At 48.4% G+C, this 70,396-nt stretch overlaps 2 protein-coding genes and 1 pseudogene across 4 annotated transcripts; 2 read left to right on the forward strand and 1 right to left on the reverse strand.

Annotated features, from left to right (window-relative positions):
- LOC104681364 overlaps positions 1-1,907 on the forward strand; it is a 13,324-nt pseudogene extending 11,417 nt beyond the window's left edge.
- Positions 1,908-39,551: 37,644 nt separating this feature from the next.
- Positions 39,552-39,921, reverse strand: LOC115898290 (cytochrome c oxidase subunit 7C, mitochondrial). Its single transcript, XM_030932684.1, has one exon. It carries the CDS (start codon positions 39,861-39,863, stop codon positions 39,672-39,674), a length of 192 nt encoding a protein of 63 aa, XP_030788544.1. The 5' UTR covers positions 39,864-39,921; the 3' UTR covers positions 39,552-39,671.
- A 6,895-nt stretch (positions 39,922-46,816) lies between these two features.
- RHBDD2 (rhomboid domain containing 2) lies at positions 46,817-57,454 on the forward strand. 3 transcript variants are annotated; one of them, XM_030932685.1, is made up of 5 exons: positions 46,817-47,084; positions 49,163-49,288; positions 49,657-50,064; positions 51,524-51,674; positions 56,522-57,454. In XM_030932685.1, the coding sequence occupies exons 3-5, from the start codon at positions 49,902-49,904 to the stop codon at positions 56,877-56,879; spliced, it is 672 nt and encodes a 223-aa protein (XP_030788545.1). In that variant the 5' UTR covers positions 46,817-47,084; positions 49,163-49,288; positions 49,657-49,901; the 3' UTR covers positions 56,880-57,454. The 3 variants fall into 3 exon arrangements, with proteins under 3 accessions (XP_030788545.1, XP_010385743.1, XP_010385742.1); XM_010387441.2 differs by having other exon boundaries at positions 49,163-49,284; XM_010387440.2 differs by lacking the exon at positions 49,163-49,288 and having other exon boundaries at positions 46,822-47,084.
- The last annotated feature ends 12,942 nt before the right edge of the window (positions 57,455-70,396 follow it).

Consider the following 70,396-nt stretch of genomic DNA (forward strand, 5'->3'; position numbering starts at 1 on the left):
TCCTCCTAAAGGGTAGAATCTGGGCCCTGGCTCCAGCAGCCGGCAGCTGCTCTCCACCACACAGGGTTTTCCTGCCATGCACTGTCTCTCTCTCTCTCTCTCTCTTTTTTTTTTTTTTGAGACAGAGTCTCACTCTGTTGCTCAGGCTATAGTGCAGTGGCATGATCTCAGCTCACTGAAACCTCCACCTCCCGGGTTCAAGTGATTCCCCTGCCTCAGCCTCCTGAGTAGTGGGACTGTAGATGCCCCACCACACCTGGCTAATTTTTGTATTTTTAGTAGAGACAGGGTTTCATCATGTTGGCCAGGCTGGTCTTGAACTCCTGACCTCAGGTGATCCACCTATCTTGGCCTCCCAAAGTGCTGGGATTACAGGCGAGAGCCACCGTGCCCAGCCCACACACCTGTCTCTTGGGACCCCGAATGCACACGTTTCCTGGCTATTCCAACTGACCCCATGAGTGCTGGGGTCAAATAAGTGGGCAGAACGTGTCCATCTCCAGCCTCAGGCGGTCAGTGTCTTGTGGCAGTGTGGTGAGGGGGCTGGTGTCCGCAAGCAGGGCTCCAGGGTTTTCCGGTCTTAGGGAAGCAATCCAGCTGTGCAAGTCCTTCAGGAAGGAAATCCTTTCACTTCTTCTTTTAGTGAAGTTCTTGACCACCAGATTTTGTGGATTAGCAGAATCTGGTCCTTTCTTGGCCCCTAATCAAGAGGTATCTTTTTTTTGTTTTTTTTTAATTTATTACTGTTTTTTTTTTTAGACAGAGTTTTGCTCTTTGCTGTCCAGGCTGGAGCACAATGGCACGATCTCGGCTCACCGCAACCTCTGCCTTGTGGGTGCAAGCGATTCTCCTGCCTCAGCCTCCCATGTAGCTGGGATTACAGCCACCTGCCACCATGCCCCGTTAATGTTTGTATTTTTAGTAGAGACAGGGTTTCCCCATGTTGGCCAGGCTGGTCTCGAACTCCTGACCTCAGGCGATCCACCGCCCTCGGCCTCCCAAAGTGCTGGGATTACAGGCGTGAGCCACCATGCCCGGCTAAATTTTATATTTTTAGTAGAGAGGGAGTTTCCCCATGTTGGTCAGGCTGGTCTAGAATTCTCGACCTCAGGTGATCCGCCTGCCTGGGTGTCCTAAAGTGCTGGGATTATAGGCGTGAGCCACCGCGCCTGGCCCAGGAGTTATTTCTACAAGGAGAAGGATGACACCTAGTCTCGGGGCATGACAGGAAAACCGGGTGGTTAGGGCTTCCTGCCCCCTTCTGTCCTGGGACTCCCTGCCTTCTGGGCCTCCCCAGCTGTGGACCAGCGGTGGTGCTGGCGTGGAGACGGGTGGGAAACTGCTGGTGTCCAATCTAGATTTTGGAGTGTCAGGCGCCAATATTCGGGAGCTCTTTGCAGAATCTGGAACGCTGAAGAAGACGGCTGTGCACTCTAATCGCTCTGGCCGCCGCTTAGGATCAGCAGACATGCACTTTGAGCGGAAGGCACACGCCCTGAAAGCCATGAAGCAGTACCACGGCGCCCCTCTGGCTGCCCCGTGAACATTCAGCTTGTCACATCACAGATCCAAACACAGCAGACACCTGCACAGAGCGTAAACAGAGGTGGCATGACTAGAAACCGTGAGGCTGGAGGTTTTGGTGGTAGCGGAGGCACCCGGGGAGGCACCCATGGAGGCGCCCAGGGAAGAGGCAGAGGCGCCGGCAGGAATTCAAAGCAGCAGCTTTTTGGCAGAGGAAGCTGGACGCCTATAATGTGAGAATGGACACCAGTCAAGCAGACCAGCAAATCTGCGTGCGCAAGAGCATGCGAAACAGGACCCAGGCGTCTCCTCTCGCTGCATGGTGGGGAGGCGGTGGCTGCGGCTGTGCGGCCAATGATGGATTTGTTTCTTTTATGTTTTAAAATAGGATTTAAAAATTCATGTAAAGGTTTCTTTCTTTCTTCTTCTTTCTTTTCTTTTCTTTCTCTTTTTTCTGAAACAGAAAAAAAATCCCACTTTCCCGTGTTGAAAGATTGAAATACCGTTAAGATGACAATAGTCCCCAAATGACCTACAGATTTAACACAACCCCTAGCAAAATCTCAGCTGGTTTCTTTGCAGAAACTGACAAGCGACTCTAAACTTCATATGGAAATTCAAAGGACCCAGATTTCAAAACTTAATACAAAATTACAATAATCAAGACAGCTTGATCCTGGCATACGGATGGACATATAGATCAGTGGAATAGAATTGACAGTCTAAAATAAACCCTCACATTTACAGTCAGTTGATTTTTGACAAGAGTGCCAAGGCCATTCAATGGGGGAAAGAAGTATTTTCAACAGATGGTGCTAGAACAATTGAATATCCACCCGCAAAAGAAAGAAGTGCACCTGCTACCACATACCATATACAAAAACTAACTTGGCTAGGCGCGCTGGCTCATGCCTGTAATCCTAGCACTTTGGAAGGCCGAGGTGGGAGGATTGCTTGAAGCCAAGAGTTCAAGACCAACCTGGCCAACATGGTGAGACTTCATCTATTAAAAAAAAAATTATCTCGGCCGGGCGCGGTGGCTCTCGCTTGTGATCCCAGCACTTTGGGAGGCCGAGGCGGGGGGATCACGAGGTCAGGAGATTGAGACAATCCTGGCTAACACGGTGAAATCCCGTCTCTACTAAAAATACAAAAAATTAGCCAGGCATGGTGGCAGGCACCTGGAGTCCCAGCTACTGGGGAGGCTGAGGCAGGAGAATGAGGTGAACCCGGGAGGCGGAGCTTGCAGTGAGCCGAGATCATGCCACTGCACTCCAGCTTGGGCCACAGAGCCAGACTCCATCTCAAAAAAAAAGAAAAAAGAAAAAAAAAAAGAAAAAAAAATTAACACAACATGGATCAAATACCTAAATGTAAGAGCTAAAACTATAAAACATAGGGAAGAAATATAGGGGTAAATTTGTTTCTCTGTTACCCAGGCTGGAGTGCCATGGCATGACTATAGTTCACTACAGTCCCCAACACCTGGGCTCAAGTGATCCTTCTACCTCAGCCTCAGAAGTAGCTGAGACTACAGGCATACACCACCATGCCTGGCTAATTTTGTTTATTTTTTATAGGAATGAGGTCTCACTATGTTGCCCAGACTTGTCTCAAACTCCTGACCTCAAGTGATCCTTCTGCCTTGTGACACTTGAAATTTATTTCAAAATAATAAGGAGGCTATAAGAAAAATTTTTAAAAAAAATTGGGACCGGGCAGGGTGGCTACACAAGTAGTCTCAGCTACTCGAAGGCTGAGGTGGGAGAATCACTTGAGCCCAGGAGGTCGAGGCTGCAGTGAGCCGTGATCTCACCACTTCACGCTAACCTGGGCAACAGTGCAAGACCCTATCTCAAAAAAAAAAAAAAAAAGAATCATAAGACTTTTGCTTAAGAATTGCTGGGCGGGCACAGTGGCTCAAGCCTGTAATCCCAGCACTTTGGGAGGCCGAGGTGGGCAGATCACCTGAGGTCAGGAGTTTGAGACTAGCCTGGCCAACGTGGTGAAACCCCGTCTCTACTAAAAAAAAAATATATATATATATAAATTAGCTGGTCATGGTGGTATGTGCCTGTAATCCCAGCTACTGGGGAGGCTGAAGCATGAGAATCTCTTGAACTCGGGAGGCGGAGGTTGCAGTGAGCTGAGATCGTGCCGTTGCACTCCTGCCTGGGTAACAAGAGCAAAACTGTCTCAAAAAAAAAAAACACTTACTTAAGATATTTTTCAGATCCTGAATTCCAGCAAAACAGCTGATGCCAACCAGTTTGAAGACCCCTGCAGAGGAAGAGAATGAGCGTGAGAACACAGCTTCTTCATCTCCCTGTCCCATGACTTCACCCAGCACACTTCCACCCATCAACCACCTCCACACTTCAGCCCACTCCAAAACCCTGAAAAACCCTAACTCCAAATTCCTGGGGAGATCAATTTGAGGTTTCCTCCATCTCCTCGTTTGGTGGCCTTATGAAGAAACCTCCTTCTCTACTGCTACCTGGTGTATCTGTGTATTGACTTGCCATGAACATCAGACAAGGGAGCTATCTGTGGATACATTACATTGTTGGTGGTGATGAAAAATGGTCCGGTGCCGTGGAAAAGCAGTTCCTCCTGTTAAACATAGAATCACTAGGCTGGGTGCGGTGGTTCATGCCTGTAATCCTAGCACTTTGAGAGGCTGAGGTGGGTGGACCACTTGAGGTTAGGAGTTCAAGACCAGCCTGGCCAATATGGTGAAACACTGTGTCTACCAAAAATACAAAAAAAAAAAAAATTAGCTGCGCATGGTGGTGCGTGCCTGTAATCCCAGTTACTGGGGAGGCTGAGGCAGGAGAATCACTTGAACCTGGGAGGTGGAGGTTGCAGTGAGCCGAAATCGTGCCCCTGCACTCCAGCCCGGGCGATAGAGCAAGACTCTGTCTCAGAAAACAAACAAACCCAGAATCACTAGATGATCCAGTATATTGAGCATGTGTCTTTATTTTCTGTATGTTGATTCTTTTTGTTTTGTTTTGTTTTTGAGACAGAGTCTTGCTGTGTCTCCCAGGCTGGAGTGCAGTGGCACGATCTTGCCTCCCCGCAACTTCTGCCTCCTGGGTTCAAGCTATCCTCATGCCTCAGCCTCTCTTGTACCTGGGACTACAGGCACGCACCATTAAGCTCAGCTAATTTTTGTATTTTTAGTAGAGACGAGGTTTCACCATGTTGGCCAGACTCCTTGACTTCCTTGAACTTGAACTCCTGACCTCAGGTGATCTGCCTGCCTCGGCCTCCCAAAGTGCTGGGATTATAGGCATGAGCCACCATGCCTAGTCTGTATTTTGATTCTATTTTTTGACATCTGGAGGTTTGCTGGTGCTAGAGGAGGAAACTGACCCTCCCAGGGTTAACTAATACCAAGAGATAGCAAACAACTTATAGTTAGGGGTGTTTCAGGGTTTTGGAGTAGGCTGAAGTGTGGAGGTGGTTGATGGCTAGGGGTACACCTTTTTGTTTTGTTCTGATTTTTTCTGTTTTAGACACGGAATAGCTGGGCACAGTAACTCACGCCTGTAATCCCAGCACTTTGGGAGGCCGAGGCAGGCGGATCACCAGGTCAGGAGATTGAGACCATCCTGGCTAACACGGTGAAATCCCGTCTCCACTAAAAATAGAAAAAAATTAGCTGGGCGTGGTGGCAGGCGCCTGTAGTCCCAGCTATTCGGGAGGCTGAGGCAGAAGAATGGTGTGAACCCAGGAGGCGGAGCTTGCAGTGAGCCGAGATCCGGCCACTGCACTCCAGCCTGGGCGACAGAGCAAGACTCCATCTCAGAACAAAAAAAAAGCCACAGTCTCACTCTGCTGTCCAGGCTGCAGTGTGATGGTGCGATCAGAGCTCACTACAGCTTTGAACTCCCAGGCTCAAGTGATCCTTCTGCTTCAGTCTCCCAAGTAGCTGGGACTACAGGCACGTAACACCATACCTGGCTATTTCAAACAGTTTTTATAGAGGCAAGGTCTTGCTCCTGAATACCTGGGACTACAGGTGCATGCACCACCTCACTCACCTGACTCACCTGTGATTGATTTTTAATAGAGATGGGGTCTTGCTATGTTGCCCAGACTGGTCTGGAACTCCTGAGCTCAAGCAATCCTCCTGCCTTGGCCTCCCAGAGTGTTGGGATTAGAGGTGTGAGGCACTGCCTCTCGCTTGTCTATTTGTTTTTAACAATTCTTTAAAAATACAAAAACAATCTTAACTCTGTGGGCTCTACACTGGCCTGCGAGTGGATTTGGTCTGGAGGCTAGAGTTTTCCAATCTGTGATCCAGACGCTTCCAACTGAGTCTTGGAAGGGGCTGCAGTCAGAGGCCGCAGGTACCAACCTGCCCACAGGATCTCTTCCAATATGATTCCTCCCCAACTCCCAGCCTCAGTCATTGCAATAGGAGCCAATTTCTGGTGAAACTGTATTAGTCAAGGCTCTCAAAGAAACAGAATGAATAGGATATACATACAGAGAGAGAAAAAGAATCTTTTCATTATTTTAAAGATTTGGCTTAGGCTGGGCGCGGTGGCTCATGCCTGTAATCCCAGCACTTTGGAAGCCGGGGCAGGCAGATCACCTGAGGTCAGGAGTTCAAGACCAGACTGGTCAACATGGAGAAACCCTGTCTCTACTAAAAATACAAAAAATTAGCCGGATGTAGTGGCGCGTGCCTATAATCCCAGCTACTCGGGAGGCTGAGGCAGGAGAATCACTTGAACCTGGGAGACAGAGGTTGCAGTGAGCCGAGATCACACCATTGCAGTCCAGCCTGGGCAACAAGAGTGAAACTCCATTTAAAAAAAAAAAAAAAAAAAAAATGGCTTAGGCCAGGCACGGTAGCTCACACCTGTAATCCCAGCACTTTGGGAGGCCAAGGCAGGCAGATCATCTGAGGTCAGGAGTTCAAGACCAGGCTGCCCAACATGGTGAAACCTTGTCTCTACTAAAAATACAAAAATTAGCCAGGTGTGGTGGTCGGTGGGTGGCTGTAATACCAGCTACTTGGGAGGCTGAGGCAGGAGAATCACTTGAACCTGGGAGGCGGAGGTTTCAGTGAGCTGAGATCACACCATTGCACTCCAGCCTGGGCAACAAAAACAAGACTGTCTCGGGAGAAAAAGAAAAAGAATTGTCTTCTGTAATTGTGGAGGCTGGCAAGTTCAAAATGTGTAGGGCAGGCTGGCAGGCTGGAGATCCAGGGAAGTGGTGGTTTTGCAGCCTCACGTCTAAATTCTTCAGGCAGATCAAGCAGGCTGGAAACCCAACCAGGGTTTCTATATTGCAGTGGAATTTAGGCCCAATTCTTTCTTCTTCAGGAAACCTCGCTCTTTGACCTTAAAGCCTTCAACTGATTGGATGAGACCCACCTGCTTTGTGGAGAGTCCTCGTCTTTTTTCAAAGTCTGCTGATTTAAATGTTCATCACAGCCAGGCACAGTGGCTCACACCTGTAATCCCAGCACTTTGGGAGGCCAAGGCAGGAGGATCGCTTTGAGTCCAGGAGTTTGAGACCAACCTGGGCAACATAGCAAGACCCTGTCTCTATAAAACATAAAATAAAGCCAGGCATGGTAGTGCCAGCCTGTAGTCCCAGCTACTTGGGAGGCTGAGGTGGGAGGATCACTTGAGTCTGGAAGGTTGAGGCTGTAGTAAGCTATGATTGCACCACTGCACTCCAGCCTGGGCGACAGAGCAAGACTCTGTCTCTGAAATAAAAATAAAAAAAGTTAATCATGTCTGAAAATTACCTTTGTAGTAGCACCTAGACTGGTGTTAACATCTAAACTGGTGTCTAGACAGACACCTTAGCATAGCCAAGTTGTCAGAAAATTAGCTACAACATAGCTCTTTTGTCTGTGCCTCAAAATCCAAGTTTAGCAGCCCTGGGGAGAGAAAAAGCTTTTGTTTTCTCTTTGATTTGAGAACCGCTTCCCCAAGCTTCTTCTTTTTTTTTTTTTTTTTTTTTTTTGAGACCGAGAGACCGAGTCTCACTCTGTCGCCTAGGCCGGAGTGCTATAGTGCGATCTTGGCTCACTGCAACCTCCATCTCCCAGGTTCAAGCGATTCTCGTGCCTCAGCCTCTCAGGTAGCTGGGACCACAGGTGTGTGCCACCATGCCCGGCTAATTTTTTTGTAATTTTGGTAAAGAAAGGGTTTTGCCATGTTGGCAAGGCTGGCCTCTGACTTCTGACCTCAAGTGATCCGCAAACCTTGGTCTCTCAAAGTTCTGAGATTATAGGCATTAGCCACCGTGCCCGGCCTTTTCTCTTCTCTCCCTTTCCCTTTCCCTTTCCCTTTCCCTTTCCCTTTCCCTTCCCTTTCCTTTCCTTTTCTTTCTTTCTTGCTTTTTCTTTTCTTTTCTTTTCTTCTCTTTTTTTTTCCTGTTCCAAATACTGGCCTCTTTCCAGGACAACTTTTGCTGAAATTTCCACTCTTTTCAGCGGCAGCACAGCTCCCACCCACACTGATAAGAGACATTTCCTTCTTGCTGTGTCAGGATGATGAGAATTGAAGTCTGGTTTAACCCTGTCCTTAACCCTCCCTGGGGTCCTGGATGGGTATTTCAGTAGCTCCTGGCCTCTCACTGACCACTGGACCAAAATACACAGAAGAATCCTACACAAGGTAAGTATTTGATGGATACCTCTTAGGTGGCCTCAGCTTTAGGAAGCTTTATTGGATCTGAAAATAACTTTATTTCCCCAGGCCAGCCCTCCCCACATACCTTACCTCCAGCCTAGTGTCACAGTGCCTGTATTTCTGTCCAAAAAGTAATATGGGGTGTTTGCAGGCTGGACTCAGAGCTGAAAGTCTCCCTGCCAAGTAATGAGCATTTACCAGTGACAAGTGTCTATTGCATGCCAGACACTGTTTCTAACCCTCAAGAGAGCCTGTAAGCAAGACAGATGCCACCATCCTGCTGTCACTTTGTTGTTGCTTTTATTTATTTGTTTGTTTTGTTTTTGAAACTGCATCTCACTCTGTTGCCCAGGCTGGAGTGCAATGGCGCAATCTCAGCTCACTGCAACCTCCGCCTCCCAGGTTCAAGCGATTCTCCTGCCTCAGCCTCCCAAGTAGCTGGGATTACAGGTGTGAGCCACCACACTTGGCTAATTTTTTAATATTTTTAGTAGAGACAGGGTTTCACCATGTTGGCCAGGCTGGTCTCGAACTCCTGACCTCAAGTGATCTGCCTGCCTTGGCCTCCCAAAGTGCTGCGATTACAGACGTGAGCCACTGTGCCCGGCAGTTTTTTTTTTTTTTTTTTTTTCATTTTTTAATAGGTATAGGACCTCACTCTTTCGTTCAGGCTGGAGTTCAGTGGCATATTCATAACTCACTGCAGCCTTGAACTCCTGGGATCTGGCAATCCTCCTACCTCAGCCTCCCAAGTAGCTGAAACTATAAGAGATTGCCACCACACCTGGCTAATTAAAAAAAATACACACACACACACACACACACACACACACATATATATATGTATATATCTGTGATGAGGTCTTACTATGTTGCTCAGGCTGGTCTTGAACTCCTAGCCTCAAGCAATCCTCCCACCTTGGCCTCCCAAAGTGCTAGGATTACAGATGTGAGCCACTGTGCCAGCCTCTGATTCCACCATTCATGGAGGTGCCCCAGGGGCCAGCAGAGAGATTTCCAGAACGAGAAACACCCCTGCAGAAGTGGAGATCAACAGGAACAACAATGTATATTTCCAAACTGAACAGTGACTCATATTAAACATCTGTTTCACAATAGGACCTTATATGCAAAACGGCCCCCTAAGTACGGAAGGAGCCAAGAAACCAAAGAATGAAGCAGACAAATCCAGTTTGTCATCACGGGGTGTTTCACTGGGGGAGCTATGGACAGAAGCATCGTCTTGGGTGGCCACAAGGCAGGTAGATCTCCATGCTGTTACATCGCGGACCCAGGAACTATATACCATAAGGAAAGAACGCACATGCTCCAGAGGGCATGTGTAGGAATTTGCTTAAGGGCAGGATTTACAGTATGTACGAGTTCATCAAGGTTGATTTGATCTAAGTGTTACCGGAAAGGGGTCCCGATCCAGACCCCAGCAGAGGGTTCTTGGATCTCACACCAGAAAGAATTCAGGGCGAGTTCATAGAGTAAAGTAAAAGCAAGTTTATTAGGAAAGTAACGTGGAGAAAGACACAGCTACTCCACAGACAGATTAGGCTGTTCCCAAAAGGAAGAGGAGGAACACGTCCACCCTAGGGATAATACTCGTTTATATATAGCATAAGAAAAGATTATGAGGAGATGTGTTCTGCTACAAGGGTTTGTGATAAAGGATTAATTTTCTTACTGTATTTTGCAAGAATCAAAATTATCATAGGAATGCTTCTGTTCTCAAGATACCAGGATATCAGGACACTCCTAAATCTGGGTCTGTTTAGTAAACATTATCAATCTGTTCCCTTAACTGTAAACATCTATAGGCTAAGAATACCCCACTTTCTGGGAATGCAGTCCAGCAAGCCCCAGCCTTATTTTTCTTCGCCCTCACTCAAGATGGAGTCACTCTGGTTCAAACGCCTCTGGCATAAGGGCAGGATTAATGGTAAGTATGTGCTTTTATGCAAGGAATGATAGATAAACTGGAAATCTTAGAGGCATTCCTGGAACCAGGGTTAATCAGAAGCCTGGCTTCCAAGAGGGAGTTATTTCAGCCTCCACAACATCTTTCCAGATAGATGGGACTTCACAGATTTCCCCAAGAATCATGGATAGAATTGGTTTGACAAGTGTGTGATTAAATAGACACTTTATGGCTCCCGTAGAGGCTGGCATGATGGTTTATACCTACAATCCCAGGACTTTGGGAGGCTGAGGCAGGAGGCAGGCTGGCATGATGGTTTATACCTACAATCCCAGCACTTTGGGAGGCTGAGGCAGGAGGCTTGAACTCAGGACCAGCTTGGGCAGCTTGTTCGAGACCAGCTTGGGCAACATAGGGAGACCCTGTCTTGTTTGTTTGTTTGTTTGTTTTGTGTTTTTTGAGATAGTCTTACTGTCATTGCCAGGCTGGAGTGCAGTGGCACAATCGGCTCACTGCAGCCTCGACCTCCTGGGCTCAAGCAATCGTCCTACCTCAGCCTCCTGAGTGGTGGAGACTGCAGGTGCTCACCACCACACATGGCTAATTTTAAAAAAGAAAATTTGGAGTTGGGTGTGGTGGCTCACACCCATAATCCCAACACTTTAGGAGGCCAAGGCGGGTGGATCATCTGAGGTTGGGAGTTCAAGACCAGCCTGGCCAACATGGTGAAACCCCATCTCTACTAAAAATATAAAAATTACCTGGGTGTGGGCTGGGCGCGGTGGCTCAAGCCTGTAATCCCAGCATTTTGGGAGGCCGAGACGGGCGGATCACGAGGTCAGGAGATCGAGACCATCCTGGCTAACACGGTGAAACCCTGTCTCTACTAAAAAATACAAAAACTAGCCGGGCGAGGTGGCAGGCGCCTGTAGTCCCAGCTACTCGGGAGGCTGAAGCAGGAGAATGGCGTAAACCCGGGAGGTGGAGCTTGCAGTGAGCTGAGATCCGGCCACTGCACTCCAGCCTGGGTGACAGAGTGAGACTCCGGCTCAAAAAAAAAAAAAAAAAAAAAAAATTACCTGGGTGTGGTGATGTGTGCCTGTAATCCCAACTACTTAGAAAGCTGAGGCGGGAGAATCACTTGAACCCAGAAGGTGGAGGTTGCAGTGAGCCAAGATCGTGCCACTGCGCTCCAGCCTGGGTGACAGAGTAAGACTCTGTATTTAAAAAAAAAAATTGTACACAGGGTTTTATCATGTTGCCCAAGCTGCTCTCAAATTCTTGAGCTCAAGCAATCCACCTGCCTCTGCTTCCCAAAGTGCTGGAATTACAGGTGTGTGCCACTGTGTCTGACCTGAAAAAAAAAAAAAAAAAAAAAAAAAAAAAAAAAAAAATGCTTTTTAAGTAACAAAAAGAAAAATATGGTTCCCATAAAAAATAATCATCCAGAAGGCAAACCCAAGGCTACCTGTTCTGAGATCGTAGAAACTACTTGCAACTTTAAAAGACTAGTTTTCCCAGATTCTACTTATTGTGTCAACAAGGAATGAGACTCTGCAGAATATTCGAAGTGGTTTATTCTGAGCCAAATGTGAGGACCATGACCAGTGACACAGCTTCAGGAGGTCCTGAGAATCTGTGCCCAAGGTGGTGGGGCTGCAGCTTGGTTTTATATGTTTTAGGGAGATATAAGACATCAATCAATACATGTAAGGTATGCACTGGTTCAGTCTGGAAAGTCAGGATAACTCAAAGGCAGGGTGTGGGGAGGGCTTTCAGGTCCTGGGTGGATTCAAAGATTTTCTGATTGGCAATTGGTTGAAAGACTTAGGTCATTATCTAAAGACTTGGAATCAAGAGAAGGAAGTGTCTGGGTTAAGATAAGGGGTTGTGGAGACCAAGGTTCTTGTTACGTAGATGAAGCCTCCAGGTAGCAGGCTGCAGAGAGAATAGATGGTAAATGTTTCTTATCAGACTTAAAATAATGCCAGACTCTTAGTTAATTCCCTCCTGAATCAGGAAAAAGACTTGGAAAGGGAAGGGGATTCCCTATAGAATGTAGATGTTCCACACAAAAGACAGTATTGCAGGGCCATTTCAAAATATGCCAAAGAAGCTGGGCACAGTGGATCACGCCTGTAATCCCAGCACTTTGGAAGCCGAGGTGGGCGGATCACCTGAGGTCAGGAGTTCAAGACCAGCCTGGCCAACATGGCAAAACCCCATATCTGCTAAAAATACAAAAATTAGCTGGGCATGGTGGCTGGCACCTGTAATCCCAGCTACTTGGGAGGCTAAGGCACAAGAATCACTTGAACCTGGGAGGCGGAGGTTGCAGTGAGCCGAGATCACACCATTGCATTCCTATATATATACACACACGTGTATAAACACACACACACTATATATGTGTGTGTGTGTGTATATATATATATGGATGTATCTCAAAGAAATATAGTTGTGGGTAAAATACTTTGATTTCTTTCAGGGCCTGCTATCTGTCATGCTGGTATCTTATTGCTACAAAGAGTCTGTTTGGTCAGTCTTAAGGTCTGTCTTTTAATGTTCATGCTCTTTTGCTGCACTTGAATTTCAAAGGGAGGTGGGTATAATGAGGCATGTCCACACACCCATTCCCGTGATGGCCTGTACTAGTATTTCAGGTTAACTTTGGAATGCTCTTGGCTGAAAGAGGGGTCCATTCTGTTGATTGGGGCGCTTAGAATTTTGTTTTTGGTTTGCACAGCAACTATTCACACTTGACAACCCTTCAAATATTTTCAAACACGTTAGTCCCTGACTTTGTTTTTTGTTTTTTGTTTTTGAGACAGAGTTTCACTCTTGTTGCCGTGGCTGGAGTGCAGTGGTGTGATCTTGGCTTGCTACAACCTCCACCTCCCAGGCTCAAGTGATTCTCATGCCTCAGCCTCCTGAGTAGCTGGGATTACAGGTACCCGCCACCACACCTGGCTAATTTTTTTGTGTGTATTTTTAGTAGAGATGGGCTTTCACCATGTTGACCAGGTTGGTCTCGAACTCCTGATCTCAGGTGATCCACCCACCTCGGCCTCCCAAAGTGCTGGGATTAGAGGCATGAGCCACTGTGCCCGGCCAGTCCCTGACTCTTACATTCTCCAGGCGTTCAGCCATTCCTCATGTCACCTCTTCTCAATTCCCCATCTCACCCATCTTGTTAGCTCCTCCATGAACTTCATCTACCTATTCAGTGGTTTTCAACCCTGGTAGCACAATGGAATCACCCAGGGAGCTTTGACAAATGTAGACACCTGAGAAAGCTTTAGGAGACTTCATGATTTTATTAAGTACAAAGTGAAACATGGTAACGTAACAGTGGAAAATCTCAGAAGACACCACTTGAACCAAATGGTCTAGGTGAACATCACTAGCAATGAGATATAATGACATCATGAACCCGCTAATGTGATACACTAAAAAGGACACAGCTTGGAGGCTGAGTACAGTAGCTCACACCTGTAATCCCAGCACTTTAGGAGGCTGAGGCAGGAGGATCACTTGAGCTCCGGAGTTCGAGATCAGCCTGGGCAACATAATGAGACCCTGTCTTTACAAGATTACAAAAATTAGCACAATGATGCATGCCTGTCATTCCAGCTACTCGGGAAGCTGAGGTGGGAGGATTGCTTAAGCCCGGGAGGTCAAGGCTGCAGTGAGCTATGATTTCACCACTGTACTCCAGGCTGGGTGACAGAGTGAGACCCTGTCTCAAAAAATAAATAAAAAGGACACAACTGTACTGTTATGGTCTCGTTGAGAAAAATGTATAGCCTCAATCTAACCACAAGATAACATCAGACAAACCCTAACTGATGGACATTCTACAGACTAACTGTCCAGCAGTCTTTGAAAATGTCAAGACTGTGAAAGGGCAGGAATGCCTCAGTGTCTCCAGCTCAGTGACGCTGACAGATGGCTGTAGACCTGGCTGACATCTTGTCTACAACCTTAAGAGAAACCTTAAATCCAAACCATGTACTTAAGTCATTTCTGAATCCCTGACCCAAAAAAGTATGTAAAAATAATCAATGGTTTTTTTTGTTGTTGTTGTTGTTTTTTCTTTGAGAAACAAGATCTCACTCTGTCACCCAGGCTGGAGTGCAGTGGTGCAATCTTGGCTCACTGCAGCCTCAACCTCCCAGGCTCAAGCGATCCTCCTACCTCAGCCTCCCTAGTAGCTGGGACTACATGTACGTACCACCACACTTAGCTAAATTTTTAAAATTTTTTGGTAGAGATGGGTCTCACTATGTTGCCAGGCTGGTCTTTTTTTTTTTTTTTTTTTTTTTTTTTTTTTTTTTTGAGACAAGAGTCTTGCTCTTGTCACCCATGCTGGAGTGCAGTGGGGCAATCTCAGCTCACTGCAACCTCTGGGCTCCCAGGTTCAAACGATTCTCCTGCCTCAGCCTCCCGAGTAGCTGGGATTACAGGCACCCACCAACGCACCTGGCTAATTTTTGTATTTTTAGTAGAGACGGAGTTTCACCATGTTGGCCGGGCTGGTCTTGGACTCCTGACCTCAGTTGATCCACCCGCCTCGGCCTGCCCAAGTGCTGGGATTACAGGCATGAGCCACCACACCCAGTTCACAGTTTCTTTTCTAAAACCTCCGAAACTTTTCGTGCAGTACCATGCCTCTCCTTTCTGGGACTTGGTCATGGCTTTGTGACCAGAGGCCTAGCTATTTCATCTCCTAAGATTTGGACCTTTTCTCTAGCCTGTTAGGATCCTGAATGTCTCCTCTCCCACCTCCAGATTTGGGCACACACTCTTGAAAATCAGGGCCTTTTTTTAGAGATAGGGTCTTGCTCCATCACCCAGGCTGGAGTGCAGTGGTGCAATCATGGCTCACTGCGGCCTCAACCTCCTGGGCTCCAGCGATCCTCCTGCCTCAGCCTCCTGAGTAGCTGGGACCAGAGGCACACGCCACCACCCTCAGCTATTTTTCATGTGTGTAGAGACAGAGCCTTGCTAAGTTGCCCAGACTGGTCTCCAATTCCCAGCCTCAAGCAATTCTCCTGCTGCAGTCTCCCAAAGTGCTGGAATAACAGGCGTGAGCCACGGTGTCTGGCAAAAATGAGAGCTTCTCCATCGTCATTTGAGATCCCGGTGGCAACACTGAACAGGAGGATGGAGCCCTGCTGTCCATCCCTAGGTATCCTGGTTTGCATCTGTCTGGTTGTCTCTCTTAGAGGGCTGGGCTTGCAGTCCCAAGGGGCCACACTGGCCGGGCAGGGAGGTTACTCGAATTGTCTCAGACTAGAGACAGCCAGAGGGGTCTCACTCTGTCACCCAGGCTGGTGTACGCTGGCACTATCTCAGCTCACTGCAATTCTCATGTCTCAGCCTTCTGAGTAGCTGGGATTACAGGTGCATACCACCTGTATTTTTTGGTAGAGATGGGTTTCACCACGTTGGCCAGGCTGGTCTCAAACTCCTGACCTCAGATGATCCGCCTGCCTCAGCCTCCCAAAGTACTGGGATTACAGGCGGGAGCCACCACCCCCGGCCTTCTTTTATTTTTATTTTGTTTTATTTTGAGACAAGTTCTCACTCTGTCACCCAGTCTGGAGTGCGGTGGTGCAATCATATAGCTCACTGCAGCCTCCAACTCCTAGCCTCAAGAGATCCTCCCACCTCTGCCTACTGAGTAGCTGGGACTACAGGTATGCAGCATCATGTCCAGCTAAGTTTTTACAATTTTTTGTAGAGACAGGATTTCGTGATGTTGCCCAGGCTGGTCACAAATTCCTGGGCTCAAGCGATCCTCCCGCCTCAGCCTCCCAAAGTGTCAGGATTACAGGCATGAGCATCTGGTCTGGATGGACTTTTCAATGATCCACTGGCCAGCCTGAAAATAAGCCCAATCTGCCAGGTGAGCAGTTTTGTAGGACAGTGGGATCCAAATGTATCTTGGCAGTGAAAACAGTGGTGTGAAATTGGTAAGATGAATTTTAACAGAGGCCAGGTGCAGTGGCTCATGCCTGTAATCCCAGCACTTTGGGAGACCGAGGCGGGTGGATCACCTGAGGTCAGGCGTTCGAGACCAACCTGGCCAACATGGCAAAACCCCGTCTCAACCAAAAATACAAAAATTGGCCAGGCATGATGGTGCACTCCTGTAATCCCAGCCACTCAGGAGGCTGAGGCAGAAGAATCACTTGAACCCGGGAGGCAGAGGTTGCAGTGAGCCGAGATCGCACCACTGCACTCCAGACTGGGCGACAGAGTGAGACCCTGTCTCAAAAAAAAAGAAGAAAAAGAATTTTAACAGGGAGGTTTATAAACACCTAAACCTAAGCCCATAAACCTAGCAGACTACCTGGTAATTGTAGCTTAACTGTAGCCCATGTGAGACAATTCAGGACTTTGGTTGATTACAAAAGGGAATTGATGATACAGTAAGCAGCTGGGTGCCTCACTTCTATAATCCCAATGCTTTAGGAGGCTGAGGCAGGAGGATTGCTTGAGCCCAGGAGTTTGAGTCCAGACTGGGCAACATAGCAAGACCCCATCTTTAAAAGAAAAACATTGTGTATAACTGGCCCACACACATAGTTCAAACTCATGTTGTTTAAGGACCAATTGTAATTTCATACAGTTTCAAAGAAAAGACTCCACCCACTGTTGGCCAAGTGTATTGGGCTGGGATATTTTCTTCCAGCACCTCCTTGTAGTGGGCAAACTTTTCACACTTTGTACTTCCACTTGTGACTCAGACTCTCAGACTCTGGGACTCTCTGTGGAAAGGTATTTGCAAGTATTTAACAAGGAAGAGATAACTGAGACCAGGTGGAATGGCTCACATCTGTAATCCCAGCACTTTGGGAGGCTGAGGCAGGAGGATCACTTGAGGCCAGGAGTTGGAGACCAGCCTGGGCAACATAGCAAGACACCATCTCTAAAAAAAAAAAAAAAAAAAAAAAATATATATATATATATATATATATATATATATATATATATATATATATTTAAAGAAAGAGATAAATCAAAAGTTGGGTTGTCAGTAGACTTGTGATTTACCAGAGAGCTGATCTTAAGACTATCTAGCAAGAAAGGAACATTTTGTACAAAAATTAGGTAGGCGTGGTGGCATGTGCCTGTAATCCCAGCTACTCAGGAGGCTGAGACAGGAGAATCGCTTGAATCTGGGAGGTTGCAGTGAGCCGAGATTGTGCCACTGCACTCTAGCCTGGGTGACAGAGTGAGACTCCATCTCAAAAAAAAAGAAAAGAAAAGAACATTTTGGTCTGGGGAGTTTTCAACTGATTGAGGTAGGAGTGTGTGTGCATGTATATGTGTGTGTGTATTTAGCAATTCAGCTGCAGCTGGGAAGAGGCAGAGGAAGTAAGGTCAAAATGTATAGAAGAAGCGGTGGTTGGGGGACTATGGCTGAGGGTCTATTTCTCTGGAAGGCATGGGGTCCATCGATCTTGGTTGGCAGCAATATCTCAGAGTGGGACTCTCCTAAGTCAGTGTGTATTCACTGTGATTGAAGGCCTGTAATCGCTGAGAAATAGCCACCTCTCGTCAGCACCAGGCCATGGGGATGGAAGAATATTTGCCCTAAAATTGCTAATGGTCGCCCAATGAAGATGATTTTTAATTTAGTTATCATTTATTGTATTTATTTTGAAATTTTTAAAAATAAGTTAACTGACTTTTTTTTTTTTTTTTTTTTTTTTTTTTTTTTTTTTTTTTCTGAGACAGAGTCTCATTCTGTCGCCCAGGCTTTAGTACAGTGGCGTGATGTCGGCTCACTGCAACCTCCGCCTCCCAGGTTCAAGTGATTCTCCTGCCTCAGCCCCTTGAGTAGCTGGGATTACACGTGCCACCACCACACCCAGCTAGTTTTTGTATTTTTAGTAGAGACAGGGTTGCTCCATGTTGGCCAGCCTGGTCTCAAACCCCTGACCTCTCAGGCAGTCCACCTCCACCTGCCTCAGTGTCCTAAAGTGCTAGGATTACAGGCGTGAGCCACCGTGCCTGGCCTTAAATGACTTTTTATTTCAACTTTCATTTTAGATTCAGAGGTGCACGGGCAGGTTTTTTACATGGGTATACTTCCAGATGCTGAGGTTTGGGGTTTGAATGATCCCATCACCCAGGTAGTGAACATCAGACCCAACAGGTCGTTTATCAGTCCTTGCCTCCCTCCCTCCCCATTCCAGTAGTCCCCAGTGTCTATCGCTCGCATCTTTTTTTTTTTTTTTTGAGACAGAGTCTTGCTTTGTTGCTCAGGCTGAAGTGCAGTGCCGTGATCTCGGTTTACTGCAGGCTCTGCCTTCTGGTCTCAAGCAATTCTCCTGCCTCAGACTCCAGAGTAGCTGGGATTACAGGTGCCCACCACCATATCTGGCCCATTATTATATTTTTAGTAGAGACAGAGTTTCACCATGTTGGCCACGCTGGTTTTGACCTCAAGTGATCCACCCACCTCGGCCTCCCGAAGTGCTGGGATTACAGGCATGAGCCACTGTGCCCTATCATTCCCATCTTTGTGTCCATGTATACCCAGTGCTTAGCTCCCTTTTCTAAGAAAGGACATGCAGTATTTAATTGTTTGTTTCTGCATTAGTTTGCTTAGGATAATGACCTCCAGCTGCATTCTTCTGACTGCAAATGGCATTGTTTCATTCTTTTTTATGGCTGCATAATATTCCATGATATATATGGACCATATTTTTTGTTTGTTTGTTTGTTTATTTATTTATTTATTGAGATGGAGTTTTGCTCTTGTTGCCCAGGCTGGAGTGCAATGGCGCAATCTCGGCTCACCGCCACCTCTGCCTCCTGGGTTCAAGAGATTCTCCTGCCTCAGCCTCCGAGTAGCTGGGATTACAGGCATGCACCACCACGCCCAGCTAATTTTGTATTTTTAGTAGAGACGGGGTTTCTGCATGTTGGTCAGGCTGGTCTCGAACTCCCAACCCCAGGTGATCCACCCGCCTCAGCCTCCCAAAGTGCTGGGATTACAGGCGTGAGCCACCACGCCTGGCTGAACCACATTTTCTTTATCCAGTCCACCATTGATGGGTACCTAGGTTGATTCTGATCATCATTTATCTTAATAACTACTGTGCATAGATAATGTCCCAGGCTCTCTGGAAGTACAAAGATGATTCAGATTTAGGATCTACCCCAGTAACCTTGACATTTGTTCATATTTTTTGGGGGGATGGGGGATTGTTGAGATAGGGTCTCCCTCAGTCGCCAAGGCTGGAATGCAGTGGTGTGATCACAGCTCACTGAAGTCTTGAGCTTCTGGGCTCAAGCAATCCTCCCACCTCAGACTCCTGAGTAGCTGGGACGACAGGCGTGCGACCATCATGCCGGACTAATTTTTGTTGTTGTTTTTTCTGTAGAGACAGGGTTTCAGCATGTTGCCCAGGCTGGTCTTGAACTCCTGGACTCAAGAAATCCTCCCGTCTCGGCCTCTCAAAGTGCTGGGATTACAGGCATGACCCACCACGCCAGGCAGATAATTCTTCATATGAATTCCCACATAAAAGGTTACCATAGCAGTATACCAAGGGGCAGGCTGATGCTCCGTTTACAGGGAAGAACAGCAAATATTTGGAATAATAAGGCAACAGACCACAGTCCACCCTCTTGGTGAGTGCTTTCCTTCCTGCCCTACACATGCAAATACAGTCACTTCCCTCTTCAAAGAAAACACGCTTCCCGCCCTACACATGAAAATATAGTCATTCCCCTCTTCTAGGAAAACATCCCAAATCCCACCCAGTCATAGCATGAGGCTCAAAGTCTAGGGTCCTGTGATAGTCTCCATTTCAGATCAGTTTTGGCTGTCCTCGATCCATGGAGCAATGAACTAAACAGGCAAGTTATCTGATCTCCTCTCCAGTATTCACCAGCATACAATAGTGAAACAGAAAGGGTTAGCCCTGCTGGTCACTCCCACTCATATACGGGAAGGGTGGAACGCAGGAGCCCACTGGCCCATAGCAGTTCTACAAGGCATATGCTAGCCCGGCACAGTGGTTCATACCTGTAATCCCAGCACTTTGGGAGGCCATGGTAGGAGGATCGCTTGAGCCCGGGAGTTTGAGACCAGCCTGGGCAACATAGAAAGATCCCATCTCTTAAAAAAAAAAAAAAAAAAAAAAAGGCATATGCCCTGGGCATCCCTTGCCAAACCTCCCTACCTGAGAATGGGGAAAATTTCTTGACTAGATCTTGATCTGTCCCTGGAAGTGGCTCCCTGATTGCTTGTGGTTTTTTCTGTTTGTTTGTTTTCTTTTTTGTTTTTTGTTTTTTCTGAGATGGAGTCTCACTCTGTCATCCAGGCTGCAGTGCAGTAGCACGATCTCAGCTCACTGAAACCTCTGCCTCCCGGGTTCATGCGATTTTCCTGCCTCCGCCTCCCCTGTAGTTGGGACTACAGGTGCACGCCACCACACCCAGCTAGTTTTTGTATTTTTAGTAGAGATGGGGTTTCGCCACGTTGCCCAGGCTGCTCTCGAACTCTTGACCTGAAGTGATCTGCCCACCCTCAGCCTCCCAAAGTGCTAGGATTACAGGCAAGAGTCACCGTGCCCGGCCAGGTCCCTTGTTCTTGATGGCTGTCTCTGCTCCACCCACTGGGAGGCTCATTAAACTCAATGGCCATATCTGAGGTCACCATTGCCTATATGTTCTCCATGGAGCTGAGTGGCGTTCTCACCTTGCTTCCTGTTGCGGAATGTTGGTAAGTTGGAGAGTCATTTTAAGTATTGAAATGTCACTGTTTCTTGGAGTCCAGATGAATGCCTCTTTGGGTGGTACACATTTCCCAAAAATTTAGATGGTTTTGGGATAAGTATGGTGGTTCACATCTGTAATTCCAACACTTTGGGAGGCCAAGGAGGGAGGATGACTTGAGCCTAGGAGGGCAAGACAAGCCTGGGCAAGATAGCAAGATCCCATATCTCTCCAAAAAAAAAAAAAGTTTTTTTAAAATTAGCTGGGCGTGGTGATGCATACCTGTAGTCCCAGTTACTTGGGAGGCTTAGGTGGGAGTATCACTTGAGCCTGGGAGGCTGAAGTGCCACTATACTCTAGCTTGGGCAACAGAACAAGAAGACTCTGTCTCAAAAAAATTTTAATTGGTTTCATAAATATGTGGTTCTGGCCAGCTCTAAGTGGTAGTGACACTTTCTGAGACATGCCTCTCTAGACTTCATTGCAGATCCTTGAACTTCCAGTCTTCCTCGGAGGGCCGTTCTCTCTTTCTCTCTTTTTTGTTTTGTTTTGAGACGGAGTCTCACTCTGTTGCTCAGGCTGGAGTGCCGTGACACCATCTGGGCTCACTGCAAACTCTGCCTCCCGGGTTCACGAGATTCTCCCGCCTCAGCCTCCTGAGTCACCGGGATTACAGGCCCACACCACCACATCCAGCTAATTTTTTGTATCTTTAGTAGAGACAGGGTTTTGCCATGATGGCTGGGATGGTCTCGATCTCCTGACCTCATGATCCGCCTGCCTCCGTCTCCCAAAGTGCTGGGATTACAGGAGTGAGTGAGTCACCGTACCCAGCCTCTTTTTTTTTTTTTTTTTTTTAGACAGGGTCTCACACTGCCACCCAGGCTAGAGGGCAGTAGTGTAGTCATGGCTCACTATGGCCTTGACCTCCCAAGCTCAAGTGATCCTCCCACCTCAGCCTCCTTGGTGGCTGGGACTACAAACATGCACCACCATGCTCAGCTAATTTTTTGTAATTTGTAAAAAGAGAGTTTTGCCATGTTGTCCAGGCTGATCTCGAACTCCTGGGCTTAAGTGACTCACCCACCTTGGCCTTCCAAAGTGCTGAGACTGCAGATGTGAGCCACAGTGTCTGGGTGCGCTCTTGGCCCCATAATCCTTGGCCATTTTGTCCAGTTGAAAGTATTTATGGCCGGGCGCGGTGGCTCACACCTGTCATCCCAGCACTTTGGGAGACTGAAGCGGGTGGATCATGAGGTCAGGAGTTCAAGACCAGCCTAGCCAAGATGGTGAAACCCTATCTCTACTAAAAATAAAAAATTAGGGCATAGTGGCAGGCACCTGTAATCCCAGCTACGCAGGAGGCTAAGGCAGGAGAATCGTTTGAACCTGGGTGACAGAGGTTGCAATGAACCAAGATCGCGCCACTGCACTCCAGCCTGGATGACAGAGCTGGATGACAGAGTCTCAAAAAAAAAAAAAAAAAATTTAGTTGGTACTCTATTAATGGATTCAGAAGTTTTAACAGAGTTCAACCCGTTTATCCTTGATTTGGTCATAACCACGAGGCTGAGTATTATACATAAAGCTTTTTCTCACAAAGACTTCTCAGTTTTATCATTCACCTTTTGGGAATTAGACTCACCTTTCAACTCTGTAAGCCCTGGAATTTCTGGACTTTCTATATTACCTTTAAATTCTGCTTGCGACTGGGTGTGGTGGCTCGCCCCTGTAATCCCAGCACTTTGGGAGGCCAAGGTGGGCAGATCATTTAAGGTCAGGAGTTCAAGACCAGCCTGGCCAACATGGTGAAACCCCGTCTCTACTAAAAATACAAAAATTAGCTGGGCGTGGTAGTGGGCACATGTAATCCCAGCTACTTGGGAGGCTGAGGCACGAGAATCGCTTGAACCCCGGAGGCAGAGGTTGCAGTGAGCTGAGATTGCACCATTGCATGCCAGCCTGGGTGACAAGAGCAAAACTCCATCTCAAAAAAAAAAAAAAAAAAAAATTCTGCTTGCAAACTGGCTCATTCTTTCTTATTGCAGCTTGTCAGATGTAACCAATAGAAACCAACTCATGTTACCAAAATTCCTTTTCCCATTTCTTTACCCAAAGCCAAAAAATTCATTTGCTAAGTTATCTTCTTTCTATGTTATTTCAAGTGAGGATTTTGACAAAGGTTGTTCCACTGAATGACGTGGGCTGCTATTTTTCCAACCTCCAATGACAGTCACCACCTGGTCCCAAAGCTAATATTGACTGTAGATTTTTGTACTTGGGTATCAATTTTTGTATAGATTGGTGTTCACTATTATGCTACAATAACAACTTCAAACTTCAGCAAGCTTATAAAAGCAAAGGTTTGTTGGGCATGGTGGCTCATGCGTGTAATCCCGACACTTTGGGAGGCTGAGGAGGGAGGATCATTTGAGTCCAGGAGTTCATTCAAGACCAGCCTGGGCAACATGGCGAAACCTCATCTCTACAAACAATCAGTTGGACATGGTGGTGTGTGCCTGTAGTCCCAGCTACTCAGGAGACTGAGGTGGGAGGATTGCTTGAGCCCAGGAGGTGGAGGTTGAAGTGAGCCAAAATTGCACCACTACACTCCAGTCTGGGCAACAGTGCAAGACCCCACCTCAAGAAAAAGAAGAAGAAGGAAAAGGAGAAGGAGAAGGAGAGGGAGAAGAAGTTGTGGGTAAAACAAAGTTTGTCTAGTCAGATTGAGGTTTCTCTCGAAAGCGTAGGACACACTGACCTATGTTAGCCTCTGGTAACATTTCAGAAAATGATTCATTAGGTCATTATGTTCTCACTGTCATTAAACGGTTGTCAAAATTGCTAAGAAATTGGAACCTCTTCCTAGCCCCATGGGCTATGGGAATGGAAAAAGTAGTTGCCCTAAAGGTGCTAATGCTTACCCATAGAAAATATGTCCATTTAATTATTATTTACTTTAATAAGCAACTACTAAACATCAGGCAGTGTACTAGGGTCCCTGAGAGGAATGAAATTGATCCAGATTTAGGGTCTACTCTCAAGAAACTGTAAATATCTTCATATTTAAATTTTACTTGAAAACCTACATACAGGGAAATTTATTCGTTTTGGTGTACAATTCTAACTGAGATTTTGTTTTCTTCTTCTTCTTCTTTTTTTTTTTTTTAATGAGATACGATCTGGCTATGTCGTTCAGGCTGATCTTGAACTCCTGGGCTCAAGCGATTCTTTTACCTCAGCCTCCCAAAATGCTGGGATTACAATAAATGTAAGCCAGACTGCCCAGCCCTTTGACCAATTTTTAATTGAGCTGTCTTGTTATTGTTGAGTTGTAGGCATTGTTTATATATTGTGGATACTAAGCCTTTATCAGATAGGTGATTTACACACATTTCTCCCATTTTGGTGGGTTGTCTTTTCTTTCTTTTTTTTTTTCCGAGACAGAGTCTTGCTCTGTTGCCCAGGCTAGAGCACGGTGGTGTGATCTCAGCTTACTGCAACCTCCGCCTCTCAAGTTCAAGTGATTCTCCTGCCTCAGCCTCTTGAGTAGCTGGGATTACAGGGCATGCACCACCACGCCCAGCTAATTTTTGAGATCATGCCCAGCTAATTTTTGAGATCATGCCACTGCACTCCAGCCTGGGCAACAGAGCAAGACTCCATCTCAAAAAAAAAAAAAAAAAGGAAAAAAAGAGTTTATAGTTTTAGCACTTATATCTAGCTTTCTTCTTTTTGAATGGATTTTGCACATGAGATGGAGTTCAACTTTATTATTTTGCATGTAGGTATCCAGTTGTCCCAACACCGTCTGTTGAAAAGACTCTTCCCCCTGGAATGATCTTGACATTGTTGTCAAAATCAGTTCACCAATAAAACCATCTGGTCCTGGACCTTTATTTGTTGGAGGTTTTTTGATAACTCTGCTGGTTATGTGTCTGTTCTATTCCTTCCTGAGTCAATTTTGGTAGTTTCCTTTCGTTTCTTTTTCTTTTCTTTTCTTTTCTTTTCTTTTCTTTTCTTTTCTTTTCTTTTCTTTTCTTTTCTTTCTTTCTTTTCTTTTCTTTTCTTTTCTTTCTTTCTTTCTTTCTTTCTTTCTTTCTTTCTTTCTTTCTTTCTTTCTTTCTTTCTTTTCTTTCCTTTCTTTCTTCCTTCCTTCCTTTCTTCCTTTCTTCCTTTCATTTTTCTTTCTCTTTCTTTTTCTCTTTCTTTCTTTCTTTTTCTCTTTCTTTCTCTCTCTCTTTCTTTATTTTCTTTTCCAGGGTCTCACTCTGTTGCCCAGGCTGGGGTGCAATGGCATGATCATAGCTCACTGCAGGCTCAACCTCCCAGGCCCAAGCAGTTCTTCCATCTCAGCCTCCCAAGCTGCTGGGACCACAGGTGTGCACCACCATGCCTGGCTAATTTTTTTATTTTTGTAGAGTCAGGGCCTCCTATGTTGCCCAGGCTGGTCTTGAACTTCTGGCCTGAAGTGATCCTCCCACCTCAGCCTCCCAAAGTGCTGGGATTATAGGCATGAGCTACTGTGCCTGGCTCCCTTCCAATACTTTTTATTTCTGTAAGGTAGGTAGTAGTATCTCCTCTTCCATTCCTGATTTTCTTATTTGAATCCTCTCTCTCTCTCTCTCTCTCTCTCTCTCTCTCTCTCTCTCTCTCTCTCTCTTTGGTCTGGCTAAAGGTTTGTCAATTATGTTTATCTTTTCAAAGAATCAATGTTATGGGTTAAATTGTTTCCTCCAGAAAGATGTGTTTGAATTCTAGCCCCCGGAATATGCAAATGTGATCTTATTTGGAAATAGGGTCTTTGTAGATACAACCAAGTGAAGATTAGGTCATAGTGGAGTGGAGTGGGCCTTAATCCAATGACTGATGTCCTTATATGAAGAAAGAGGCCAGGTGCGGTGGCTCACACTGTAATCCCAGCACTTCGGGAGGCTGAGGCGGACGGATCACGAGGTCAGGAGATCAAGACCATGCTGGCTAAAATTAGCTGAGCGTGGTGGCGGGTGCCTGTAGTCCCAGGTACCCGGGAGGCTGAGGCAGGAGAATGGCATGAACCCAGAGGGCGGAGCTTGCAGTGAGCCGAGATAGCACCACTGCACTCCAGCCTGGGCAACAGAGTGAGACTCCATCTCAAAAAAACAAAAAAAGAAAAGAAAAGAAATGTGGACACAGACACACGGTGGAGAATGCTATGTAAAGATGGAAACAGAGACCAGAGTGATGTGTCTACAAGCCATAGAATGCCAAGAATTGTTAGCAACCACCAAATCTGGGAGAGGGGCATGGAACAGTTTCTCCCTGTGAACCTCTGGAAGGAACCAGCCTGGCTGACACCTAGGTTTCAGATTTCTAAATAACTGTGAGAAACTAAATTTATGTTGTTTTAAGCTGCCTGGTTGGCAGGAAATTTTTTTTTACAGCAGCGCCCTAGAAAACTAATATGCCAATATTGGTTTCATTCATCTTGTATCTAGCTTTCCTTTTCTCTATTTCATTTATTTCCACTCTAATCTTTTTTTTTTTTTTTTCAGATGGAGTCTCACTCTGTTGCCCAGGCTGGAGTGCAGCAAAGTGATCTCAGCTCACTGCAACCTCTGCCTCCCAGGTTCAAGCATTCTTGTGCCTCAGCCTCCTGAGTAGCTGGGATTACAGGGGCAGGCCACCACCCCCAGCTAATTTTTGTATTTTTAATAGAGATGGAGTTTCACCATGTTGGACAGGCTGGTCTTGAACTCCTGACCTCAAGTGATCCACCCTCCTCAGCCTCCCAAAGTGCTGGGTTTACAGGTATGAGCCACCGCACCCGGCCTCTGAGCACTGTTTTTAATACATTTTACAAGTTTTATTATGTGATATTTTTATTTTTAAGCATCTGGAAGTATTTTATAATTGCTTTTTTTATGTGTGTGTGGAGATGGGGTCTCACTATATTGCCCAGGCTGGTCTCAAACTCCTGGGCTCAAACGATCCTCCCACCTTGGCCTCTGAAAGTACTGGGATTATGGGTGTGAGCCACCGCACCCAGCTATATTTTCTAATTGTCTTGGTGATTTCTCCTTGGATCAATTGGATATTGAGAAGTGTGTTGTTTTAATTTCATATTTTTTTCTGTTATTGAAGTCTAATTTCATTTCTCTGTAATAGGAGAACATACTTGGCATGAATTTCTTTTTCTTTTTGAGGCAAGGTCTCACTTTGTCACCCAGGCTGGAGTGTGGTGGTGGGGATCTCCGCTCACTGCAACCTCTGCCTCCCAGGCTCAAGAGATCCTCCCACCTCAGCCTCCCTGGTAGCTGGGACTACAGCCATGGCCCACCACAGCTGGCTAACTGTTTGCTTTTTTTTTTCCCTTTTTTTGAGACGCAGTCTCACTCTGTCGCCCAGGCTGGGGTGCAGTGGCGTGATCTCGGCTCACTGCAAACTCTAAATCCCAGGTTTAAGCGATTCTTCTGCCTCAGCCTCCCAAGTAGCAGGGACTACAGGCATGTACCACCACACCCAGGTAATTTTTGTATTTTTAGTAGAGACAGGGTTTCACTATGATGACCAAGCTGGTCTCCAACTCCTGACCTCATGATCCGCCCGCCTCAGCCTCCCAAAGTGCTGGGATTACAGGCGTGAGCCACCGTGCCCGACCAACTATTTGTATTTTTAGTAGAGACAGGGTTTTGCCATGTTGTCCAGGCTGGTCTCAAATTCCTGGGCACAAGCAATCTTTCCATCTTGGCCTCCCAAAGTGCTGGGATTATAAGCATGAGCCACATCATTTCAATCCTCTTACATTTATTGAGATTCACTTTACGGCCTAATGTGTGTTCTATTCATCCTGGAGAATGTTCCACGTATACTGGGGAAGACGATATAGTCTGCTGTTGTCGAATGTTCTGTTTGTGCCTGTCAGGTTTAGTCTGTTGACAGCATTGTTCCAGTCTTCCATAACCATGCTGATTTTCTGTCTAGCTGTCCTATCCATTATCGCAAGTGGAAATACACACGCTAGTGGAATTACACACAGTAGTGGAATTACTAGGTCATATGGTAACTCTATGTTTTAGCTTTTTGAGGAACTGCCAAACTGTCTTCTATAGCAGCTTCACCATTTTACATTTCCATCAGCAGTGCAAAAGGATTCCAGTCTTTCTACATCCTTGCCAGTGCTTGTTATTTTCCGATTTTTTAAAAATACATCATAGCTATTCTAATAAGGTGTGAAGTGGTATCTCATTGCCTTTTCGATTCGAATCTCCTTAATGATTAGTGATGTTGAGCATCTTTTTATGTGCTTATTGGCACTTGTCTGTTTTCTTTGGAGAAATATCTATTCAAGTTCTTTGCCCAATTTTCTTTCTTATTTTCTTTTTCTTTTTTTGGAATGGAGTTTTGCTCTTGTTGCCCAGGCCGGAGTGCAATGGCACAGTCTTAGCTCACTGCAACCTCCGCCTCCAGGGTTCAAGCGATTCTCCTGTCTTAGCTTCCCGAGTAGCTGGGATTACAGGCTTGTGCCACCACACCCAGCGATTTTTATATTTTTAGTAGAGACAGGGTTTCACCATGTTGGTCAGGCTGGTCTCAAACTCCTGACCTCAAGTGATCTGTCTGCCTTGGCCTCCCAAAGTGCTGGGATTACAGGCATGAGCCACCGCACCCGGCACTAGTTTTCAATTGGTTTGTTTGTTGTTGAGTTGTAGGAATTCTTTATGTATTTTGGATATTGATTTGTAAATATTCCCTCCCTTTCTGTGGGTTGTCTTTCTAGTCTCTTGATAAATTTCTTTTGATGCACAAAAGTTTAAAATTTGGTGGCCAGGCACACTGGCTCACACCTCTAATCCCAGCATTTTGGGAGGCCGAGGCAGGAGGACCACTTGAGCCAGGAGTTTGAGACCAGCCTGGGCAAAACAGAGAGAGCCCGTCTCTACTTTAAAAAAACTTTGTTGGCCGGGCACGGTGGCTCAAGCCTGTAATCCCAGCACTTTGGGAGGCCGAGACGGGCAGATCACGAGGTCAGGAGATCGAGACCATCCTGGCTAACACAGTGAAACCCCGTCTCTACTAAAAAATACAAAAAAATAGCTGGGCGAGGTGGCGGCGCCTGTAGTCCCAGCTACTCGGGAGGCTGAGGCAGGAGAATGGCGTGAACCTGGGAGGTGGAGTTTGCAGTGAGCTGAAATCTGGCCACTGCACTCCAGCCTGGGCGACAGAGCGAGACTCTGTCTCAAAAAAAAAGAAAAAAGAAAAAAAAAAAACACTTTGTTTTAAAGTTTTAAATTTTGATAAAGTTCAACTCATCTATTTTTTCTTTTATTGCCTTTTTATGGCTTTTGGTGACACATCCAAGAAATTATTGCCAAAGCCAATGTGTTTTCTTCTAAGAGTCTTGTAAGTTTTACCCCTTGTATTTAGGTTTTTGATCCATTTGGAGTTAATTTCTGTATATGGTGTGAGGGAAGGGTCAAATGGCATTTTTTTGCATATCGATATCCCACTTTTCTCAGCGCCGTTTGTTGAAAACGTTGTCTTTTCCCCATTGAATGGTCTTGGCCCTCATGTCAAAAGGCAATTGGCCATAAATGTGAGGGTTTATTTCTGTGTTCTTTCTTCTATTTCATTGGTCCACATTTCTGTCCTTGTGCCAGTTGTACACCATTTTGACTATTGTCACTTTGAATCACTTTGAGTAAACTCACTGCTCTTTTTTTTTTTTTTTTTTAGACAGAGTTTCTCTCTGTTGCCCAGGCTGGAGTGCAGTGGCACTATCTCGGCTCACTGTAAACTCTGGCTCCCAGGTTCAAGCCATTCTGCTTCCTCAGCCTCCTGAGTAGCTGGCACCACCTCGCCTGGCTAATTTTTGTATTTTTAGTAGAAATGGGGTTTCACCATGTTGGCCAGGCTGGTCTCAAACTCCTGGCCTCAGGTGATCCGCCTGCCTCAGCCTCCCAAAGTGCTGGGATTACAGGTGTGAGCTGCCGCACTTGGCCTAAATAGATTCATTCTCAATTATCCTGCTTCTCTGCCCCCATGCCTTCCGTGCTCTCCCAGCTTCTCCAAATCTGTCCTCTCCAAAATGCAATTGTACCTTTCCTACCCCTACCCCAATCCCAATCTTCTTCTCCCTCTAGCTTCCCCCAGACTCAAGGGCACCACCGTTCATGTAGGAGTGCTCCTTGATTTCTTTTTTTTTTTTTTTTTTTTTTTTTGAGACAATATCTTACTCTGTCACCTAGGCTGGAGTGCAGTGGCACAATCAGGGCTCACTGCAGCCTCGACCTCCCAAGCTCAAGCAATCCTCCCACCTCACTCTCCCAAGTAGCTGGGACTACAGGTGCATGCCACAATGCCCTGCTAATTTTTGTATTTTTTGTAGAAATGAGGTCTTCTATGTTTCCCAGGCTGGTCTCAAATTCCTGAGCTCAAGTGATCCACCCACTTCAGCCTCCCAAAGTGCTGGGATTAAAGGCATGAGCCATCGTACCTGGCCTGATTTCTCTCTTTCTCTTACCCCCATACCCACTCCATCAGCCATCTCATAGACTCCACTTCCAGATATATTAGAAATCCACTTGCTTCTCCCCTCCTCAGCTGCTACTCCCCTCATCTAACCACAGTCATCTCTTTCCAGGATTCCTGCAACACCTACAGAAAATGGTGAGATGAGCCAGGCATGGTAGCTCATGCCTTTAATCCTAGCACTTTAGGAGGCTGAGGTGGGTGGATCACTGGAGGTCAGGAGTTCGAGACCAGCCTGGCCAACGTGGTGAAACCCCATCTCTATTAAAAATACAAAAACTCGCTGGGCATGCTGGTAGGCACCTGTAGTCCCAGCTACTCGGGAGGCTGAGGCTGGAGAATCATTTGAACCTGGGAGGTGGAGGATGCAGTGAGCTGAGATCGCACCATTGCACTCCAGCCTGGGCAACAGAGCAAGACTCTAGTCTCAAAAAAAAAAAAAAAAGGAAAGAAAAAAGAAACTGGTGAAACGAACCATTTTCACTCACCTCCTTCCACACAACAGCCACAGTAATCTTTTTTGTTTCTTTTTAAATTAATTAATTAATTTTTTTTTTTTTGAGTCAAGGTCTCACTGTGTCTCACTCAGGCGAGAGGGCAGTGGCATGATCATAGCTCACTGTAGCCTTAACCTCCTTGGCTCAAGCGATCCTCCTGCCTCAGCCCCCTGAGTAGTTGGGACTGCAGGCACACACCAGCATGCATGGCTAACATAAAAAATATTTTTGTAAAGATGGTATCTCACTATGTTGCCAAGGCTGGTCTTGTACTCCTGGACTCAAGAGATCCTCCTGCCTCAGCCTCTCAAAGCAATGTGATTACAGGCATGAGCCACTGTGCCTGGCCTGTTTGTGTATGTGTGTGTGTATGTGTATTTATCTATCTATCTATAATTTTTTTTTTTTTTTTTTTGAGACAGGATCTGTCTGTGTCACCCAGGCTGGAGTATAGTGTTGTGAACATAGCTCACTGTAGCCTCAAACTCCCAGGCTCAAGTGATTCTCCCACATCAGCCTCCCAAAGTGCTGGGATTACAGACATGAGCCACTGTGCCTGGCCTCTCCTATACCTTTTGAAGCCTTTTATTATTTATGTAACATACTATAATCATTGTTAGGAACCTTGCCTCTCTCAATAAAATATTTTAGGTAGCTGACATAAATGACGAATTGATGGGTGCTGACGAGTTGATGGGTGCAGCACACCAACATGGCACAAGTATACATATGTAACAAACCTGCACGTTATGCACATGTACCCTAGAACTTAAAGTATAATAAAAATATATATATATATTTTAGGTAGCATTCCATATGGATACTAGCTTCCTTAGTTTGGGATTTTTTTGGTTTTGTTTTTATGACTGCAGAGGATTCCTTCAAGAGGACACACCATAATTTATTGGCTGGGCGCGGTGGCTCACACTTGTAATCCCAGCACTTTGGGAGGCCGAGGTGGGTGGATCACCTGAGGTCAGGAGTTGGAGACCAGCCTGGCCAACATGGTGAAACCCCGTCTCTACTAAATACAAAAAATTAGCGGGTCATGGTGGCACACACCTGTAATCCCAGCTATTTGGGAGGCTGAAGCAGGAAAATTGCTTGAACCCGGGAGGTAGAGGTTGCAGTGAGCTAAGATTCCACCACAGCAATATGTCTCAAAAAATAAAATAAAATAAAAAGACACGCCATAATTTATTAATCATTCCCACATTGATCTACATCTGGGTCATCTCTAATCATTTATTATTGCAGTCAATGCTGCAATGAATAACTTCTCAAACCACCTTGCACTTAAGCAAGGATATCTACAAGTTAGAATCCTAGAAGTAAAATTGATCAAAGATATGTACATTTGTCATTTTGATAGATATTGTCAGATTCCTTTCTATAGAAATTGCACCCAACTGGGTGCAGTGGCTCATGACTGTAATCCCAGCCCTTTGGGAGGCCAAGGTGGGTGGATCATCTGAGGTCAGGAGTCAAGAATAACCTCATCTCCACTAAAAATACAATTGGCCAGGTGTGGTGGCATGTGCCTGTGGTCCCAGCTACTTGGGTGGCTGAGACAGGAGAATTGCTTGAACCCAGGAGGCAGAGGTTGTAGTGAGCCGAGATCACATCACTGCACTCCAGTCTGGGTGACAGAGGGAGACTCCATCTCAAAAAACAAACAAACAAAAATTAGCCAGGTGTGGTGGCATGCACCTGTAATCCTAGCTACTCAGGAGGCTGAGACAGGAGATTCAACTGAATGTGGGAGATGCAGGCTGCAGTGAGCCAAGATTGCACCACTGTACTCCAATCTGGGTGACAGAGCAAGACTCGGTCTCAAAAAAAAAAAAAAAAAAAAAAAAAAAATTGCATCCATTTTCGATCTGCAATGTTTTCCAGTGCTTGTTTCCCATTCCTTCTAAAACATAAATGGGTCATTAATCATTATCTTCCCAGCTTAACCTCTCTAAGCAGCTTCCCACTGTCCTTGGAAATAGCGTCTACTTTCCTCACCGCGGCCTCCAAGGGCTTGCCTACATTATTTGACTCCTACCTGTCTCGTTTCCCATGCCCTGCTGAAGGCAAGTGTTGGGGACACCTAAGGGATGCCAGCCAGAAGGGTTGGGGGGAAGTTGGCATTTCTTCCCAAGGGGATGTGTGCTTGGGCAGTGGACCTGCAGCCTGTGCCCATCCTATGAATGTGGGGAAAGACAGCATGGCACATGAATGCTAGGGAAGGCAGGCTGCAGTTTCATAACTTTGGAGGATTGCCATCCAGTACGATGGACCTGGGGAAATTGGGGCATTGGGGTGCCTGTTTAAAGCCATCGTCTGTAAGTGAGTCATGTCACAGGCCAGCCAGCAGAGGACCGTATTCCGCTTTGGGATGAGACCATTTCTCCATCAGACCAGAGGAAGCTGCACCCAGCTGTCCACCAGGAGGCAGTGGGGACCCGGCATGGGGGCTGCAGAGCAGTTAATGAGCTGGAGTCCGGAGCTGGCAACCAACCCCTGTGTTCTACCGATGACAGCCTCCTGTTGAACAAGGAGCCGCGCTGCTCCCTGGGGCATGGGCCTGAGAGGCTGAGACCACGCAGGGTGGGGGGCCGGAGGGACCTGATGTTCTGCTGCCCTGGGATGCCCGGGGGTGGACAAGGTCTAGGTCCCACCCAACCCTCAACCATTCCATCCCTGCAGTCATTCCGTGCCTTCCCAAGGGGTCTGCAGATGTGCAATGGAGTTGGGGGGTCAATCCAGGAACCATTGGCTAAGTGGGGTGCCTGCCACCGGTCCCAGAGCTGTCTTAGCTGTGCAAAGTGAGATATCACCTCCTAAACCCTACAATGCACCTGTAAAGGGAAAATGTGAAATCTCAGGACCCCTGAAACTTATGCCAAAGGAAAGCTAAGCTTAAAGGCTGAATCACGCAACATACTCTCTGCTCTCTGTGTCTCTGTCTCTCTCTTTGTGTTAGACAGGGTCTTGCTCTGTCACCCAGGCTGCAGCGCAGTGACGCGATCATGGCTCACTGTTGCAGCCTGAACCTCCTAGACTCAAGCAGTCCTTCCTCCTCAACCTCCCAAAGTGCTGGGATTACAGGCGTGAGCCACGGTGCCCAGCCGGGAAGAAGTATGGATACAAGCAACAACATGATGAATCTCAGATCATCTGGCTGAGTAAAAGAAACTGGACCAAAACCACAAGTGCATATTATATGATTCCATTCATATAACATTTTAGAAAATCGAAATGAATCTACAGTGACAGAAAGCAGCCATTGGTTGCCTGGGGATAAAGAAGGCAGGGATTATAGAGTAGAAGGGATTAAAGAGGGGCGAGAGATAACTTTTTGGGGTGGTGGATGTGTCATTATCTAAATTGTGGTGATAGTTTCATGAGAGTATATGTATACATGTATGTCAAAATTTATCAAAATCTATACTGTAATTATATGTAGTTTACTGTAAGTAAATTAAACCTTTTTGGTTTTTTCAAGATGGAGTTTTGCTCTGTTGCCCAGGGTGGAGTGCAGTGGCACAATCTTGGCTCACTGCAACCTCCGCCTTCTGGGTTCACGTGATTCTCATGCCTCAGCCTCCTGAGTAGCTGTGACTACAGGTGCTTGCCACCACGCCTGGATAATTTTCGTATTTTTAGTAAAGACAAGGTTTCATCATGTTGACCAAGCTGGTCTTGAATTCCTGACCTTGAGCAATTCTCCTGCCTTGGCCTCCCAAAGTGCTGGGATTACAGGCGCGAGCCACCACACCGGACCTCAGTAAATAAAGTTTTAATAATACTTTTTTTTAAATGCCAATATAATCATGTCTGTAATCCCAGTGCTTTGGGAGGCCAAGGCAGGAGGATTGCTTGAGGCCGGGAGTTCGAGACCAGCCTGGGCAATATAGCTAGACCTTCTATTTGCCAAAAAAAATGCTGATGTGTCAAAAATAAGTATTTTTCATCACTGGCTCAAACTTTAATATCTTCCTTTGCCATGTATACTGAATGAGGTGGGGAATGGGGGAATGGAATAATTTGGGTCAGTAAAGATGATCAAGGCTCAACATCAATCCTACAATATACTGCTTTTATTGCTGAAACCGTGCATGCTTATTATAGCAAAGTCAGGACAAGATTGAGACGGGGTCTCGGCATGATCTTGGCTCACTGCAACCTCTGCCTCCTAGATTCAAGCAATTCTCCTGCCTCAGCCTCCTGAGTAGCAGGGATTACAGGTGCGCGCCACCACATCCATCTAACCTTTTGTATCTTTAGTAGAGACGGGATTTCACCATGTTGGCCAGGCTGGTCTCGAAGTCCTGACCTTGTGATCCACCTGCCTCGGCCTCCCAGAATGCTGGGATTACAAGCATGAGCCATCACGCCCAGCCTATAACATTTTTATAAATGTTTTTGAGTGAATGAAGAAATTAATTACTCTGTTCTGTGATGCTTGATGTTTGTCAGCTTTAAATCCCCCATAGCACTCAGATCTTAGAGACAGAAGTTTGGTCTTCATGGGTGAATTACAACCAATTCCATTTACATTACCTTCATTTCTCTATATGCCAAAGGTTACCTTTTTTTTTTTTCTTTTTTAGACAGGGTTTCAGTCTATTGCCCAAGCTGTAGTGCAGTGGTGCGATATCAGCTAATTGCAGCCTCCAACTTTTGGGTTCAAGCAATCCTCCCACCAGACTCCCGAGTAGCCAGGACTACCAGCATCTGCTACCATGCCAGGCTTATTTATAAAACTTTTTGTAGAGACAGAGTCTCACTCTGTTGCCCAGGTTGGTCTCAAACGCCTGGCCTCAAGTGATCCTGCCTCGGCCTCCTAAAGCACTGGGATTACAGACATGAGCTACTTATTGATAACCTTCTGGATTATAGAGGGTCATATAGGTTTAGATTGATAAATTGAAACCAGCAGATTTCTGGCATTTAGAATGCTTCCTCAACACCTTTCCAAGAAGGCTGGCTATGGCCAGGCATGGTGACTCACACCTATAATCCCAGCACTTTGGGAGGCCGAGGCGGCAGATCACCTGAGGTCAGGAGTTTGAGACCAGCCTAACCAACAAGGTGAAACCCTGTCTCTACTAAAATAGAAACAAAATAGCCAGGCGTGGTGGTGGGCATCAATAATCCCAGCTACTCAGGAGGCTGAGGCAGGAGAATGGCGTGAACCCACGAGGCGGAGCTTGCAGTAAGCCGAGATCGCGCCACTGCACTCCAGCCTGGGTGACAGAGCGAGACTCCACCTCAAATAAGTAAATAAATAAATAATAAAATAATAAATAATAAAAAAAGATATATCACAGCCCCATCCTCCCACCCACATTTTTTCCCTTGTGCAGTGACTCAACTGCAAATGCCAAGTTCCTCTTCTTCCTCCCCAAGTTACAAAGTGAAAACATATAGTGTAGGCGGGTTGTGGGGGGCCTATTAATCCACAAAGTTTAGGAACCCCTGGTGTAGTGAGAACCATGAACCTACCGTCAGGTGAGCTGCTGTGGATTCTGCCACTCTATGGCAGTGCACGCTTACCAAGTCACTTTACCTCTCTGAGCCTTGAGAGTCTCCTAAAAATGGAGCTGTTATATCCAACTCCCAGATTTGTTGTAAAAATCAAACATGGGCTAGGCGTGGTGACTCATGCCTGTAATCCTAGCACTTTGGGAGGCCAAGGTGGGAGGATGGCTTGAGCCCAGGAGTTTGAGACCAGCATGGGCAACATAGTGAGACCCTTCTTTACGAAAACATTTCTTAAAAAATTAGCCGGGTGTGGTGGCACATGACTGCGGTCCCAGCACCTTGGGAGGCTGAGGTGGGTGGATCACCTGAGGTCAGGAGTTTGAGACCAGCCTGGCCAACATGGCGAAACCCCGTCTCTACTAAAAATATAAAAAATTAGCCAGGCGTAGTGGTGCATGCCTGTAATCCCAGCTATTTGGGAGGCTGAGGCACGAGAATCACTTGAACCTGGGAAGTAGAGGTTGCAGTGAGCCGAGATCTTGCCACTGTACTCCAGCCTGGGCAACAAGAGTGAAACTGTCTCACAAAAAAAAAAAAAAAAAAAAAAAAAAAGGTGGTAAGTGGTGCTTTGTAAACTAGAAAGTCCTCAAAAAGACTCTTCTGTTGTCCTCCTTTTGTAAACCCAAAGTGCTCAGCACAAAGTGCTAGGCACACAGGAGGCACTAAATAAATACTTAACAAATGAATAAATCAGTGGCCAGGTATAGTAGCTCATGCCTGTAATCCCAGCACTTTGGGACGCCAAGGCTGGCAGATCCCTTAAGGTCAGGAGCTTGAGACCCGCCTGGCCAATATGGTGAACCCCCCATATCTACTAATAATATAAAAATTAGCCGGGCGTGGTGATGCATGACTGTAATCCCAGCTACTCGGGAAGCTGAGGCAGGAGAATCGCTTGAATTCAGGAGGCGGAGGTTGCAGCGAGCTAAGATCACACCACTGCGCTCCAGCCTGGGCGACAGCGCAAGACTGTCTGAAAAAAATAGAAAGTTATCTCTTAGGTCAAATGTGTCTCCGCATCGTTTCTAGCTTCCCGCCTTAGCTCTCCCCTCTGGAGTGACACAGAATCAACTGTCTTCCTCTCCTCCCAGTGAGCCCTTCAGATAGTTCAGCCAGTGGCCAGGACCCCTGAAGCTTCTCCAGGGAGGCCTCCTGGTCCCTGTAGCTGTTCCTCATCAGACGTCATTGGAAGGTTCCCCTCTGTGCTGGTCCTGGTCACTTTTTATTGCACAAGTTCCAATTTGCCTACCTCTTTTTTCAGAGTGTGTGTCTAGAAGAAGAACCAGACTGGGTGGTTCTTAGGGTGGCCTGACTGGCACAGAGAGGAAGAGACCACCCACCTCTTCCTTTTTCCAAGCCCCAGACCTCAGCAACAACAGCTCAGCATCCAAGTTCTCAAGATGCTATTTTCAGCCCACTCTTGATTCATATTCTGGTTCCTGTTGGGTAAAACCTTAATTATATAATTATATTTTTTGGCCGGGCATGGTGGCTCACACCTATAATCCCAGCAGTTTGAGAAGCTGGGGCGGGCGGATCACTTGAGGTCAGGAGTTCAAGACCAGCCTGGCCAACATGGCGAAACCCCTCTCTACTAAAAATACAAAAAGTTAGCCAGGTGTGGCGGCACATACCTGTAGACCCAGCTACTCAGAAGGCTGAGGCAGGAGAATCACTTGAACCCAGGAGGCGGAGGTTGCAAGTGAGCCGAGATTGCGCCATTGCACTCCAACCTGGGCACAGAGGAAATCTCTGTCTCCAAAAAAAAAAACTTAAATTTTTTCATGCCCACTGCTGCGTTATGAGCAATGTTAATTTAATCTTTAACTGAACTTTAGCAATTTCATCAGTTATGGATATAGGCAACCAAACACAGTCCTATTACCAGTACCAGTAACTTTGTCACCAGTAGAAGTCACAGGTATGTTCATACCATGTTCCACTTATAGAGAACTCAAAAAAAATCATTTATGCTTCAAAATTATGGTAGCTATCACGCCTGCTGTTAGATCGTATTATTTAATGCATCCATAAAGTAGCACATATAGTACGATTTTTTTTTTTTTTAAGATAGAGTTTTGCTCTTGTTGTCCAGGCTGGAGTGCAATGGTGCGATCTCGGCTCACCACAACCTCCGCCTCCTGGGTTCAAGCGATTCTCCTGCCTCAGCCTCCCTAGTAGCTGGGATTACAGGTGCCCACCACCACACCCAGCTATTTTTTTTTTTTTTTTTTTTTTTGTATTTTTAGTAGAAACAGGGGTTTCTCCATGTTGGTCGGACTGGTCTTGAACTCCCAACCTCAGGTGAACCTGCCTCAGCCTCCCAAAGTGCTGGAATTACAGGCATAATTTTGTTTTTATTAATATTTTGATAACTACAAGCTTCCTTGGTAATTCAACATATTTTATTTTATCCATTTAAAAAGCAATATTCTTGGCCGGGTGTGGGGGCTCACTCCTTTAATTCAAACACTTTGAAAGACCCAGGCGAGAGGATTGCTTGAGGCCAGGAGTTCGAGACCAGCTTAGACAACATAGTTAGACAACATAGTGAGACCTTGTCTCTACAAAAAATACAAAAATTAGCCAGGCGTGGTGGCACATGTCTGTAGTCTGAGCTACTCAGGATGCTGAAGCAAAAAGATCGCTTCAGCCCAGAAGTTGGAGGCTGCAGTGTGCTATGACTGTACCAAGCACTCCAGCCTGGGCAAGAGAATGAGAACAGAATGAGATCCTGTCTCAAAAAAAAAAACAAAAAAAAAGCATCGTTCACATGAGGAGTCCCTAAGTTTCACTGGATATGTCAGATATGACAAAAAGGAGTAAAAACTGCCAAAAGTCAAAGGATTCAAAGAGCCAGCCTGCCTGCCTTCCTTCCTTCCTTCCTTCCTTCCTTCCTTCCTTCCTTCCTTCCTTCCTTTTTTTTTTTTTTTTTTTTTTTTTTTTTTTTTTTTGATTTGTATTTCCCTTTTATTGCATAAATTACCAACAAAATCCTGACCTGGGAATCAAAAATTTAATATAACCTCAGTTTAACACTATTAAATAAGCTAAATCACAGAGTAATACTGGAATGTTACCCAAATTAATAAAGTAGGCAAATGGCCAAGTATTACATTCCCTATTTCAAAAACGAGGCATTAAGCATTCATGTCATAAGTTTATTAACATATCTAGTATGCCATGAGTTAGAGTTTGATCCATTTCCAGAGGCTGTATCTCTTAAAATGCTCTTCATATCTGTTAAATGGACGAACTGAAACATCCTTATGATTTAAGCAGTTGGTGTCTTACTATAAGGAAGGGTGCAGCAAATGCAGATCCAAAGTACAAACACATCTTAACTAGTAACGCCCACTTGTTTTCCACTGAAAATGGCAAATTCTTCCCAGGGCCCTCCTCATAGTGGCTCCTACGGACCACAGAGGTTGTGAACCTCCGGATGCTGTGGCCCAACATAGCGCTGCTGGAAGCTCCGCACCGAGTACGGATGAAATGGCGGCACCTCACCAAGACCTCCTTCCTTCCTTCCTTTCAGACATTTCCTGAGGGCCTACTATGTGCAGGACCCTGTATGGTCCTGTCCCTCAAGAAGTTCCCAGTCTGGGAATAGAGACAGACACAACAACCAGGACTTCTTTTTAAATAATTTTTTAAATATAATAGAGATGGGGGTCTCACTATGTTGCCCAAGGGCTAGTCCCAAACTCGTCGCTCAAGCAGTCCTCCTGCTTTGGCCTCCCAAAGTGCTGAGATGACAGGTGTGAGCCACTGCACCTGGCCTTTCTTTTTTGTTTGTTTGTTGTTTGTACAGACAGGAATCTCACTGTGTTACCCAGGCTGGTCTCAAACTCTTGGGCTCAAGTGATCCTCCTGCCTGGGCCTCCCAAAGTGCTGACATTACAGGCGTGAGCCACTGTGACTGGCCAAAAACTAGGACGTAAATACCATGTTATAACTGCCATGATAGAGATGTGTGTAGTGGTAGAAATAGAACAACTTGGCCGGGTGCGGTGGCTCACATCTGTAATCCCAGCACTTTGGGAGGCTGAGGCGGGCAAATCACTAGAGGCCAGGGGTTCAAGACCAGCCTGGCCAACATGGTAAAACCCCATCTCTACTAAAAATACAAAAATTAGCGGGTGTGGTGGTGCGTGCCTGTAATCCCAGCTACTCGGGAGGCTAAGGCAGGAGAATCACTTGAACCTGGGAGGTGAAGGTTGCAGTGAGCCGAGATCACACCACTGCACTCTAGTCTGGGCGACAGAGTGAGACTCTGTCTCAAAAAAATAAAAAGAAATAGAACAACTTTAGAGACCTAACGACCCAAGTTCAAATCCTAGCTCTTCCACTAACTCGCAGTGTGACCTCCTCACATCCTATTAGCCCCTCAGTCAGTCTTCTCATCTGTTTTCTTCATCAAAACCCTGGAAGATAAGACTTAGCTCCCATTTTAAAGATGAGGAAACTGAGGCTTCCTTACACAAGATCATTCAGGCAGTGAGTGAAACAGCCAGATCACTTGAGGCCAGGAGTTCGAGGTCCTGCTTCTTCCTGACTTCCAGCCTGAGCTCTACCAGCTCCACATTGGCCTCTTCTCAAATGCTAATGTAGAAGCCATTAATGTTTCCTTTAAGGGAACATTACAGAAAATGGCCAGTATAACATAGTATTTATGTCCTGGTTTTTGGCTGGACACAGTGGCTTGTTCATGCCTGTAATCCCAACGCTTTGGGAGGCCCAGGCATGAGGATCACTTGAGCCCAAGAGTTTGAGACCAGCCTGGGCAACACAGTGAGACCTCTGTCTGTACAAACAAACAACAACAAAAAGGCCCAGTGGGCCAGGCGCGGTGACTCACACCTGTAATCCCAGCACTTTGGCAGACTGAGGTGGGTGGATCACCGGAGGTCGGGAGTTCAAGACCAGCCTTACCAACATGGGACAAACCCCGTCCCTACTAAAAATATAAAATTAGCTGGGCATGCTAGCACATGCCTGTAATCCTAGCTAATCGGGAGGCTGAGGCAGGAGAATTGCTTGAACCTGGGAGGCAGAGGTTGTGGCGAGCCGAGATCATACCATTGCACTCCAACCTGGGGAACAAAATCGAAACTCCATCTCAAAAAAAAAAAAAAAAAAAATGGCCGAGTACAGTGTCTCCCACCTGTAATCCCAGGTTTCCTTTAAGGCAAATGTGAATATATTCTGCATCTGCCCTCTCCGAGCCGAAACCCTCTGCACAGCAAATGTAGAAAACTCTTTCTACAGAGAGCTAGGTGGGCTGACTGGTCATGCCATCCTAGACCGGTGTACCCCTGGTCTCCTCTTCAAAAAATATCTTGAAATTCTTGCCAGAAATCCAGTGTGAAATGCATCCGGGATGGTGGCTGTTGTTATAACAGTCCCCAGGGGTCTCAATTACATGAGAACCCTCGGCTTCTGGAGAAGAGACAAGGAAGGGAAGTAGAAGGTCACATTCCAAAGGCATCAGGGCTAAGAACTTTGCATTGAACATTTTCTGTGGCCCCACCGTGTGTTAGGTGCCAGGGCTGTGGATACAGACACAGGTATAAATCAGACATGGCTTCTGCCCTTGGTTAAACTCACAATTACTGGCACAAATACGCAATGATAGTATAATACAGGAAGTGCTACTACAGCTATGATGTCACAGGACGCATGATGGAAACTCAGGAAAGATCGGAGGGGAAGAAGTCTGAAAAGATTCCTGGAAGAGCCTGGGCATGATGGCTTATGCCTGTAATCTCAGCACTTTGGGAGGCCGAGGCGGGTGGATCACGAGGTCAGGAGTTCAAGACCAGTCTGGCCAATATGGTGAAACACTGTCTCTACAAAAACACAAAAATCAGCTGGGCGTGGTGGCACGCCTGTAATCCCAGCTACTTGGGAGGCTGAGGCAGAGAACTGCTTGAACCAGGGAGAAGGAGGTTGCAGTAAGCAGAGATTACACCACTGTACTTCAGTCTGGGTGACAGAGTGAGACTCTGTCTCAAAAAAAAAAAAAAAAAAAAAAAAAAAAAAAAAAAAAAAATTCCTGGAAGATTAGTTGCCTAATTTTAAGTTACTTAACTTCTCTGTATCTCTATTGCTTCATCTGGAAAATGGGGGTAATTACAGAACCAGCCTCACAAGGGATATGAAAATTTAATGAGTAACTATGTAAAAAGCACACAACACGCTAGGCGTGGTAGCTCACACCTGTCATCCCAGCAATTTGCGAGGCCAAGGCGGGAGGATTGCTCAAGCCCAGGAGTTCACAACCAGCCTGAGCAACAGAGCAAGATCCCATCCCTACAAAAAAGAAGAAGCTAGCTAGGTGTGGTAGCACGCACCTGTGGTTCCAGCTACTTGGGAGGCTGAGTCAGGAGGATCCCTTGAGCCTAGGAGGTCAAGGCTGCAGTGAGCTATGTTTGTGCTAATGAAGCAGAACACACAAGCCCCCAAATTTAGCTTCCTTCCTTCAGAGCCAGCAGGAGCTTCTAAGCTGTGGGGGCAGCAGTTACAGCTGAGTCAAACCAAAGCCTGCGGCCACAAGCAAGGAGCTGATAACACTAGGGTGGGTGTATGGGGAAGGAGCCAAATACCTCTACCATGTGAGGGGAGGGAGTACTGGGCAGGGTCGCTGGAGAAAGAGAAATAGGGCCCGCCGGGCGCAGTGGCTCACGCCTGTAATCCCAGCACTTTGGGAGGCCGAGGTGGGCGGATCACAAGGTCAGGAGATCGAGACCATCCTGGCTAACATGGCGAAACCCCGTCTCTACTAAAAATACAAAAAAATTTAGCTGCGCATGGTGGTGAGCGCCTATAGTCCCAGCTACTTGGGAGGCTAAGGCAGGAGAATGGCGTGAACCCAGGAGGCGGAGCTTGGGCTTGGGCGACAGAATGAGACTCCGTCACAAAAAAATAAAAAAAAAAGAAAGAGAAATAGGTAGTACCCTTGAAGGTACTGCTGGGCACGGTGGCTCATGCCTGTAATCCCAGCACTTTGAGAGGTTTATCACCTGAGGTCTGGAGTTCGAGACCAGCCTGGCCAACATGGTGAAATCCCATCCCATATCTACTAAAAATGCAAAAATTAGCCGGGCATGGTGATGCACATCTGTAGTCCCAGCTACTCGGGACTCAGGAGGCTGAGGCATGAGAATCGCTTGAATCCGGGTGGCAGAGGTTGCAGTGAGCGGAGATCGCGCCACTGCACTCCAGCCAGAGTGAGACTATGTCTCAAAAAAAAAAAAAAAAAAAAAAAAGGAAAAAGGAAAAAAAAAAGGAAGGTCTAATTAAAAAAAAAAAAAAGATATTGCAGAATTAAGGAGAACAAAGAACAGACGGTGGGGGGATTCAGGGACTAGCATTGGCAGGGAGCCACTAGCACTCCTAGTCTGAAAGAGAAAAGGAGGAAATGATGGGTTCAGAGCTCACAGGAGGTGACCTCGTGGAAGAGGGGTTGGGTGACAGGATCCGTGTCTAGAGAGGAAGACAAACACTGCGTGAACTGCAGAAGGGGTGGATGGGAAGGATAGGGTCAAGAATAGACCTGTTGCACTTTGGGAGGCTGAGGCGGGCGTATCACCTGAGATCAGGAGTTTGAGACCAGCCTGGCCAACATGGCAAAACCCCATCTCTACTAAAAATACAAAAAAAATAGCCGGGCGTGGTGGCAGATGCCTGTAATTCCAGTTCCTAGGGAGGCTGAGGTGGGAGAATCAGTTGAACCCAGGAGGCAGAGGTTGCAGTGAGCCAAGATTGCGCCATTGCACTCCAGCCTGGGTGACAAGAGCGAGACTCCATTAAAAAAAAAAAGGGGGCCGAGGTGGGTGGATCACCTGAGGTCAGGAGTTCAAGACCAGCCTGGCCTACATGGTGAAACCCTGTCTCTACTAAAAACACACAAAAAACTAGCTTGGCACGGTGGAAGGCGCCTGTAATCCCAGCTACTCGGGAGGCTGAGGCAGGAGAATCGCTTGTACCCAGGAGGCAGACGTTGCAGTGAGCCGAGACCGCGCCATTGCACTCCAGCCTGTACAACAAGAGCGAACTCTGTCTCAAAAAAAAAAAAAATGAATAGACCTGTTATCAGCACAGAGAGTGAAGCCACCGGTATTTTTTCAGTAGTCTATGCAGCCTCAAGTCAAATTTATGTACAGTCGGTGGGCAACATATTTCAGGAAAACAGTGAAAAGATCAGAAGGCTGGGACTCAACAACCTTGTATTCGAATCTTAGTTTTTGGGCTGGGTGTGGCGGCTCAGCTTGTACTCCCAGCACTTTGGGAGGCCAAGGTGGGTGAATCACGAGGTCAGGAGTTTGAGACCAGCCTGGCCAACATAGTGAAACCCCGTTTCTGGCCGGGCGCGGTGGCTCAAGCCTGTAATCCCAGCACTTTGGGAGGCCGAGACGGGCGGATCACGAGGTCAGGAGATCGAGACCATCCTGGCTAACACGGTGAAACCCCGTCTCTACTAAAAATACAAAAACTAGCCGGGCGAGGTGGCGGGCGCCTGTAGTCCCAGCTACTCCGGAGGCTGAGGCAGGAGAATGGCGTAAACCCGGGAGGCGGAGCTTGCAGTGAGCTGAGATCTGGCCACTGCACTCCAGACCCGGCGACAGAGCGAGACTCCGCCTCAAAAAAAAAAAAAAGAAAAGAAACCCCGTTTCTACTAAAAATACAAAATGTTAACTGCGCGTAGCGGCAGGTGCTTATAATTCCAGCTACTGGGGAGGCTGAGGCAAGAGAATCACTTGAACCCGGGAGGTGGAGGTTGCAGTGAGCTGAGATCGTGCCACTGCTCTCCAGCCCGGGCAACCGAGTGAGGCTCCGTCTCAAAAAGAAAAAACAAAACAAAACAAATCTTAGTTTTACTACTTCCCACTGGTGACCTTGGGCAAGTTACCTCCCCTTTAGAAACATCTGTAATTGGGGGAATGACATTCCAGCATCCATTCAACATACAGTTGAATGACATTTAAAACTGTAAAGTTTGAAAATAGATCTCGATTATGAGTGTTCTATTACATCCCTAACTTTTGAATCCCTTCCATAGAATCCCTCACCCATTTCCTGTCCCTTTTCTTTTCTTTTTCTTTTTTTTCTGCCCCCGAGATACAGTCTTGCTCTGTCACCCAGCCTGGAGCGCAGTGGTGCGATCTCGGCTCACTGAAACCTCTGCCTCCCAGGTTCAAGCAATTCTCCTGCCTCAGCCTCCCGAGTAGCTGGGATTTTAGGCACACACCACCGTGCCCAGCTAATTTTTGTAGTTTTATTAGAGACGGGGTTTAACCATGTTGGCCAGGCTGGTCTCCAACTCTTGACCTCTTGATCCGTCCGCCTTGGTCTCCCAAAGTGCTGGGATTACAGACGTGAGCCACCGCGCCCAGCCTCCTGCCCCTTTTCTTCAGTCTGAAGATGAAGCTGCTGGCTGTACTGGAGGCCAATTTCAGGCTACAGCAGGAGGAACTGAGTTCTAATTCTGTCTTTGCCATGTAACTGAATTACCCAGGGCCCTCCCTAGTCCTGTTCCCTCTTTGGTGTAATAGGGATGAATACAGATGGGGAGATCGTGATATGAAAGAGTTCTGTGAGCCGTAAGACATAATAATCATGAGGTATTGTTACAGGACCAACAGGTGCCTCTGCCCACTGTGCAGTAACAGACCAGTTACACTGAGGAAGCAGGGTTATCAGCAGAAAAAGGGTTTAATGATGGCAGGTTGCCTAGGAGGAGATGGGGGGAGACCGTCAAATCCATATTCTCTAGGGAGTTCCAGGCTAGGATTTTAAAGGGCACTGTGAAGGGTAATGGGCTGGAAAATTGAGGTCATTGACTGGTCAGGGTAAGGGGGATGAAATCCTCAGGATATGGAAACTGCAGTCCCCAATGAGTCTGCTTCTGTGAGCTCCTTCAGAACAACTGATGTAATTATGCTGGTATGCGGGGCCTGAAAGAATATCTCAGAGGGAAAACGTTTCATAATGTTCAAGTTGTTACCTATGGAGTTAAGGGGAATCGTTATCTTGTGACAGGGTCTACCTGATTCTAGGACAGACGATGGGCACCTATCATAGCTGACAGGCAGAGCTACGAGCAAGCACGTAGGAGAGCAAGGTGACCTAGTGATGAACGCTGAGTGTGCTGCAAGCTTTCTTTATTTTTGTTTTCCACCCTCCCTTCTTCCCTGATTAATTTCATAAAGTTTATAGGAGCAGTTTCAGTACCGGCGCGGGTAGGATGGAATCAAACATGATCCTGGAACAGTCCTGCCCGGAAGTGGCCCCGACCTCCCCCACCTCCCGGCCTCCCACGCGCGGGGGCGGGCTGATCGGCGAGACCGGATTGGGCAACTTGGCGTGGGGCTGGCCATGGGGAGGTGTGGCTTCCGGCCGGCTCCTCCGCTGTTGCCAAGGGAAACTGCCGCGAGGAGGCGGAAGGAGCAGAGGACCGGCAGCCGGCGTCTAGGCGGAGCGCGGGAGCGACGGCGGCCATGGCGCCCTCGGGGCCCGGGTGTCGCAGCTGGTGCTTGTGTCCCGAGGTGCCATCCGCCACCTTCTTCACTGCGCTGCTCTCGCTGCTGGTTTCCGGGCCTCGTCTGTTCCTACTGCAGCCGCCCCTGGCGCCCTCGGGCCTCACGCTGAAGTCCGAGGCCCTGCGCAACTGGCAAGGTGAGCAGGGCCGGGCCGGGATCGCGGGGCGAGCCCTTGTCCTCCGACTTTGCCGGTCCCTGGGCTCCAGCCTCCAGGACTCACCCCTTCAGGCCTCACCGCCAGTCTCCCCCTGTCTCGCGCCGCATCACTATGCCCACCCCCCGGAGGACCAACCTCCAGCACCGTCTCTTGCTCTCCATGTTCCACACCTTTGTCTGCAGACCCCATCTTCGTCATCACTGTAATCCCTTCCCTACCCGAATTTGTTCCCTTCCCTGTCGCCACCAGACTGGTCTAGGCCCCGAATCCATTCGCTAGCAAACCCATGCTCGCTCTCCAAGGGTAAAGATTTTTCTTCTCCCCCTCCCGTTTCACATACACACCTACGTCTGCTTTAGGCCTAAGCCCCACTGAAAAACATTTTCTCTCACCTACATCACGACAATTGGACATTATCTGCAAACCCCTATAAGCCCTATAAACGTCCTGCCCTCTTGAGATTTGGAATTTCTGTGCTTTTTCATTTGTATTTTAATCTTGACTATCATTCCCAGCTCATGGGGGTACCAGGGTGTCTTCTGCCTTTGGAGAGAAGTGTTTGTTTTTCTCTAGGGAGAGACATTTTGCAGACCTATTAAGTATAAACATCCATTCCTAGAAGACATTCCTAGTCTCCGTGTCTTCCTCAGGAACACAGGAAATTTGTGTATCTCCTGCTGTTTTGCAAAGCACACATGCTCATATGTATTAATTTCATTTAACCCTCACAAAGATCTCATGACGTAGGACCTAGATAAGATTGAGATTTCATGCAGAGAATGGCAGAGCTGTTGCGTCGTACAACTGAGATAGGAATCTAGATTTTTGTTTTCTGTGATGTTTTGGAACTAGAGCCTTCGGGTAGATAATCTCCAAATCATGTAGAATCATGTTTATACTAGTTATTCTAGTTTCATGTTTATACTGGGAATTTCAGTTTTGGAAATATTCAACAAATAATGAAGTACTCTTCAGATAATGAAGCCTCCGGAGATGGCCAGACTGAGGTATATGGTTCCATAGCCTGCTTCCCTACACAAATCTAAAACTGTTCGCCCCACCCTAAACAGCACCACCTCAGGGACAGAAGCAAAATGCCAACCCTAACCTTAACCTCCCACTTTCTGGAGTTCACTACTTCCCTGGGTGTGAGTTTTGTGGATATATGATCATTAGAGACGTAAGGGACATTTAAAGGCCTCAATCTAATTCTGTTACTTTACAGTGAGGAAACTGATGCCTAGAGGACCTGTGACATGATTAAACTCAGCCAGCCTGGATGTAATAGAGCCGAGATTCCACTCCAAGTCTTTAGACTCCCAAGTCCAGTACTACCGTCAGTTCTTTGGTCTCCCTCCTTGAGTTTAGTCGTGTTTTGGCCTGCAGGGACATAAAACTACTTAGAGATAACCACTTCTAAAATTTTTTTAGAGATAGGGTATTTCTCTGTTACCCAGGCTGGAGTACAGAGATGCAATCATAGCTTACTGCAGCTTTCAACTCCTGCACTCAAGCGAGCCTCCTGCCTCAGCTTCCCAAGTAGCTGGGACTACAAGTACACATCACCACACCTGACTAATTTTTAAAGTGTTTTTTTAAAGACGGGGGTCTCACTGTGTTACCCAGGCTGGTCTTGGACTCCTGGGCTCAAGTGATCCTTCCACCTAAGCCTCCCAAAATGCTGGGATTACAGGTGTGAGGCACCATGCCTGGCGATAGGTGCTTTTAGACAAATAAAAGTAGGCCAGGAATGATGGTTCATACCTGTAGTTTCAGCACTTTGAGAAGTCAAGGCAGGAGGATCACTTGAGGCCAGGAGTTCAAGGCTAGCCTGGGCAACATAGCAAGACCTCATCTCTGCAAATAAAAATTTAAAGAAAGGAAAAAGGAGGATTCTTTGATGTCTTATTACATATAAAGTATCAGTCTACCTGTAAGATCGGATAAGCGCTTTCCAGGGAGACTTCTAATTTCTATAATCTTTACTGTTAATGATAGTGTTATAATTCTTACAACTGCAAAATAATTCATGGTCCCTTTTTTCTTCCTCTGAACAGCCACTATGGAAGGAGGGGTCAGGATTACAGCAGAGGAGACTGGCACACAGAGTGTTAAGTGACACCCACTCAATCCACCCCGAAGCTGTTACACTTAATTAACCCTCAGACTGCCCAGTGAGGTAGGTCAGTATGAAAACCTAAAAAAGGATTATAAAGCACTTTACAAATTCAGAGACTGCCCTCTACTGAAAAGTATTATTTTTTTCCCTCTGGAAGTCAGTTACCACTAAGAGTTGCTCCAGGCCTGGGGAAGTGTAGGAATTAGATATTCCTGCCTCTCCTTTGAGGCTGTGGGTCCTTCATTGTTGAACGCACTGCTTGTATTGCCTCCTGCTGTGACTCGCTGGCTCTCACTTCTCTGTCACTCGCTGTGACTTGCTGGCTCTCACTTCTCTTAGGAAAGGCTCTTTGCCTTTCCTAAGCGGCTTATAATCTGGCTTCCCTCCTGGGAGCAACCCACCACCAGGCCTCTAACCCGGCTCCCTCTGCAGTTTACAGGCTGGTAACCTACATCTTTGTCTACGAGAATCCCATCTCCCTGCTCTGTGGCGCTATCATCATCTGGCGCTTTGCTGGCAATTTCGAGAGAACCGTGGGCACCGTCCGCCACTGCTTCTTCACCGTGATCTTCGCCATCTTCTCTGCTATCATCTTCCTGTCATTCGAGGCTGTGTCATCACTGTCGAAGCTGGGAGAAGTGGAGGATGCCAGAGGTTTCACCCCAGTGGCCTTTGCCATGCTAGGAGTCACCACCGTCCGTTCTCGGATGAGGCGGGCCCTGGTGTTTGGCATGGTTGTGCCCTCAGTCCTGGTTCCATGGCTGCTCCTGGGCGCCTCGTGGCTCATTCCCCAGACCTCTTTCCTCAGTAATGTCTGTGGGCTGTCCATCGGGCTGGCCTGTATCCTTCCTAGCAGAGAGCTGTGGAACAATGCATGTCAAAGGGTGAACCAGGCTGGAGGGTCTGGGGTGTCAAGTAGGTAAGAGTTAGGCTTATTTTTTATTTTTTGAAACGGAGTCTCTGTCACCCAGGCTGGAGTGCAGTGGCATGATCTCAACTCATTGCAACCTCTGACTCCTGGGTCAAGCAATCCTCCTGCCTCAGCCCTCCGAGTAGCTGGGGCTACGGTTGTGCACCACCACACCCAGCTAATTTTTATATTTTGTTTTTAGTGGAGACAGTGTTTCACCATGTTGCCCAGGCTGGTCTCAAACTCCTGGCCTTAGGTGATCTACCTGCCTTGGCCTCCCAAAGTGCTGGCATTACAGGTGTGAGCCACCATGGTCGACTTATATCTGATCATAATTAGTTTTTTACTTTTTTTATATCTGATAATTTTTTATTTTATGCTAGACACTGAATGCTGTATTAGGGGCTCTAGATTTTGTTGTTTTCCTTTAAAAAATGTTGACTTTTGTTCTGATAGGCAGTTAACTTACTTGAAGATTAGCTTGAAACTTGAGTTTTGTTTCTAAGCTCTTTTCGGGAGAGTCTAACATAGCCTTTATTCAAAGGCTGAATCTTTGTGGCTGCCTAATCGGTGGGTGACTTAGATCAGCCAACCAGGATGCCAGCAAGTCGCTGGGGATGGTGATAGGGTATGGAGGAAGCACAGCCAGAGAGGCCCACATGAAGCTCACATGGTCGCACTGAGGCAGGTGCCCTCTATTTGGGATAAAAGGACAAGAGGTGTTAGTCCCTCGGGAGGATATTGGGACAGCCTCCCGCCTCATCCCGCTACACCAGCAGAGGCTTGTGCTGGCTTCTGACTGACTGCAGTGGCTAGAAGGGTGCAAGTGGTGGCACGGGTGGGTGTAGGAGAAGGGACAGCATTAATACCCCCCTGCTGCTGGGTGCATGCATTCCCGGTGAATTCTACAGTGAATAGAAACCTTTGGATCTGGACTAGGCACAGTGGCTCACACCTGTAATGCCAGCACTTTGGGATGCCGAGGCAGGCAGATCACGAGGTCAGGAGTTTGAGACCAGCCTGGCCAATATGGTGAAATACCGTCTTTACTAAAAATACAAAAATTAGCTGGGTGTGGTGGTGGGCACCTGTAGTCCCAGCTACTCAGGAGGCTGAGGCAGGAGAATGGTGTGAAGCCGGGAGGTGGAGCTTGCAGTGAGCTGAGATCGCGCCACTGCACTCCAGCCTGGGCGACAGAGCGAGACTCCATCTCAAAAAAAAAAAAGCGAGGCACCTTTGGCTCTGGGTTTTCGCAAACTCTAGCCAGAGTGTGTGATGTGCTAAGCATGAAGGCTTCTGTAGAGTGAGTGGGAACCTGTATTCTCCCTAGGGAGTGTTCGGCTCTCCTCCCTTTGCTGCTTCAGATTTCACTTAACACGCCAACCTCAGATGGCCTCACGTACTGCTATTCCATCGACCTCTCAGAGCGAGTGGCGCTGAAGCTCGATCAGACCTTCCCCTTCAGCCTGATGAGGAGGATATCCGTGTTCAAGTACGTCTCAGGGTCTTCAGCCGAAAGGAGGGCAGCCCAGAGCCGGAAGTAAGTGAAGAACTTTTAAGTGCTGTTAAATATATATATTTTTTTAATTTATTGTTATTGTTATTTTTTGAGACGTAATCTCGCTCTATCATCTGGGCTGAAGTGCAGTGGCGCAATCAGCTCACTGCAACCTCCGCCTCCCAGGTTCCAGTGATTCTTCTGCCTCAGCCTCCTGAGTGTCTGGGATTACAGGTGCCCACCACTACGTCCAGCTAATTTTTTGTATTTTTGGTAGAGATGGGGTTTCACCATGTTGGCCAGGCTAGTCTCGAACTCCTGATCTTGTGATTCACCTGCCTCAGCCTCCCAGAGTGCTGGGATTACAGTTGTGAGCCACTGCCCCCGGCCAAATGCTGTTAAATCTTACTGTGTTTTTTTGTTCTTTTTTTTTTTTTTTTCCAAAGACAAGGTCTTGTCCTGTTGCCCAGGCTGGATTGCAGTGGTATGATCATAGCCCACTACAGTCTCACACTTGTGGGCTCAAGTGATCCTCGCACCTCAGCCTCCCAAGTAACTGAGACTACGGGCACACACCGCCATGCCTGGCTAACTTAAATTTTTTTGTAGGAAAGGGGTCTTGCTATGCTACCCAGGCTGGTCTCAAACTCCTGGTCTCAAGCATTCCTTCCTTGATTTCTCAAAATACTGGGATTAAGGTGTGAGCCACTGAGCCTGGCCTAACCTTGTTATTAAAGCAACTCCAGGGCATGTAGAGGGTGTGGCTGGTTTATTGCCACGAGTGATAAAGAAATGAGGTGCAGCAGATTGGAAAATCATGCACAGTTGTCTTCTGAGTATTCTGGATTCTGCACAACTGCTCCTGAAGTAGCGACAGCAGGAAAGGGAAGGCATTTGAGGACACTTAACATGTGATCCTGAGTGACTTATAGACAGGCTGGGCAGGAGGGCCCCTATCTAATTGACGTACCCACTGCAGGTCAGCCTGGGCTGTGACACACAGTAGCCTTGATAAGAAGTGCAGACAGGGCTGGGTGCAGTGGCTCACACCTATAGTCCCAACATTTTGGGAGGCTGAGGTGGGCAGATCTTATGAGGTCAGGAATTTGAGACGAGCCTGGCTATCGAGAAAAGCCATCTGGAAGCACGTCCCCTGCTTAGGAGGCCACCTCTCTCCCTCCCCACTGTTCCCAGCGCCTCCTGCCTCCGAGTTCTCCGCTGATTTCTGTCCATACCGAGACCTCACAGTGTAGGATGTTTTCTTTCCTTCAGTGGTCCTCCCCCAAAAAAAGGAGCTTGCTGGGAAAGGCGTGTTCATCCATTTTGTATTGTTATAAAGAAATACCTAGGCCGGGTGCAGTGGCTCACACCTGTAATCCCAGCACTCTGGGAGGCCGAGGCGGGCGGGTCATGAGGTCAGGAGATCGAGACCATCCTGGCTAAAACAGTGAAACCCCAGCTCTACTAAAAAATACAAAAAATTGGCCGGGCTCAGTGGCTCAAGCCTGTAATCCCAGCACTTTGGGAGGCCGAGACAGGCGGATCATGAGGTCAGGAGATCGAGACCATCCTGGCTAACATGGTGAAACCCCATCTCTACTAAAAAAAAAATACAAAAAACTAGCCGGGCGAGGTGGCAGGCGCCTGTAGTCCCAGCTACTCGGGAGGCTGAGGCAGGAGAATGGCGTAAACCTGGGAGGCGGAGCTTGCAGTGAGCTGAGATCCGGCCACTGCACTCCAGCCTGGGCGACAGAGCCAGATTCCGTCTCAAAAAAAAAAAAAAAAAATACAAAAAATTAGCTGGGCGTAGTGGCAGATGCCTGTGGTCCCAGCTACTTGGGAGGCTGAGGCAGGAGAATGGCGTGAACCCAGGAGGCAGAGCTTGCAGTGAGCTGAGATCGTGCCACTGCATTCCAGCACTCCAGCCTGGGAGACAGAGCAAGACTCAGTCTCAAAAAAAAAAAAAAAAAAAAAGAAATACCTGAGCCTGGGTCATTTATAAGAAAAGAGGTTTATTTGGCTCATGGTTCCATAGGCTACACTAGAAGCATGGCACCTGCATCTGCTTCAGTTGGGGCCTCAGGCAGCTTCCAATCATAGGGGAAGTGGAGGTGGCACCACACGTTGAGAGAGTGAGGGCAGTACCGGCTCTTAAACACCCAGCTCTCACCTAAACACAGAGGGAGAACTCATTACTGCGGGGAGGAAGCCAAACCACTCACGCAAGATCTGCCCCCATGACCCAGACACCTCCCACTCAGCTCCACCTCTAGCGTTGGAACACTGGGAATCACATTTCTTTTTTTTTTTTTTGAAACAGAGTCTCACTCTGTGGCCCAGGCTGGAGTGCAATGGCATGATCTCAGCTCACTGCAACCTCCACCTCCTGGGTTCAAGCGATTCTCCTGTCTTAGCCTCCTGAATAGTTGGGGTTATAGGCGCCCACCACTACACCCGGCCAGAGATCCATTTCAGCACATGATTTGGAGCAGAGGAAACGTCCAAACTGTATCAGAAGGCAAGGTGCTTGGTCATGGCCCTTGTTGGCCCACCACCAACTGCGGAGTAAATTTTCTCCTGCATGCTGGCCTGGATGTGGGGTTTTTTTGAATAGGAAGCTGCCCCGTGGAGCATCTTCCAAGAGGTGCTCCTAGCTGTCAACAGCTCAGAGCCCTTGGACTATTTTTCTAAAAGGCCAGGAGGGCCGCTGGGAAAACAAATGTGGACTCACTGCATTATTGCTTCAAACAAGTGATTCCTGGGGTCTCAGTGTGGGGGAGACTGTACGTTTAGGACCAGGTATTTTGTGGTTTTTAGTCGTTCTCATTGAATCTGGAGGACTGTCTGTCACCAAGGAATCCCCTCTGTAATAGCTGATGGTGGTCTCCAGCTGTATGTCGCATACCCCTCAAAACAAGAGCTCACTCTCCAAGACTGCCCCTGATGAGAAAGTTCTTCCATGCTGAATTGCAATCAGCCCCACAGACACTGCCACAGCCAGTGCTGGGTCTGATCCTGCCTCGCTGTGACAGGCAGATCTTAGGGTTTAAGAGGAAGATAGTGTTCCTTCTGTGTTCTCCACGCGATGTGGAGTCCAGTCCCTCAGGTCTGGGGCCTGCAGCAGACGCTCAGAACAGAGTATTGTGTTTCAGGTAGCCTGACAATGGGTTCTGGGCCATGTCATGACACACATGTTTATTTTGGCAGCAAGATGGCCATTTGGACAGCTTGTCTCCTCAGAGACTCTTGTTGATAAAAATTCTTTTTTTTTTTTCTTTTGAGACGGAGTCTCACTCTGTGGCCCAGACTGGGTTGCAGTGGCGTGATCTCGGCTCACTGCAAGCTCCGCCTCCTGGGTTCATGCCATTCTCCTGCCTCAGCCTCCTGAGTAGCTGGGACTACAGGCTCCCGCCACCACGCCCAGCTAATTTTTTTTGTATTTTTAATAGAGACGGGGTTTCACCGTATTTGCCAGGATGGTCTCGATCTCCTGACCTCGTGATCCGCCCACCCTGGCCTTCCAAAGTGCTGGGATGATAGGCGTGAGCCACCGTGCCCAGCCTTTTATTTATTTATTTTTTTTGAGGCGGAGTCTCGCTCTGTCGCCAAGGCTGGAGTGCAGTGGCCGGATCTCGGCTCACTGCAGACTCCGCCTCCCGGGTTTACGCCATTCTCCTGCCTCAGCCTTCTGAGTAGCTGGGACTACAGGCGTCCACCACCTCGCCTGGCTAGTTTTTTTGTACTTTTTAGTAGAGACGGGGTTTCACCGTGTTAGCCAGGATGGTCTCAATCTCCTGACCTCGTGATCTGCGCGTCTCGGCCTCCCAAAGTGCTGGGATTACAGGCTTGAGCCAGCGCGCCCGGCCTTTTTTTTTTTTTTTTTTTTTTTTTTTTTAAGACAGGGTCTTGCTCTGTTGCCTAGGCTGGAGTGCAGTGGCACAGTCATAACTCAATGCAGCCTCGAATTTCTGGGCTTAAGCAATCCTCCTGCCTCAGCCTCTCAAGTACCTGGGACTAGAAGCACATGCCACCAGGCCTGGCTAATTTAAAAAAAAATTTTTTTTTTCCTTTTATGAGACGGAGTCTCGCTTTGTCGCCCAGGCTGGAGTGCAGTGGCATGATCTCGGCTCACTGCAACCTCTGCCTCCCAGGTTCAAGCGATTCTCCTGCCTCAGCCTTCCAAGTAGCTGGGACTACAGGCGCCTACCACCACACTTGGCTAATTTTTTTTTTTTTTTTTTGAGACAGAGTTTCACTCTTGTTGCCCAGGCTGGCGTGCAATGGTGTGATCTTGGCTCACCACAACCTCCGCCTCCCGGGTTCAAGCGATTCTCCTGCCTCAGCCTCCCGAGTAGCTGGGATTACAGGCATGTGCCACCACGCCTGGCTAGTTTTGTATTCTTAGTAGAGACAGGGTTTCTCCATGTTGGTCAGGCTGGTCTTGAACTCCTGACCTCAGGGGCTCCGCTCACCTCAGCCTCCCAAAGTGCTGAGATTGCAGGTGTGAGCCACTGCGCCCAACCTGAATCCCTTTGGGCAGGATTGTCGAGCCAGCCACATAGGCACTGGCGGCTGTGACCTAGTCCTGACGCTCCATCTGGTCTGGAAGCTGCTGTGAGCAGGTCATCCCTATGGTGGTCTCAGTGGCAGACCCAGTGCCCTTTCATACAACTCCTTTGCTGTAGGACTGTGACTGGTCCTGCCCTCTCTGGGCCTCTGTGTTCTGACTGGTTGAGGTTAACCTTTCTCCCAGTTGGTACTTAAAGCAAGCCACAGAAAACATCCAAGGCATGTTGTACTAGAAAGCGGGGTCAACCTCAAGCACGACAAGATACCGTGACCTTGGCGTGACTCGCTGAATGACCATTTTCTCTCTCATTCCATTCCAGGCTGAACCCGGTGCCCGGCTCCTACCCCACACAGAGCTGCCACCCTCATCTGTCCCCAAGCCACCCTGTGTCCCAGACGCAGCACGCCAGTGGTCAGAAGCTGGCCTCCTGGCCCTCCTGCACCCCCGGGCACATGCCCACCTTGCCTCCGTACCAGCCTGCCTCTGGCCTGTGCTATGTGCAGAACCACTTTGGTCCAAACCCCACCTCCTCCAGTGTCTACCCGGCTTCTGCAGGTACCTCCCTGGGTGTCCAGCCCCCCACCCCTGTGAACAGCCCTGGCACGGTGTATTCTGGGGCCTTGGGCACTCCGGGGGCTGCAGGCTCCAAGGAGTCCTCCAGGGTCCCCATGCCCTGAGAGAATTGCTAGGGAAGTCATCTCACTTGGCCTTCTGAAGGTCCTCCTCGAGATTCTCCTGACAGAAGTTATTTATTGAACACCTGTATGTGCCAGGCTCTGTGTTGGGTACTTTGATCAGTGTCCCTGTTTCAGTCTCATCTGCACTCACGGCAGCCCTGTGGAGTACGGCGTACTGGCCCAACTTACAGGTGCAGAAAGCGAGATGTTCTGCCATCACAAAGTCACGTGGCTCTTTAGTGACACAGACAAGACTCCTCGCCAAGGAACTCATGGCAGAAGAGGGCAGCGGTTGGCAGTGGCTGCCGATGTCTGTCCCCAGCCCCACCGTTCCTCCCTGTGGCTGTGCCGTGCTCGTGGTTACAGTGTCCTTGTGTCCGTGCGTCTGCCCTTCAGGAGCTCACAGCTGGTGTGCTTGGCGGTCCCAGGCCTGTGTAGTGTCTCTCCCCTGCCGCAGTCGCCCCCACCCTGATTCCTCTCCCCAGAAGTGGTGGGACGGGCCCCCGTGAACTGCAGCAGCATGCTGAGGGGTCCCTATTGTCTGCCTTTGTATAAAGAAACAGCCTCTGACCTGCCGTGCTGGCATGTGTTTCCTTTGTGGTCTGGCTGGGGAAGAGGGAGTGCACTGAGATCTGGGCCGTGGCAATGTGTGGTGTGGCAGCAGAGAGGAGAGATGCGCCAGGCTCAGGTCGGGCAGGTGACCACGGCTCAGTAGATCAGGAGAGGGGTAGTCTCGTGGGGAGTGGGCAACTGTGAGATGGTTACTAGCAGGAGCCACTACTGCCCTGAGGGAGAGGGAGTGTTGCCAGATCCCAGAAGCTGGGACTACAATTAGGAGGGCTGCTGGCAGGGCTGTGCCAAGAAGGACATAGGCACTGCTGGCGGTGTCCCCTGAAGCAAGACGGAGGGGAGAAGACCCTGGCTTTACCAGCAGTGTCTCCTGTTAGCCATGTTGACCAGGAACTGGGAGTGAGGGGCAGAGGGTTCTTTGTGAGACAGTGCAGGGCACTGATGAGGAGTGTGGCTGAGCTGTCACTCACCTAGCCAGCCCTTGAGGACAGCTGAGGCTCCTCACGGCAGGCTGTGTCGAGAAGGCATGCCAGGTGCCTGGTGTTTTGTGGACCTAATAACATGTGGCCTTTGTTGATCCCAGGAGCTGGATGGTCCGTTCTAGACTGGCTTTCTGATAGGTCCTAGGTCTTTGGACATGTATAAGACAGAACCCCAAGCCCATCCAGCCTGGTGAGGGTGGGGCTGTGATCGGCCCACACCTCGGGGGGCCTCGGACCTGAGCAAGAAGGGGCCTGCGCTGGGACGAGGGGGTGTGCCACTGTCCCTGGTCCTGGTTTTTAGATCTTTGTTACCTGGGACTTTTCCCTGGTCTGGCCACGATGCACAATGCAGCCTGGAGCCAGCTCGCAGTGGGGCCCTTTCTCACCCTCATGCGTTTTGGAAGCCCTGGAGGCCATCCCAACCCCTTCGCCCATTTGCCTGTCAAATCATCCGCTGTCTGGAAACCATTGAGTGATTCTGTGCCAAGCCGGAGGCTGGGGCCAGAGCTCCTCGATGACGATAAGCCACATGTGCGCAGGGAGCCCCTACCACGGGGCCTGGCACTCGATAAATATGAGTGGAACGAACGGATGAATAGGTGATGCCCGCCCTGGGAGAGCTCAGTGGAGCAGGAGAAATGGAAAATAAATAATCATCATTCAGGCTGGGCACAGTGACTCACGCCTGTCATCCTAGCACTTTGGGAGGTCCAGGTGGGCGGATTGCTTGAGGTCAGGAGTTCAAGACCAGCCTGGCCAACATGGTGAAATCCCATCTCTACTAAAAATACAAAAGTTGGCCTGGCACAGTGGCTCATGCCTGTAATCCCAGCAGTTTGGGAGGCCGAGGCGGGTGGATCACGAGGTCAGGAGTTCAAGACCAGCCTGGCCAACATGGTGAAATCCCATCTCTACTAAAAATACAAAAATTGGCCTGGCACAGTGGCTCATGCCTGTAATCCCAGCACTTTGGGATGCTGAGGTGGGTGGATCACAAGGTCAGGAGCTCAAGACCAGCCTGGCTAAGATGGTGAAACCCCGTCTCTACTTATAAAACTTAGTCAGGTGTGATGGCAGGTGTCTGTAATCCCAGCTACCCAGGAGGCTGAGGCATGGAATTGCTTGAACCGGGGAAGCAGAGGTTGCAGTGAGCCGAGATCACGCCACTGCACTCCAGCCTGAGTGACAAGAGACTCCATCTTAAAAAAAAAAAAAAAAATGAGCATGGTGGCACATGCCTGTAGTCCCAGCTACTCGGGAGGCCAAGGCAAGAGAATTGCTTGAACCCAGAAGGCAGAGGTTGCAGCGAGCTGAGATCGCACCACTGCACTCCAGCCTGGGTGACATAGCGAGACTCCATCTCAAAAAAAAGCATTGTCATTCAGTGCCCTGCAAAGCTGTGATGGGGCGAAGCAGCGCTTCAGGGGCACAGAGGAGGCCCCCAGCCCAGTGTGGCCTGGCAAGCTGGGATCAGCTGGATCCTGAGGACTGACCCTTCTGTGGAAAGAGAGGGGGGCTGCAGAGTGAGGGTGAGAGGGCACAAACCATGTCCTCTGGCTGTTAGGAGGATGGAGAGCACAGCTCATTGAGCCTAAGTGAAAGCATTACTCCCTGCATGCCAGAAACCCCTCCCCTCCCATCCCCAGACAGGGCAGGATCCACAGCGGCCAGAGAAGCTTCCAGACATTATCAGTTTCCCTGCTCAGTCAGAGGGCAATAGAGGGCAGCAGAGAAGCAGAATCACGCCCTGCTCGCTCTACAAACCTCGGGTAGGCTCTGCTCCTCAGCGCGGAAATCAGAGGAAAGGCTTGTCCTTATACTCTAAGGCAGTGGTCCCCACCTGTTTTGGTATCAGGGACCGGTTTTGTGGAAGACAATTTTTCCACAGACAGGGATGGCGATGCTTTCAGGATGATTCAAGTGCATTCCATTTATTGTGCACTTTATTATTACATTGTTAATATACAATGAAATAATTATACAACTCACCATCATGCAGAATGAGTGGGAGCCCTGAGCTTGTTTTCCTGCAACTAGAGAGTCCCATCTGGGGGTGATGGGAGACCGTGACAGATGGGTAGACTGGTGCCAGTTGATGGCCCCTGGGGTTGGGGACCCCTGCTCTAGGGAACTGAGTACCGTGTAGGAAAGTCGATTTGCAGGTAATTACAAGACAAGATAAGGGCTGCGGGAGCTGTGGGGCGAGCTGTGTCATTCCTTCATATGCCCATTTGTTTACTGAATCATTCATTTAAAGAACACGCCGGGCGCCGTGGCTCACGCCTGCAATCCCAGCACTTCGGGAGATTGAGGCGGCCAGATCACTTGAGGTCAGGAGTTCAAGACCAGTTTGGCCAACATGGTGAAAAATCATCTGTACTTAAAGAAAAAAAATACAAAAATTAGCCGGGCATGGTGGCGGGCGCCTCTTGTCCCAGCTACTCACAAGGCTGAGGCGGGAGAATCACTCGAATCCGGGAGGCAGAGGTTGCAGTGAGCTGAGATCGCACCACTGCACTCCAGCCTGGGCAACAGAGTGAGACTCCGTCACCAAAAAAAAAAAAAAAAAAAAAAGAAGAGCAGCAACTGTAAATCCAGTGGTCAAGGATGGCCTTCCTGGGAAGGTGACATTTCTGCTGAGACCTGAAGGAATCCGAGAAGCAGGTGAAGAGCTTCCGGGTGGACAGGGAGAACAGAGAACCAGGAGGGAATGGGCCAAGCACGTCCACCCAACATGACATACTGGCTGCAAGAGTATGGCACGGGTGATGCAAACAGCAGGTGCTCTATAAATGTTTGTTGCCCTGGACATCTGCACAAGGACAGCGTGGGCTTGGGAGGCCCTACCCACGCTCATGGCTGTGCGCCCTGATGACCGGTCTGCCTGTCCTGTTGGGGAACTCACGGCCAAAGGCCACAGATCCCGGGAGCCTGAGTCCTGGTCACTCCCTCCCTCACCCTTTTACACATTCATTCATTCGCTCACTCATTCATTCTCTCATCAAATAATTACTGAGCATGTATTACATTCTGGCCTTATCCCAGGGACTAGGGACACAGAGATGACTAAGACCTGGTCCCAGCACTGTCTTTAAGGGAAACAGAAACCCACGGTAATGCCAGGAGGCAACAGTTCTGGGAGAAGCAGCCAGTCCTGTAGGACCCAGGCAACGTCTCTGCTGGCCTCAAGAGCTGGCCAGACCTATGGAACATAGAAAAAGATGTTACAGGCTGGGCATGGTGGCTCACGACTGTAACCCCAGCCCTTTGGGAGCCCGAGGCGGTTGGATCACAAGGTCAGGAGTTCAAGACCAGCCTGGCCAACATGGCAAAACCCTGTCTTTACTCAAAATACAAAAATTAGCTGGGTGTGGTGGTGAACACCTGTGATCCCAGCTACTCAGGAGGCTGAGGCGGGATAATTGCTTGAACACAAGAGGTTGTAGTGAGCCGAAATCGTGCAACTGCACTCCAGCCTGGGTGACAGAAATACTGTCTCGGAAAAAGAAAGAAAAAAAGAAAAAAAGACGTTCCAGGGGAAGAAGGCGGTGTGTGCCAAAAACAGCTGTGTCCCACCTGTTAGGACAAGAAAGTGGGGTGTGGGAGGTTACACAGGGCTGGCTCAGAGAGAAGAACGTGGAGAGGTCACCTAGGCCGGGGTGGGAAGGGCTTGGAAGGCCAACCTGAGGGTTTCGACTTGATACTGTGGGTGGTAGTGGCCACGATAAAGTTTCTCTGATCATTTTACTGTGCACAGAACTGGGGCCAGGGAGTCTAAGCCCAGTGCCTGAGCCCCAGGCCTCTCCCTGGGGGACTGGCTCTTTCATGTGGCTGGCATCTCAGTGGAAAGGTGAGCTGCGCTTTCTCAGTGCCATGTGACAGGCCCACTCCTCCTCTCTACGCCTGCCCAGGGCGCATTCCTGCGGTTGGCAGGGAAGGGAATTTAAAACCCTTGAGGCTCCTGTGAGTCCTTTGTTGCTCCCAGGTGTGGTCCATAAATTGTTCCCTTACAGGGCTGCAGGTGCACAGAAAGGTTACCTACCAATAGAGGTGGGGGAGGACAGATCCAGACTCCCCACTGAAAGGAGGAAGCCCAGATGTTCCACGACCTGAGTGCCCCACACTCTTCCCCTCTCTGCCCTCCCGAGGAAGCCAGCAAAGAGAAGGAGGTTTGCCTCTCACCACAACCTCCACCTCCCAGGTTCAAGCTATTCTCCTGCCTCAGCCACCAAGTACCTGGGATTACAGGCATGCACCAACATGTCCAGCTGATTTAGGCCAGGTGTGGTGGCTAACGCCTGTTATCCCAGCACTTTAGGAGGCCGAGTTCGGCGGGTCACTTGAGATCAGGGGTTGGAGACCTGCACCTGGCCAAGATGGCAAAACCACCAAACAATACAAAAAAAATTAGCCGGGTGTAGTGGCGGGCGCCTATAGTCCCAGCTACTCGGGAGGCTGAGGTGGGAGAATAGTTTGATCCCTGGAGGCAGAGGTTGCAGTGGACCAAGATCATGACACTGCACTCCAGCCTGGGTGACAGAGAAACTCTCTCAAAAACAAAAGGTAGCGGGGAAGGTCTTGGGGAAAGGCCCAGAGGTCCAGGACAGGACAGGGAGAGCTGGAAAGATGAGCTAGAAAGATGGGTGGGTGAAGCTCCCTCTGCAGACAAACCTTGGCATAGGAAGTGTATGTGCGTGTGTTTACCTGTGTGTGCGTGTGTGTGTTGGGGGTGTGTGCACACGCAGGCATGCCGTTGCACACTACAGTCCTTGGGCCTGAGCAAAGGGGCCTCTGCCTGGTTCCTGTGCTTCTCAGGGCCAAGGGGACATACCAGCCTGAAACCCAGGCTCCTGGCTTCTGGAGCACACCCTGGGTCCTGGAATTCTCTGCTCCTTGACCGGTTCCAGGGGCTTTGTGGACCTCAACCCGAGTCCATCCTCCTGAGGACAAATCCCGCAGCAGCATCCCAGGCCCAGGGACCGCTGTTGGCAGAGGGTGTGCCCCGAGTGTGGCTGTGTGGGCCGGGACATCTAACGGGAGAGGGTGCAGGAGGCCCCGAATGGTGCAGGCTGAGCAGTGGTGGGAAGAGAAGGGCAGCAAGTGGCCCATGGGACTGGGGAGTGGGGACAAGTGACACCACATCCCCAAGCATGGAACTCTGAGGACTAGGAATGTGAACTCGGCCTTCCAGTTTCTCATGAAATTATTATTACTATTTTGAGACAGAGTCTCGCTCTGTTGCCCAGGCTGGAATGCAGTGGTATGATCTCAGCTCACTGCAAGCTCCACCTCCTGGGTTCAAGCGACTCTCCTGCCTCAGTCTCCCAAGTAGCTGGGACTACAGGCGCCCGCCACCATGCCTGGCTAATTATTGTTTGTTTGTTTTTATTGTTTGTTTTTGTGAGACAGTCTTTCTCTGTTGCCCAGGCTGGAGTGCAGTGGCATGATCTTGGCCCACTGTAACCTCTGCCTTCCGGGTTCAAGCGCTTCTACTGCCTCAGCCTCCAAAGTAGCTGGGACTACAGGCATGCTCCACCATGCCCGGCTAATTTTTGTATTTTTAGTAGAGGCAGAGTTTCACTATATTGACCAGGCTGGGCTTGAACTCCTGACCTTGTGGTCTGCCTGCCTCAGCTTCCCAAAGTGCTGGGATTACAAGCGTGAGCCACTGCGCCTGACCTGGTTTTTGTATTTTTAGTAGAGATGGGGCTTCACCATGTTGGCCAGGTTGGTCTTGAACTCCTGACCTCAAGTGATCTGCCCACCTCAGCCTCCCAAAGTGCTGGGATTACAGGTGTGAGCCACCACACCCAGCCTTGACATGAAATTATAGTTGTCTGTTTAACAATGTGTTACAGGCTGGGCATGGTGGTCATCCTCAGAAGGTCACAGCCTAGATAGAGCCGCCTCCCCTGCCACCCCCTCAGGAGAGGTCCACATAGGGGCTTCTGCTGGCAGCTGTCTTGGAGGCCAGAGCGACTCTGTCAGCAGCAGGTGCTCTGTCAGCAGTTTCAACCTTTGCTCCCCAGACATCCAGTTGTGTTGAAGGCCCACTGTGTGGGGTCTACCCACAGCCTGGTTGCCATGTTGTGATTCAGGGATGCCAATAATCCCAGTTCTTTGTGAGGTGGAAGTGGGAAAATCTCTTGAGACCAGGAGTTTGAGAACAGCCTGCATGACACTGTGAGACCCCTGACTCTACAAAATAAGAAAAATTATATGAGATGGGGATCTCACTTTGTCACCCAGGCTGGAGTGACAGTGGCACAAACATGGCTCCCTGCAGCCTGGAATTCCCAGGCTCAAGCAATCTTCTCACCTCACCTGAGCCCCCCAAGTTGCTGAAACTACAGGTGCACACCACCACACCCGGCTAATTTGTGTAGAGCTTGGGTCTTTCTATATTGCCCAGGCTGGTCTTGAACTCCTGGGCTCAAGCAATTCTCCCACCTAAGCCTCCCAAAGTTCTGGCATTACAGGCATGAGCCACCACGCCCAGCAAAAACAAAAAAAAAAATTTTTTTTTTTTTTTTTTTTCCTGAGTAATCTTGCTCTGTAGCCCAGGCTGGAGTGCAGTGACGTAATAGATATCGACTTACTCAACCTCCACTTCTGGGTTCAAGTGATTCTCCTGCCTCAGCCTCCCAACTAGCTGGAATTACAGGCACGCACTACCATGCCTGACTAACTTTTTTTTTTGTATTTTTAGTAGAGATGGGGTTTCACAATATTGGCCAGGCTGGTCTCAAGCTCCTGACCTCAGGTGATCCACCCACCTTGGCCTCCCAAAGTGCTGGGATTACAGGTGTGAGCCACTATGCCTGGCCAAAATTTGTTGTTGTTGTTGTTGTTGAGACAGAGTCTTACTCTGTCACCCTGGCTGGAGTGCAGTGGTGCGATCTCAGTTCACTGTAACCTCTGCCTCCTGGGTTCAAGCGATTCTCCTGCCTCAGCCTCCTGAGTAGCTGGGAGTACAGGCGCATGCCACCATGCTCAGGTAATTTTTGTATTTTTTAGTAGAAATGGGGTTTCACCATGTTGGCCAGGCTGGTCTTGAACTCCTGACCTCGTAATCTGCCTGCCTCGGCCTCCCAAAGTGCTGAGATTACAAGTGTAAGCCACCTCACCCAGCCCCCCAAATTTTTTTAATTAGCCAGGTGTGGTGGCATACATGTAGTCCCAGCTACTAAGGAGGCTGAGGCAGGAGGATCACTTGAGCCCAGGAGTTTGAGGCTGCAGTGAGCTATGATCGCACGACTACCCTCCAGCCTGGGCAACAAGATGAGAACCTGTCTCAAAAAAAAAAAAAAAAAAAGCAAGATGGAGGTGCTATTGCCAGGGCCAACGCTTGGGATGACTTGGGAGCCCTTGCAGGCTTTCTGGCTGCAGAATGAGTAAGAGTGAGGTTGGTGAGAAGCCGCACTGTGCACTGGGAACAGAAGCCAGTGCCAGGAGGCATCGGGGTGTACAGAGGCTTTGGGAACAATAGATCAGACGTTGCAGAGGGCAGTACTGAGACCAGGCCCTTTATGTCCCCTGGCAGGGACAAGCATGGAGACCTCCCCCAACCAGCTGTGGCTTGGATGAAATGACAGGTTAGGGTCTGCTCCACTCTGTCCCCACTAACCAGGGCATCTCCAATACCCGACAGAACACCTGTCCTGCTCAGTAAGCTGTCGGTATCCGTCTGCCTTCCTTGATGTCCTCCAAGTTCTTTTGGGGCTCTTTCTTTGCAGCCTACAGCCCAGTGCTCTGTGAATGAACACGAGTTTGAAGCCAGGAAAGAGGGAATGGTCAGTTTCCTCCAGCACCAGCTAAGGAGGCTGCCTGCCGGGCTCCCTCCCCTCATCCGTGCATTTCACACATTTTCAAAGGATGGCACCAGGCCCTGGATTTCTGCCCTCAAGGACTCCTAGGCCTTGACATGAGTCCCAGGGAAGGAGAGGAAGCTGAGTCCTATATTTTTGTTCACTAAATCTAGAACGTAGGACACGCGGGTGCTATCTGACCCAGGCTGGTCAAAATCACTGCAAATGCCAGGGCCACCTTTCATCCTGAACCTGCCTGCAGTGAAGGTCATCCTCAGAAGGTCACAACCTAGATAGAGCTGCCTCCCCCGCCATCCGCCCAGCCCAGGAGAGTTCCACATAGGGGCTTCTGCTGGCAGCTGTCTTGGAGGCCAGAGTGACTCTGTCAGCAGCAGGGGCTCTGTCAGCAGTTCCAACCTTTGCTTCCCAGACATCCAGTTGTGTTGAAGGCCCACTATGTGGGGTCTACCCACAGCCTGGTTGCCATGTTGTGATTTAGGCCCCATCAGGGACAAACTGCATAGTCTTGAGCAAGTCAGTCTGCCTCTCTGAGCCTCAGTTTCCCCATCTGTAATTGGTTGCAACAGTGAAAAGCTTGCTTATGTGAAAATGCCCAATTAGTGTGCCTGTGGTCCCAGCTACTCAGGCATGAGATGAGAGGATCGCCTGAGCCCAGGAGGTAGAGACTGAAGTGAACCCAGATCGTGCCCCTGCACTCCAGCCTGGGCGACAGAGCAAGACCCTGTCTCAAAAAAAATAATAGGCCAGGAGCAGTGGCTCATGCCTGTAACCCCAGTACTTTGGGAGGCTGAGGGGAGTGGATCACTTGAGGTCAGGAGTTCGAGACCAGCCTGGCCAACATGGCAAAACCTCATCTCTACTAAAAATACAAACATTAGCTGGGCATCGTGGTGCATGCCTGTAATCCCAGCTACTTGGGAGGCTGAGCCAAGAGAGTCACTTGAACCTGGGAGGCAGAGGTTGCAGTGAGCCAAGATTGCACCACTGAACTCCAGCCTGGGTGACAGAGTGAGACTCTGCTCAAAAAAATAATAATAATAAATAAATAAATAATAAAAATAGTAGGCTGGGCGTGGTGGCTCACACCTATAATCCCAGCACTTTGGAAGGCCAAGGCCTGAGGTCAGGATTTCAAGAGCAGCCTGACCAATATGGTGAAACCTTGTCTCTACTAAAAATACAAAAATTAGCCCTGTATGGTGGTGTGTGCCTATAGTCCCAACTGCTGGGGAGGCTGAGACAGGAGAATTGCTTGAACCTGGGAGGCAGGGGTTGCAGTGAGCCAAGATCTTGCCACTGTACTCCAGCCTGGGCGACAGAGTGAGACTCTGTCTCAAAAATGAATGGATGAATAAATAAAATAAAATAATAAAATAAAATAGCCTGTAAGCAGTAAAGGGTGGTGGGCTGAATGACTGGTGAGCTCCACCCCAGTGCTGCTGTAAATAAACCTCCCCTTATCCTAGAAAGGACAGTGAGGAGAATAAGATCTTGATGGTTCAGGTTCCTGTATTAGTTATCTATTGCTTCATAAATTATTCCTAGACCCAGCAGTTAAAATGACTAAGTATATATATAATAGAGTTATACATTTATAGTTATATATAATTACATATAGTGATAGCTGGCTAGCTGGATGGATGAATAGATAGATTCTTTTTTGAGACAGGGTCTCTGTAGCCCAGGCTGAAGTGCAGAGGTGTCGTCATAGCTCACTGCAGCCTCTGACTCTCATGCTCAAGCAATCCTCCCACCTCCATCTCCCAAGTAGCTGGGACCACAGGTGTGCACCACCATGCCCGGTTAATTTTTTATTTTTTGAAGAGATAGGGCCTCACTGTTGCCCAGGCTGGTCTCGAACTCCTGGGCTCAAGCAATCTTCCTGCCTCGACCTCCCAATGTGCTGGGGTTACAGGTCTGAGCCACCACATCAGGCCTATTCTTATTACTTGTATTTTAGAGATGAGAAAACCGAGGCTCAGAGGAGCCTCACTTGTTTGAGGCTTCAGGGTAAGGGGCAATTGTCAGGTCTGGCTGGCTCCAGAGGCCCCTGCTCCTCATGCAGAGACCCGAGCCTTGAAAAGAGGACTAAAGGGAGCTGGAGAAGTCATTGGTACCTAATGAGCCTCACTCCCGGGGCCCTGCCCAGCCCCATGGCTTCTCTTTGTTTTCGTGAGGAGGGAAGGGCCTTGGTCAGGGCAGAGGCTGTTCTGGAGCCAGACCTGGCCTCAGCTGCTGCCTTCGGTGCCTGGCAGGGGCACTCAGGGTGGAGCATTTCTCAGGTGCAGATATCATGACCTACACCCCTAATCCCTCACACCATGCCTCTCTGGCCCATAAAGAGGCTCAAGTGCAGGGAAGCCAAGACTGCCCTCAGCACAGGACCTGCCCTGGCTGGTCAGCGTTTCCTGTGGCACCCACAGCCCCAGCTTTCCAGGTGGGTGCCTCCTCAGCATGGGGACAGGGCAGGATGGGGGTATGGGGGCCAAAGCAGAGTCATAGGAGGTGGCAGTCCTGCTGCCCCACCCTCCTTGTCCCTCCAAATGGCTCCAGGGAAGGAGGGCAGACAGCAGGCTGGTTGTATGCCTGGCCAACATGGCGAAACCCTGTCTCTACTAAAAATACAAAACTTAGCCGGGCATGGTGGCATACGCCTGTAACCCCAGCTACTACAGAGGCTGAGGCAGGAGAAAGGCTTGAGCCTGGGAGGTGGAGGTTGCAGTGAGCTGAGACTGCACCACTGCACTCCAGCCTGGGTGACAGAGTGAGACTCTGTCTCAAAATAAAATAAAAAATAAAAATAAAAAATAAAAAAATTAAATTAAAAGGGGGAAGGAGGAAGAGAATCACACACACAAAAAAAGAGACATCCTCTTCAAACCGAAGGTTCGGACAGTCATGTGCCCTCTGGAAGCCCAAGGCAAAGATGGGTAGTTTCTGGGGCTCCTTCCTTCTCATGCAAAACACTAATCCCTCTGAAAAAAACATGTTCTGAGGAATGAGAGTCAGGGTGGTGGTTTTTTTGTTTTCTGAGCTACGGCGTCACCTTTTTCTCTTGCCACACTTGCCAGAACCAACATTGCCAAAACTATTGAAATAATCCTGTAATTGTCCCCAAGAATCTACATAAGGGCCCTGATCAGATCAGGTTTCTTCTTTTGCGGGACACCAGCGGCACACCCCCAACAGCAGAAGCAAAGTGTTTCTCTTAGGCCCCGAGAGTTTGAGAACTGCCTCTGGGACAATAAGTCTCTCCTGGCTGGGCACCATTGGGATGGCATCTTGGGAGGCTGAGGCAGGTGGATCACCTGAGGTCAGGAGTTCGAGACCAGCCTGGCAAATGTGGTGAAACCCTGTCTCTACTAAAAAAAAAAAAAAAAAGAAAGAAAAACCAAAAAATTAGCCAGGCGTGGTGGTGGGCACCTGTAATCTCAGCTACATGGGAGGCTGAGGCAGGAGAATCGCTTGAACTGTGGGAGACAGGGCTTGCAGTGAGCTGAGATCACGCCACTGCACTCCAGCCTGGGCGAAAGAGCGAGACTCCGTCTCAGGAAAAAACAAAAAAAAAGTGTCTCTGAACCCATATTATGTTGTGCTGAACCTATATTAGCTCCAGGGAGGATGGCACCAGGTTCAGGAGGCTGAAGAACAGCCCCAGAGCCAGCATAGGAGACATGGGGTTTTACTGGGAGCTTTCACACGGCGACAGAGTCCAATGGCAGTGGGCTGGACAGGGGACTGCAACCCTGCAACTGCTTGCAAAAAGCATGCACTATAGATAGCATTTTAAAATTAATTACTAATTTTTTTATTTTTTGAGACAGAGTCTTGCTCTGTCACCCAGGCTGGAGTGCAGTGGTACGATCTTGGCTCATTATAACCTCCACCTCACGGTTCAAGTGATTCTCCTGCCTCAGCCTCCTGAGTAGTTGGGATTACAGGCGCCCTCCACCACGCCCGGCTAATCTTTTGTATTTTTAGTAGAGACAAGGTTTCACCATATTGGCCAGGCTGGTCTTAAACTCCTGACCTCAGGTGATCTGCCCACCTTGGCCTCCCACAGCTCTGGGATTACAGACGTGAGCCACCACATCTGGCTCACTGCATTGTCTTTTGATAGAGAGCGAATCCTCTGGCCAGCTGGGCTCACTGATTCTCCCAGCAGGCTTTTTTGGAGATCGTCCATATGCAGTGTTAAGCTGGAATACCCATCTCTCTCCCCTTGTCTTAGTTACTGTCCATCAACCTACCCTTTCCTCCTCTACCCAGGCTCCAAAATAGAGTCTCGCTATGTCACCCAGGCTAGAGTGCAGTGGTGTTATAGCCCACTGCAGCTTCAACCCCCTAGGCTCAAGCAATCCTCCCATCTCAGCCTCCTGAATAGCTGGGACTACTAGCATGTGCCACCAAGCCCAGCTAATTAAAAAAAAAAAAAAAATTTGGACACACGGAGGTCTCACTGTGTTGCCCAGGCTGGTCTTGAACTCCTGACCTCAAGTGATCCTCCCACCTCTGCCTTCCAAAGTGTTGGGACTGCAGGCATGAGCCACCGCACCTGGCCTTTTAAATTTTTTAAAAAAAATTATCTGTAGGCCAGGCGCGGTGGCTCACGCCTGTAATCCCAGCACTTTGGGAG

This window comes from Rhinopithecus roxellana, chromosome 6 (genome assembly GCF_007565055.1).
Source record: "Rhinopithecus roxellana isolate Shanxi Qingling chromosome 6, ASM756505v1, whole genome shotgun sequence".
Lineage (NCBI taxonomy): Eukaryota > Metazoa > Chordata > Mammalia > Primates > Cercopithecidae > Rhinopithecus > Rhinopithecus roxellana.

What these genes read in the sequence shown, in the direction of transcription:
- LOC115898290 (XM_030932684.1), bottom strand. Translation starts at nt 39,863, where the DNA reads ATGTTGGGCCACAGCATCCGGAGGTTCACAACCTCTGTGGTCCGTAGG.
- RHBDD2 (XM_010387440.2), top strand. Translation starts at nt 46,907, where the DNA reads ATGGCGCCCTCGGGGCCCGGGTGTCGCAGCTGGTGCTTGTGTCCCGAG. An exon ending in GGCCCTGCGCAACTGGCAAG is followed by an intron (nt 47,085 to 49,656) that starts GTGAGCAGGGCC and finishes CTCCCTCTGCAG; the next exon opens with TTTACAGGCTGGTAACCTAC. An exon ending in AGGGCAGCCCAGAGCCGGAA is followed by an intron (nt 51,675 to 56,521) that starts GTAAGTGAAGAA and finishes ATTCCATTCCAG; the next exon opens with GCTGAACCCGGTGCCCGGCT.